This window comes from Equus przewalskii, chromosome 20, assembly GCF_037783145.1.
Source record: "Equus przewalskii isolate Varuska chromosome 20, EquPr2, whole genome shotgun sequence".
In the NCBI taxonomy this organism is placed as follows: Eukaryota; Metazoa; Chordata; class Mammalia; order Perissodactyla; family Equidae; genus Equus; species Equus przewalskii.
In genome coordinates, this window is record NC_091850.1 from 4,351,385 (window position 1) to 4,413,347 (window position 61,963).

The 61,963-nt window shown below is 48.4% G+C and overlaps 3 protein-coding genes across 55 annotated transcripts; 1 reads left to right on the forward strand and 2 right to left on the reverse strand.

Annotated features, from left to right (window-relative positions):
* Positions 1-11,625: 11,625 nt before the first annotated feature.
* SH3BP5L (SH3 binding domain protein 5 like) lies at positions 11,626-32,200 on the reverse strand. Of its 4 annotated transcripts, none has more exons than XM_070586807.1 (8): positions 31,774-32,198; positions 30,699-31,301; positions 25,697-25,775; positions 24,607-24,669; positions 24,315-24,443; positions 15,855-16,016; positions 14,228-14,401; positions 11,626-13,672 (listed from the first exon to the last, which is right to left on the reverse strand). In XM_070586807.1, the coding sequence occupies exons 6-8, from the start codon at positions 15,963-15,965 to the stop codon at positions 13,205-13,207; spliced, it is 753 nt and encodes a 250-aa protein (XP_070442908.1). In that variant the 5' UTR covers positions 15,966-16,016; positions 24,315-24,443; positions 24,607-24,669; positions 25,697-25,775; positions 30,699-31,301; positions 31,774-32,198; the 3' UTR covers positions 11,626-13,204. The 4 variants fall into 4 exon arrangements, with proteins under 4 accessions (XP_070442908.1, XP_070442907.1, XP_070442905.1 ...); XM_070586806.1 differs by having other exon boundaries at positions 14,228-14,509; positions 31,774-31,913; XM_070586804.1 differs by lacking the exon at positions 25,697-25,775 and having other exon boundaries at positions 31,774-32,200.
* A 15,810-nt stretch (positions 32,201-48,010) lies between these two features.
* Positions 48,011-59,965, reverse strand: ZNF692 (zinc finger protein 692). 50 transcript variants are annotated; one of them, XM_070586791.1, is made up of 14 exons: positions 59,811-59,965; positions 58,949-59,136; positions 58,635-58,666; positions 58,020-58,283; positions 57,427-57,475; positions 57,209-57,296; positions 56,654-56,875; positions 56,489-56,566; positions 56,310-56,388; positions 54,768-54,882; positions 51,950-52,049; positions 51,728-51,822; positions 51,051-51,165; positions 48,011-50,387 (listed from the first exon to the last, which is right to left on the reverse strand). In XM_070586791.1, exons 4-14 carry the CDS (start codon positions 58,230-58,232, stop codon positions 50,282-50,284), a joined length of 1,260 nt encoding a protein of 419 aa, XP_070442892.1. In that variant the 5' UTR covers positions 58,233-58,283; positions 58,635-58,666; positions 58,949-59,136; positions 59,811-59,965; the 3' UTR covers positions 48,011-50,281. The 50 variants fall into 50 exon arrangements, 48 of the variants coding, with proteins under 48 accessions (XP_070442892.1, XP_070442868.1, XP_070442854.1 ...); XM_070586767.1 differs by having other exon boundaries at positions 56,654-56,872; positions 57,209-57,334; XM_070586766.1 differs by having other exon boundaries at positions 48,848-50,387; positions 57,209-57,334; positions 59,715-59,954.
* On the forward strand, positions 48,479-50,841 carry ZNF672 (zinc finger protein 672). Its single transcript, XM_070586802.1, has one exon. The coding sequence runs from the start codon at positions 48,479-48,481 to the stop codon at positions 49,862-49,864; it is 1,386 nt and encodes a 461-aa protein (XP_070442903.1). The 3' UTR covers positions 49,865-50,841.
* Positions 59,966-61,963: the final 1,998 nt, after the last annotated feature.

A 61,963-nucleotide genomic window follows, 5' to 3' on the forward strand; every position in this document is an offset into this window, starting at 1 on the left:
GGATTGGAAAAATAAGTGTAGTTAAAATGGCCATACTACCTAAAGCAATCTACAGATTCAATGCAATCCCAATCAGAATCCCAATGACATTCTTCACAGAAATAGAACAAAGAAACTTAAAATTCATATGGGGCAACAAAAGACCCCGAATAGCCAAAGCAATCCTGGGAAATAAGAACAAAGCTGGTGGCATCGCAATCCCTGACTTTAAAACATATTACAAAGCTATAGTAATCAAAACAGCATGGTACTGGTACAAAAACAGGCACACAGATCAATGGAACAGAATCGAAAGCCCAGAAATATAACCACCTTTGAGAAAGGAGCCAAGAACATACAATGGAGAAAGGAAAGCCTCTTCAATAAGTGGTACTGGGAAAACTGTACAGCCACATGTAAAAGAATGAAAGTAGATCGTTATCTTTCTCCAGACACAGAAATAGACTCAAAGTGGATTGATGACTTGAAGGTAAGACTGGGAACCATAAAACTTCTGGAAGAAAATATAGGCAGTACCTTCTTCGACATGAGCCTTAAAAGGAACTTTACAAATATGATGTCCACTCAGACAAGGAAAACAAAAGAAAAAATAAATAAATTGGACTTCATCAGACTAAACAGCTTCTGGAAGGCAAAGGAAACCAAGATAAAAATGTAAAAGCAACCCACCAGTTGGGAGAAAATATGTGCAAATCATATATCAGATAAGGGGTTAATCTCCATAATATATAAAGGGTTCACATAACTGAACTACAAAAAAATTAACAACCCAATCCAAAAGTGGGCAGAGGATATGAACATATATTTTTCCAAAGAAGATATACAGATGGCCAATAGGTACATGAAAAGATGCTCAACATCACTAATAATCAGGGAGATGCAAATCAAAACTACACTTAGATATCATCTTACACCCATTAGAATGGCTATAATCACCAAGACAAAAAATAATAAATGTTGGAGAGGTTGTGGAGGAAAGGGAACCCTCATCCACTGCTGGTGGGAATGCAAACTGGTGCAGCCACTTTGGAAAACCATATGGAGATGTCTCAAAAAACTTAAAATAGAATTACTACATCACCCCGCTATCTCACTACTAGGTATTTATCCAAAGAACTTGAAATCAATAATACAAAGAGACTTATGCACCCCTATGTTCATTGCAGCACTATTCACAATAGCCAAGACATGGAAGCAACACAAGTGCCCAACAACTGGTGATTGGATAAAGAAGATGTAATTGGGATCTCAACTATAATAGTGGATTTGTCTACTTCTGGTTCTATCAGTTTTGGTTTCACATATTTTCACATTCTTTTGTTACATACATGTTTAAGACTGCTGTCTTCTTAGAGAACAGATCCCATTTTCATTATGTAGTACTCCTTTCTATTCTTGATCCATTTTCATTGTTCAGAATTCTTTGTCTAAAATTAATATAACTACTCCAAATTTCATTTGAGCAGTGTTAGCATTCTATATCCATCCCCTTACTTTTAACTTATCAGAGTCTTTTTATTTAAAGGGATTTCTTATAGATACATATTTGGGCCTTGTTTTTTAATCCAAAAGACAATTTTGTCTTTTAGTTGGTATACTAAAATAATTCACATTTAAAGTGACTATTGATATATTTGAATTAACATCAACCATGTTTGTAATTTTTTTTCTATTGTCAGAGGCTTCTTGTTCTGCCTTCTCTGGTTTAAACCGAGAATTTGAAATGATTTCATTTTGTTTCCTTTCTTAGCATATCATTTCTACTCCCTTAAAAAATTATCTTTTGCTATACAGCTTACAATATACACTTTTAACTAATTTAAGTCCACCTTCAAACAACACTATTCCACTTTATTCATAGTGTTGGAACGTGGATAACAGAATTACCCATATGCTTAATTATCCAATACATTGTTACTATTATTACTTTAAACAAATGGTTATCTTTTATATAAATTACAAAAATAAAATTTCTCTTCATTCAATATATTTCTCCTACAATGCTCTTTCTTTCTTTATGTAGGTCCAAGTTTTATTATCCTTCATTGTCCTTTATCATTTTGCTTCTACTTCAAGAATATATTTTTAACATTTCTTGCAGGATCCTCTCAGCCTTTGGTTGTCTGAGAAAGGTTTCATCCCTCACTTCTGAAGAATAATTTTCTCAATACAGAATTCTAGATTTTTCTTTTCTTTCAACACTTTAAATATTTTGCTCCACTCTCTTCTTGTTTTGTGGTTTCTGCTGGGAAGTCTGCTGTAAGTCTTTACCTTGTTCCTCTATAGGCAAGGTAGAGGCTTTTTCCCTCTACCTTGACCTTGTTCAAGATTTTCTCCTCTTTGGTTTTCTGCAATTTGAATATGATCCCTAAGTGGACTTACGTTTGGTATTTATTCTGCTTGGTGTTCTCTGAGATTCTCGGATTTGTGATGTAGTGTCTGTCACTAATTTTGGGAAGTTCTTGGCCATTATTACTTCAAATATGTATTTTGCTCCAGTCTCTCTTCTCTTTCTAGTATTCCAATTATGCATATATTACTTCTTTTGAAATTGCCTCGCAGTTCTTGGATGTTCTGGGTGTTTTTCAATTCCTTTTCCTTGTTGCATTTAAATTTGAGAAGTTCCTACCGATCTATCCTCAAGATCACATTTCCTCAGCCATGTCAAGACTACTGATGAGCCATTCTTCATTTCTGTTGCATTGATTTTGATTTCTAGCATTTCCTTTTTATTCTTTCTTAAGTTTCCCCTTTTTTGCTGCATTATCCATCTGTTCTTGCATGTTGTCTACTTTTTGCACTAGAGCTCTTAACATATTAATCATAGTTGTATCAAATTCTGTCTGATAATTCCAACATTCAAGTCTGGTTCTGATGCCCATTTTGTCCCTTTACACTGTTTTTCTTTTCTTGCTTTCTGGCATGATTTGTAATATTTTGTAGAAAGCTGAAAACATTCTATTCAGTAATAGGAACTGAAGTAAATCCGTTAGTATGAGGATTTCATTAACCTGACTTTGGAGTTGGGCTTTGTTTAATGCATTCTAAATTAACAGATACCAGAGGCTTCAAATTTCACTAGTTACCTTGTTTTTATGACCTCTTTTACTTTGGGCTTCCCTAACTATTCCTCTTCAGAGAGAGTCTGTGTCTTGCATCTCTTTCAACTGTAAACCACTGGAGCCATGTTGGTGTGCTGGCAAGATGTGGAGGGGAGGAGCATTCTCTAATCTTCCAATTGAATTTCAGTCTTTTAGTGGGCCCATGACCTTCACAAATGTTTCTTCTTTTATAGCTTCAAAACCCTCCCTCCTTAGGGGAGATAGGAATGCTAGTGGGGGCTGGAGTGGGACAAATGCCCTTTCCCGGGGGGGATGAGCACCAGTAATGTCTTCTCCCTGGAGAGTAGGCTGTTATGGAAAATTTCCTGGGCATATTTCACAATGTTGACTCTTTCCCTCCTGCTGCCAGAACCATGAGATCTTTCTTGCATCTTCACCATAGAGAACTTCTTGGGGTTCCTGGAAGTGAAGCCCACAAGTGTGAAGGGTCTCCTAAGACAATGGCCCCCCGAGTTCCTCAGTCTCACACTGGTCCACATTCAAACTCCAGCAATTTGTCAAAATTACTACTTAAGTGTTTCTACCAGGGTATAGTTCCAGTGCCTTCCAGGTTAACAGATCTTCCTGTGTCTCACTGATTTGTCTCTCTCTGCAGAATTTGGGGTGGCAGTTTGCTCTGAAACTCAGTTCTCTGATAAGTCTAAAAAAAAGTCATTGATTTTGACTTTGTCCAGCTAATAAGGATAGGAGGTTAAGAACTTCCAAGCTCTTTACACGTCCAAGTTGAAACTGGAAGTCTCCTAGGATGTGGATCTTAATAAAAATATATTGTTATAAATTTGAGAAATTGATTTTTTGTTTACTTTTAATGAACCACTATGATTCTAAGGATTCTACTAATCTATCAACTTATTTCACAAAATTTTAGGCTTCTTCTAAATCAAAATATAATTTTTGGAGGAACAAACCTTAACATGTACTTTGTTCAACATCACATAGCAATTAACTCAATTCTGACATTATTTACGTGAAGATAGCATCAGATCCCACAAGCTAGGGGCTCAGTCCTACAAAACTGCCCCCTTCTTCAGATGCCAGTTCCAAGTCCAGGTTGTCTCCTGTGCTTTCGACCAGCAATAGATTGGTTTCCATGACCCCTTCTTGATTCAATTAATTTGCTAGAGTGGCTCACAGAACTCAGAGAAATATTCTACTTACCAGATTATCAGTTTATTATAAAATGATAGAAGTCAGGAATGGCCAGATGGAAGAGATGCAAAAGGCAAGTTATGTGGGAAGGAGCAAGAAACTTCCATGTTCTCTGGACACACCACTCTCCTTGAATTTCCACATATTCACCAACCTGGAATCTCTCTGAACTCATGCTATTGGGTTTTTCTGGAGGCTTCATTACATGGGCATGATTGATCAAATCATTGGCCATTGGTGATTGAACTCAATTTCCAGTCCCTCTCTCCTCCCAGGAGGTTGGGGGTGAGGGTGGGATGGGACTGAAAGTTCTAACACTTTAAGCACATGGTTGGTTCCCCTGCCAATCAATCCCCAGCCTTAGGTTACCTAAGGGCTTTCCAAAAATTCTCATTAGCATAAAAAAAGACACCTGTCTGGCTCTTATTAGGTAATTCCAAGGACTTTAGGAACTCTGTGCAAGGAATGTGAGGAAGACCAAATATATATATATTATAAATCACAAAAGCACAAAGCCAAAATCAATTTATTCCCCAGGCCTGGGTCTTGTTTTTCTTTTGGTGAGGAAGATTGTCCCTGAGCTAACATCTGTGCTAATCTTCCTCTATTTTGTATATGGGATGCCACCACAGCATGGCTCAATGAGCAGCATGTAGGTCTGCACCTGGGATCCGAACCCATGAACCCTGGGCGGCCAAAGTGGAGCATGTAAACTTAACCACTATGCCACCAGGAAGGATCCAGGGCTGGGTCTTTTTAAAAACACAAACCAAACAGTGTGGTGCACGGTTAGGCCGAAGCTCCTTGGGCTTTGCTGCATGCACTCCAGTGGGGGTCTGGAGGGGATAAGGCCTCACTCCTCCAAGTGTGGCACACTTAGGGACTCAGGCCAAGCCCCAGACCCACTAAATCAGAATCTGTGTGTTAATTGTGTCCCTTACATGATTCATGGAAACAACAGCCTCAGGAGCACAGACCAGACTGAAGCCACCTAATATCCTGGACGCAATGTATAGTGCTTGTTTGGGGACCTGAAGGCCACCCACCACTGTAAAGGGACATTTATGAGGCAACTGAGGAAATGTTAATTTGGCCAAATACAATAGCTCTGTCCTTATGTTTCAAAGGCCCTACTTTTCTGACATGCATTCTGAAAATAAAAATAGCACACTCTAGCTTTTGCCACCTCCCCTGATAATGTTCATGGCCATTGTTTTTCCTAAGTGTGGCCCAAAATATAATACTCCGGACTGCCTCCTTCAGGGCACATGGTAAGGTAGCACTTCCCACTCCTTTGAAGTTATTAAGCCAGGTGACCTGCTTTGGCCAATAAAAGGTGAAGTGAAGTGACAAGTCTTAGGAGCCCCAAATTCATTTGCTACATTCCCTGTCCCTGCCTATTCTCAAACTCCAGTAAGCACCAGATTCACCTGGAGGGCTTGTTAAACAGATGCTGGGTGCCATCCCCAGTTTCTGATCCAGTACCTCTGGGGCGAGGGGCCCTGAGAATGTGCATTTCTAACAAGTTCCAGGTGACATTTATGTTGCTGGTCTAGAGAACACACTTTAGGAACCAGGATTCTAGAAGAATCCTCTCTGGGCCAGGGTCTCTGACTGATAGATTCCTATCGAGCCATGTTTAAGATAAAGGATGGGTGAGGAACGAACATCTCTCCTGTCCTCATTTCACTGTGAGATTTTCACACTCATAACTGAAAGAGCATGCCCCATAAAGAAGGATAAAATTCTCAGAACCACAAGTCCTCAAGAAAACAACCGTTATTTCCATTAGAGAGTGGCTTGTTCAGCTTCAGCTGGGTCCCAGGCATGCAAATCCTCATGGAATTAATGGTGCAGAGCTGCCAAGAGGCCTTCAGGAACATCCCCCTTGGTCCTCTTCTACATGGTAATAGGATGGCTACTTCCAAGAAGAAATTCAAGAATTTTCTAGGACAGCAACCCCTTTCCCCTATGCCCCTCATTGCCTACATCTTGAGTTCACTCACAGGATCTGGTTTCCTCTCATGGGATATCAAACACTGTTGGAGCCAATGGAGAATGGGGCATGTCTGAAACAAGACTTAGTAATTTTCCTGACATCAGAACCATAAATCCCTGGCTAGCGAAGAGCTGCAGAATGCAGGCAGCTCCAGGAACAGGCCCACATCTAGGAAACTTGAGACAGGTCAAAATAAGGGAGGGCTATAAATCTGACCTGTGCTGATTCCTGCCTGTCTGGGCACCTCTGAGCACCATTTCTGCCACTAGCTTGGTCTTGGGGTGTTTTCCTCTTCTTATCTCTGACGTCCCTCCCTCCAGCTGAGTGCATTTCTCTTCCTGTCTATCTTCCTCTCTTTTGCTCCACTTCTGTCACTTTCTCCAATTCTTATGGTTTCTCTAGTTGCAGACTGTTTTCTCTCATCTCCCTCCATTTGTGTTTCCAGATAATTTGCCTCTTTCAGATTCTGCCCATTTGTCTGTCACGTTCTTTCTGGATGTGTCTTTAAAATATATTTTTTAGAAAACTAATTCAATTCAGAAAAAAAAAAAGGAGTATATCCAAGGTGGCGGGTGAACTAAATACCTGGTTGCATTTCTTTTTAAAAGCTTGAGTTTGTTTTTGTTGGTGCCACAAAGACATAGCTTCCCTCTCTCCAAGGGAGACCACCCTAAGACCTCGTGGCCCTTGTTATTGACAGGTCCCTTCCAAGTGGGTAGCCACGGTTCCTTCTGCTAAATGCAACTGTTAGAGGGAGAAGGAAGAATTTGTGATTAGAGGCTTTGGAAATCCTGTCCAAAGTGGCAGCAGGGGTTGGGTAATGATAGCTGAAGGAAGGCCAAATGGGAGGACAGCAGGGACTACACACTCCCACCCAGGTCACAGGGGCAGGCGGGCTCCCAGCCTCTCTCTCCAAGGAGAGTGGGAAGAAGGAGGGAGAGGTGACGTTAAGCAACAGCCTCTCATTCCCCCCTAAACGGAGCAACCTGAGAGCCCACATAGCTCTGGGAGCCTCCTGCCAGGAAGCCCCCCATGCCAGCAGCTTCCACTATTCCTCCACTCCTCCCCCAGCCTCCCAACCCCTGTAAGAATTCCTGCCTCACCTGTGGAGAAAGGCAGACTCGGGCACGACTGAAATTCCCTTCTGTTGGGTGTGGAGAGGCCCCTGCCCTTCTGCATGTTACCACAGAAATCATAAGGACAGAGGAAAAGGGACAGGGTGGCCTCGAAGGGTATGTGAGATGAAGCTGCAGTTGAGGGAGGAGGAGTTTGTCTTCTCTTGCCAAACTCCATGGCCTTGATCTCCATTCCATCCTAGATCAAAACGTTTCTCTGTCCTAAATGGGGAAGAAACTCATTTTGACACCCTTTCCTCCCAACTATGTTAATGAATGTCAGCTGGTTTATCCCTCTGTGTGGGGAACAATGCCACCTGCCTCCCCTGTGTAAGCATTCCAAGTTTCTTGACTGCAGTGGACGGTTGTCACCTCGTGCCCAAAGCAGAAACATCAGCAGCCTCCACTGCTTCCAGGCTGGGCCCTAACCAGCCCTGGCCTTAGTTCTCATTCCCTGACCCCAAACCTTCTTTGCAAACACATCCACGATCTCACAACCTCTACCAGAACACCTCTCACAGGCCCCAACCTCCTCTATTGGCCATATCACTTTAGTGCTTTAAATAGCCTGAGAGGTTATCTATCCAGTCCCCGAATCCAGCCCCATTTCTTGCAGACTGGAACACCAAAACCCAGAGGAGCTGAGTGGCTCGTCCACATGCACACTAGCCCTCACGGCAGGGGCAGGCCAACGACAGCCCTCTCTGGATAGTGTGCTTTTCAATCCTGGGTTACATCTGCCTCCTTTCCTACTCAAGTGTCCCAGTTTAACCCATACGTGACATATGGCCAATGTACATATAATGTGTATTGTACAGATGACACCAGGGTGACACTGGGCCAGTCCTGCAGTAAAGTCAAAAGAGCCTTGGGGAACTTGGATGGGGGGAATTGAATTCAGACCTGACTGGAGGGCTGGGGAACCAGAAAGGCCTTTGGTTAGAAGCCCACAAGCCAGGCCTCCAACCAAAGGCAGAAGTCTAACAGGCTACGCAGGGGAGAAACTTAGGCCAAGAGTAGCAGAAGCATAAGCAAGTCAGTGGGCAGGTGTTTGTTGGAGAGTGTCATGTGCCAGGCTCTGAGAACACCAAGGTGGGTGAGACTCAGAGTCTGGCCGAAGGAGCTCAGCACAGATTTCAGGAGTGAGGCACGTGGTTAGGAAGACTTGGGGTGTTCCTGCCACCACCCTTCCAGCCTGAGGCCAGGAGTTGGTTCAGAGCTTCAGAGAACACTCCCCTGCCCGAAGCCCCCAGGTCTCATTCCTGACCTCCCAAAGCCCTTTTTGACTGCAGGCTTCTTCAGTCATCTATTTTTCACTGCCCTGCATCACCTGTTACCTGTTCGCACCTGTGTTCCTCACCTGGACACCCCACCTACGGTATTATATTTTATGGTATTCCTAACAAGCCCTACCACAGTGTTTTGCACTCTGAAAGATCCTGGTAGAAATTTCTTAACAAACTACACACATCTGTTTGCCAGCCAGTGAAATGGTCTGTCGGTTCCCTCAGTTCAGAGTACAGCACAGTGTGGCAGCTTGGGGCTCAGAAATGGTGGCAGGGGGAAGCCAAAAGGATTTCCCAAGAGTGGAATAGGAAGGAGGCTGAGGAAGGGAGAGGGACAGTATACTAGGAAGGACCAGGAAGGAGGCGAGCTCTGAGAACAGGGAAGATCAACAGGCACAGGACATCTGGTCTCAAATGACTGGCTGCCCTGCAGACCTGGCCCAGCTGACACACACAGTGAGCAATTCCAAGAACAGGCAAGATGCCCACGTGGGGACAGATGGAGCTTGATTCTGTGTATACAGCTCCTCTCCCACCCCAGCATTTTCTCAGGCACCCCCACCAAGTGTCAAGGAGGTGAACCTAGCAGGTCTGTGGGTCTAACAATACAGGCGGTAGACCCAGATCTCGCTCTGCACGCTTTCAAGTGGCTGCCGCCCCCTGCCGACACAGCAAGACCATGACAGCCCAAGAAGCCCATCCAGGAGAGGCAGTAATAAGGGTGACTACCAAAATCACATCCAGAAGAGAGAAACCCCCCAACCTTCAGCAGGATCTTTATAAAGAAACTCATTGTCTAGCACAAGGTGGGACTAGGCCTCCTTACGTGACATTCACTATATCCCGAAGCTGGAGAGAAATGCTAACGTGGATCACTGTGGCTAACACCCATTGACCTGGAATCATGCTACAACACGCCTGGATTTTCTCGTTTTACAGGTGATAAAACTGAAGCATAGAGAAATTCGAAAACACCGCCTGGAGGTGTGGAGAATGATCCTCGAACTGTGAATACAGATTCTGACCTCCTAAGTGCAACACTAACAACGTAACCTTGTATAGATTCAGTCTGTGGGGAGAAGAGGGAAGCAAAAGCACGTTTACTGAGCATCTATTAGGTGCCAGGCATGTGCTGGGTGCCACGGAGACGGAGGCCCAGCTGCCCACTTGGGGAGGACATAGTTCAGAAGAACTCATAGTACTAGTGTGACATGTAACATGGCATGGTACAGGAATGAGGAGATGAGAGACTCCACATCCCCCACAACTTGACTATCTCTTCTTCTCTTTAAAACAGAACTCCTTGACCCTCCTGATATTTCTCAGCTCATCCTCCCAATAAAAATTCCTAAGAAGTGACCTACACCCATTCCTTCTTTCTCACCCCTAGTTCCTGTGAGATCCTTCACTCAAAGGTTTGGACTCTATAGTTCAACTGCCTCCATTACCTTCCACAAGGATAGGAGCAGACTGGGCCCTCCCACCATGCCTGAATTCTCATCTGTGAAAAGGAAATCATGGTGCTACCCATCCTGTAACACTGTTGTGGGGATTAAATGGGTAAAAGCATACGCCTGGCAAATGAGACACACTGGGTGAGTACAAGCCACTATAGTAAGGATAAGGCTAGAGGGCACATTGGCCATGCCTGTTTTCTTCCACGTGAAGGAAGTACCATTAGCTCTAACTCTCCTGGTCTCTCTCCACTCTTGCCTTATCTAGCAGGCAACTTTTACAAAGAGAAATTGGGTAGGCACAGCCAGCCTTTCTTTCCTAGGGCTCCTTCATACCAGGAGCCTTACAGGTCCCGCACTGCCAGGGACTGGATAGGGCAGTAGTAATAGACTGGGGTGTCATCTCAGAAAGGCCCCTTGCCCAAGGACATAGAAGTATGTCTCAGAGCAGCTCTTCTAGTGGTAAAGGAAATATTTTGGCACTCATCTGCCTTATCACACTCTATTTCTCAATTAGGATAAGAGGCCAGGTCAGGAACGGCAGTCTCACACCTGCTCAGTACCTGTCAAAGGGCATGGAGCGTACATTCAGTCCACAGTGGCACCTGATGGCCCATCTCCCATCTGTGGTCATCAAGGTCACTGCTTTGCCTTCCTGTTCCTCCAACTCCTGGCCTTCACCCTGCCCCTTAAGGGTCTTCAGGACACTCATTTCCCACCAGGTTTCCAGTGGGTCTCCTGCCCTCCTGCCTGGTAGCACCTTCTCCATACCTCGGCTGACTCCCTCACCTGGCTCTAAATGCAGGCATATCTCTGGTGGAGCTCAGTTCAAAGCCTTTGCTCTCCACCTCCATGCTCCTCAAGTTCTCATCCCTTCCCCACCTGAATTCACCAAATGTTTCAGAGGATGTGGGTCCAAACGCACTTAAACCCCTCCTGCCCCACGACAGGTCAAGCCTTGACATGGGAACCATCTCTTATCTATGCCAGGTTTTAATTTCAGGTAGACAACAAAGAACTTAGCATAAGTATGTCCTAACCATTGCAGAGCACAAAGCACATTCATTGCCTATCTGCAATTCAAGCCTGACTGGGCACCAGTGTATTTACTTGCTAAATCCCGCAACCCTACTTTTGCCCCTCTCCTTCGTTCATGCTCACGTCCAGACACGTGCAGGATTGGCACCCTCACCTCATCTGGACCACGGTGTCCACAACATGCATTCCACCCTGCAGACCCTTACTTGCCCAGCAGGCAGGGGGTGCAACTCCCAGATCACATCCAGACTTGCCTGGTGCATGTTCACCCTGGCCTGGTGGCCATAAGCCTTCCTTCCTCCTGTGGCCTGCTTCAATCCATCTCATCCTTCATCTCCCAAAAGGCCTTCCCTGACTACCCCAACGAACAAAACCCCCACTTCACCCTGCTCTTTCCCCTCTCCCCATACTCACCCCCACCCATCTCCTCCTCCCTCTCCTGACAGGGACAGTAAACATTACTATTACATAAACTATTTTATTTAAATAAATTCAGGGGCAGACCCTTTTCCCACACATACACATCGGCACATGCACGCACGCACACCCATGTCCTCCCTCCTTTTCTTCCCTCCATCCACGGCCACCTCAAACCCAGTGGTTCTCATTGTGACCACCCTACCTCAACCCTAGGACAGGGAGACTCTCTCCATGCCAAGGCCCATTCCTCCCCGAGTTGAACATAGCAGGACACAGGGAGAACATGAGCTCTCCCGCCCAGTGTCCAGCTCTCAGCCTTCCTGGGGTGAGATAAGAGGAAGGACTGGTTCTCCTGAAGCACCCAGATTCGGTGTGGCTTCCCCACCTTTCCCCACCACACAGCCTGGGAACACTCCAAGACACCTGGAACTGCTTTGCTTCCTATGGAGAGCAGGTCCCTTCACCCCAGGCCAACCCCTCCTGACATCAGGGGAGGCTCAGCAGCCAACCTTGAGCATTCCCCAAGGGATCCTGGAGTAGGTACTGTGTGGTTTGGGGAAGGGCGAGGGAGAGCAGTTGAGCACCAAATTCCCTAACTCCACTCTGCAGGAGAGTGCTGAAATTCGTCTCAGCAACCTCTACCCACAATGAGTGAACCTAACTCTGCAGCAGGAATGGCAAGGGCTTCAGCCATCAGGACTTCATTACATCTCCATTCCCCAACATGGACCCTGTTAGAGACCCACTAGCACCTTGGCAATGTTAAGGGCTAAGCCCAGTTGGGAAAACGCCATGCAAATGGGAGTCTGTTTGAAGTTGGTAGTGTCCCCCGTCTGTTGATCCTGGAGTTGGGCTTCACCTTCCCTGAAACTGGTACCCTTTAAGTCCTGCTCTGGGGCACACGTAACAAAGTGGCTTAGGTCATGAGGAAGCAGCACTGAAGGGACGGGCAGTGTCTTCCTGGAGGCACAGAGTCCCACACTGCATCTTCCCGGTTATACACAGGCAGGCAAGGACAGAGAACTGGGGCACAGGGTTGCCAGGGGGGCTCTACAGCACCCCTAGGGCCCCCTTGGGAGATGGGGAGGTAGGAGAGGCACCTGTCCATTCACTCAAGCTGAGGGACCAAGAAGCCAGGACTCAGTCCAGCACCCACCTTCTTTGATGGGCCCCCCTGTGCCTTCTAGACCAAGTTCCCTGAGGGGAATTGCCAGACAGATGGAAGGAGAGAACCAGAAAGGACTGCAAAGGCTATCAGACTGTGAGGAGCTGGCAAGGGAAGGTGAGACGTGAGAGCCAGAGACAAGCCTTCTGAAGGAGTAAGGCAGACAGCTGTCACCTGCAAGGTGGGAGAGGACAACAGAGAAAAAGCCATGAGAGGCAGTATGTCTCAGACATAGCCAACGAGGGAATCTAGGACCCGAGGAGAGGGAGCTCAGAGCCTCCCTGGCCTTGGGCAGGCCAGTGGTAGTAACAGATGAACCAGCCACCCCAAACATGGGGCTACAGGCTAAAGTTGCACTGGTGGTGGCCCTCACGGCCCCCACTGTCACTGCCCCAGTGCCCCCAACCCTGGGGACCCAGATCCATAACAGATGAACCAGCCACCCCAAGCACAGGACTACAGGCTAATGCTGCGCTGATGGCGGCCACGGCCTCCACTGTCACTGGCCCAGCGCCCCCCGCTCTGGGGACCCAGCTCCTGGCCGTCCAGACTGGCGTGGTCCGAGAGGCCGCGCAGGTGCTCCACAGAGTCACACTTCTGCAGATCCGAGGCCACAGTGCGCAGGCTCAGCAGGCTCAGTGTGTCCGTGTCAGGGGCCGCGCCAGGCCCCAGGCTACTGCCCTCCTCCAGCCCCCCGCCCTCAGCCCCCTCAATGATCCCACTGTCCCCATCCTCGCCGCCATCAGGCCCAGCCTCAGCCCCTACAGGGGAAGAGCGCCGCTGGCCCGGGGTATGAGGTGGCAGGCCCCGGCGCCGTGCATGAATCTGTTCGCTGATCTGCTCCAGGTTGCGCAGGGCGACCGAGTAGCGTGTCTTGGCCTGAGCTACCTGCTGCTCCAGCTCTGTCACCTTGGCCTTGTGTTCCTGTGGAGGGAGAGAGTGAGGTGAACCACTGGGCAACTCTCCATGGGCCTGGACCTGCTGAGTCCCATCAGTCCCACAAGGCACTCTGCGCTGGGGTCTCCTCTCCCAGGCCTTCGGCCTTGCTCACCACCCACCACAAACCTGCAATTCTTCTTCTCTTTCTATGGTCCTCCTCCAGGAATCCTGCCCTCCTCTTGACCTGGGCCCAACTGACCAGGACCTTCCTCTCAGGCCTTCATTCCCACCCACTGCTCCTCCTCTTCTCACTGTCCCCTTTCCCTGTCTGCCTGGTTTCTCTTCCCATTCTCCCTGGTTTCACCCAATTCTCACTTTTCTCTTGTTTACCCCCCTTTTAACTCGGTTCTCTGCCAGCACCCACCCCTGAACCCCACCCCCGACTCCTGCACGGTCACTCTGAATACATGCACCACCACCTGTCCTACCATGCTGCTCTGGCAGATGGCCCAGAGAGGGAGACCAGTGTCCTCTCTACCTGCCCCCACTGTCCACGCTTGCTGCCTGTTCACCCACTCTCCCCTTCTCCCACTCAGCTACCTCAAGGATTTGGCTGAATTGGGCCTTGAGCTCAAAGTAGGGGCGGCTCTTGCCAATGGCCCGCCGGAGGGTCTTCTGCAGGGCCTGGACCCGAGCCTCAGCCTGCTGGCACAGCCGCGTCACTCGCTGGTGTTCCCGCTCGCCACGAAGCCGCTCTTCCTCTGCCTCGTTCACCTGGCCCAGGTATGGTGGAGGATACACATCACTGAGCTGGAACCTGCCCCTGTTGTCTGCCCCAGGCTGCCACTCCCCACTGGAGAGCCTGGAGAGGGCACCGAGCCCCTGAGACACAAAGGAGAATAGCGGATCCTTGCACCTGCCTATTATTACCTGTACCACTTGTCACTCAGCTTTGCTGCTGCAAGGAGAGGGTGCTGGGGCCTTTGGACCACTCATAAGCGTGTGGGGAATGTTTGTCTGTGAGCACAGCTACCACAGCCATCACCCTCAGGAAGTCCTCAGTGCTGGGGCTGAGGGGATGGGAGGAGCTCCAGTATGGGGAGCCACAGCTCTGCACTGGGTTCTCCAAGTTTCCACGGCTGAACAGGGAGCAGCTAAGGGCTCCAGCCACTTCGTCCACCAGGAGTAGGGGGCCGATCTTGGGCATGCACACCAGAGCCCTGTCACACACGGCTTCAACAACCCCTCCTCCAGTGTTGTGTTCTCTGTGTGAGCTCCAGAGTGGAAGTGAAGCAAGGCCATGGGCCTGGACTAAGGAGCACACAAAAAACCTCGAGACACAACAACTCCTCAGGAGCTGACACTTGCTGCTATAGACTAAATGTGTCCCCTCAAAATTCATTATGTTGCAATCCTAACCCTAATGTGATGTTATTGGATGTGGGCCTCTGAGAGGTGATAAGATCATATGTGGGGAGCTCCCTGAATGGAATTAGTACCCTTATAAAAGAAGCCCTCGAGAGGTCCCATGCGACTTCTGCCATGTGAGAACACAGTGAAGAAAATGGCCAGCCATCTAGGAACCAGGAATCGGGCCCCTAATCAGACATCAAATCTGCCTGCACCTTGATCTTGGAATTCCAAGCCTCCAAAACTGTGAGAAATAACCATTTGCTGTTTAAGCCACCCAGTCTGTTATTTTGATATAACAGCCTGAGTGGACTAAGACACTTGCCCTTTGTACGGTGAAGGTGGCAGACTGGAGCTGATGCCAAGGATCTTCCTGCTCCCTGGTCCCCTTTGAGTAGCTTGGAAATGATACACAAATTATACTTCAAAAATCAAGATACACTGGCAGTGCTCAAAAGCAAGGAAGGAATAACATTTGGAAAACAGAAGTGAGTCGTCACAGATAAACATAACAAAATGTTGAGTGTTGAATCCAGAGCATCCAGCAGGGGTGAACTGTTCGGTTAGTCCCACATCTGGAGGCAAAACCCAGAAAGACATTCTGAGTCAGAAGGAAATGTACATGGGAAGCACTGGAGGCCAAACAGGGCAGAGATCAAGGAACAGGTTTTGCCTGAAACATAATCAAAGCTGAGGGAAGAGTGGAAAGGAAGAAAGAGAGAGAGAGAAAGAGGAATGAGGAAGGTGATGAGATGAAGGGATAGGAAAGGAAATACTGGAACCAGCAAGGGGGACCTGCTGGCACTGCCGGGCTCACCTTGCACGTGGCGTGGTTGAGCATCTCCTGCCATGTGGGGTCCAGGCGGTTCTTGTCAGCCATGACGCCCTGCTCGGCCACAAACACCATCTCCCGGGCAGCGTTGTGCATGCTCACGGCCCGCTCATATCGCAGTGCTGCCTTCTGAGTCTCCTGCTGCGCCTGAGGGGAGAGGGCCATCAGGACACGGTGCCCCAAGGTACACCTGGCCACCCATGGAGGCCCACCCTGGGCAAGGACAAGAGAAGGAAAAGGCCTGTTGCAATGTCGGCCTTACTTCCCAAACTAAGCTATGGATAAAATGCCAAGGAAGAACAGAACTTTTTTTAGAAATTCTAGAAAGAACAGAATCTTTACAGAATTCTCTATAAAGAATATTTTTTAAGGATATGGCCTAAGAGGAAAAATAAACGTAGACATAAAGATTGAAAAGAATGATACTACCAGTGGAGGATGAGTGTGTAAAATGCAGCACTCTCAAAGGCCACTGGCCTTTTGCCCTAGAGAGAACAAAGACAAACCCGCACGACTTTAGTTGAAAGGTGGATAGTAACATGGACTGAGTCATACAGAAAGTACACCCCTGAAACCATCAACTCCAGCCCAGCAGGTAAGCTGAAGGAAATAATCAGATAACTGCTCAGAGATATTCATCACAGCTATGCTTATCCAACAAAAAACTGGAAACAAAACTAAGTTTTCAGTTACAGGGAACTGGTTAAATGAATAATAGTACAGTTAATATATGGAAATATTATGCAGCCTTTAAAAGTGATAGCATGGATGTTTATTAATAAGGAAGCATCTCATAATATAAGTAAAATAAAGAAATAAAAATAGCATGCATTGGTGAGTGATGTCAGCAACATGACAGTGGGAGATGCTCCCTTTGTTTCTCCCCTTCAGTCTACAACTAGTAAAACACCCATAACTCAGTGAAGAGTCCTCTGCCTAACAGACCAGGATGCATCTGAAGGTGGATGGACTGGAACACACACAGGCAGCAGAACCAGGGGAGCAGCAGAGGCAGTGCCCACAATCCTGGATCCCTCAGCCACGGCAGCTAACCCCACAGCCCCAGGGAAGCCAGTAGCAGCAGGAGAGGTGATACAAATGACTCCACAGGCCACAGTGGTGCCCATAGCCACAGGGAACCAGGCAGGAGCAGCAGTGGGGCCTGCAATCCCAGTTCCTCCAGCCAAGGCAGTGCCTGAGAATCCAGCCCCACCCTCTTTCCTTGCAGCAGCTGCGACCGCTCACCTGTCAACCCTGGACACAGCAGAGGGGCCTGTGACTCCAGCTCCCCCAAACTCTCCTACTCCCCCTGCCACAGCAGCAGTCCCCAAAAGCGAGGAAACCCCAGATGCAGCAGAAACACTCATCATGCCAGTGCACCCAGCAGCAACACTAGTGAGCACAGTAACACTGGCAGCAGCAAGGCACCAGCAACTTTAGAGGTGCAAGCAGTGATGAGGAAGGCACCAGTGACACTTCTGGCAGAGGACGTGGAGGGTGGAAAGTGCCAATCCTCAAACATAGTCAGAGGCAGCTCAGGTAAGAAAGACCAAAAGTTTGGTCTATAGCTCCACCTACTAAAGAACAAAAGAAAGACCTCTAATTAAAAACCTGTTGAACTGTTAGACTCAAAGTAAACAAAGCTTTACCTAAAGAAGAAAGGTGTTCGTTCATCACTTTAAATAAACTGTCAGAGGAACAACTCAGGAAGCACCATGAGAAACCACAGTAACACGTTATCATGAAAAGAAAATGACAATTCTCCAGAAACCAAACTGAAAGTCACAGAACACTGTGGACTGACAGAGAATTCAAAACAGGTGTCATGAAGAAACTCCGTAAGCTACAGGAAAACTCAGAAAGGCAGTTCAGTGAGCTCAGAAATGCAATTAATCATCAGAAGGAATACTTGACCAAAGAGACTGAAACTCTAAAGAGAACCAAACAGAAATTCTGGAGCTGAAGAACTGAATAAGCGAGATGAAGAAGGCATTAGAAAGCACTGGAAATAGAGCAGACCATATGGAAGAGAGAATTAGTGAGCTTGAAGACAGAAACCTAGAAATGATGCAGGTACAAGAGGAGAGAGAACCAAGATTTTTTAAAGTGCAGAAACTCAGCAAGAACTATCTGACTCCATTAGAAAAGGTGACAAAAGGATAATAGGCATCCCAGAAGGAGAAGAGAGCAGAGAGCTTATTTAAAGAAATAACAGCTGAGAATTTTCCCAAACCTGGGGAAGGAACTGGATACACAAGTCCATGAATATAACAGAACATCTAATTATCTCAACACAAAAAGACCTTCTCCAAGACTTGCTATATAAAAATCAACAATAAAGAGAATTTTAAAGGCAGACGGGAAAAAAACCCAGTAATCCCATTAAGCTATCAGCATATTTCTCAGGAAAAACTCTACAGGCCAAGAGAGAGTAGAATGATAGACTCAAAACACTGAAAGAGAAACAAAGCCTTTCCAGATAAACCAATCTGAGAGAGCTCATCATCACTAGACCTGCCTTACAAGAAATGCTGAAAGGAGCTCTTTAAATGAAATGAAAAGGCAAGGGGGTACAGAAAACTTCAAGTAAGGTGATAAGCGGACAATCAGAAAATTTCAATTCTCTATCAGAACAGGCTGTTAAGCACTTAATTACAGCACAAAGGGGGAAAAACATTAAAAATAACTATAGCTACATCAATCTGATAACATATTCAAGACATAAAGAGGTATAATTTGTAACAACAAAAACATAAAAAGGAAAGAGAAAAAGGATGGAATCTCTACAGGCAAATGAAGAAAAGACGCTATCAGCAGAAAAAGAATATTATGCCTTGAGACATTTTATACAAACTTCACAATAACCACAAAACAATAATCTAGAGCAGAGATACTAAACATGAAAAAAGAAGAAACTGAGAAACACATCATAGAAAACCACCAAACTAAAAGGGCAGACAGAAACACAAGGAAAAGAGAAAACAGACATAAACCAAGCACAAAAAAAAGATAAAATGGCAGAATTAAGCCCTCATATATCAATAATCACCCTAAATGTAAATGGATTGAATTTGCCAATCAAAAGACAGAGAGTAGCCAGATGGGCGAAAAAACAAGACCCAACTATGTGTTGCCTATGAGAGAGACAGCTCTAAAGAGAAACATAAGCTCAAAGTGAAGGGTTGGAAGATGATATGCAAACCAAATGGCAGCCAAAGGAAAGTTGGTGTAGCCATACTCATATTAGACAGAATAGACTTCAAGCCAAAAAAGGTAACAAGAGACAAAGATGGACATTACATAATGATAAAGAGGACAACGCATTAGGAAGACATAACATTTATTAATATACATGTGCCTAACATGGAAGCACCAAAATATTTAAAGCAACTGTTAACAGGCCTAAAGGGAGAAACTGATAGCAGCATAATAATAGTAGAGGACTTTAACACCGCACTAACATCAACGGGCAGGTCATTCAGACAGAAAGGCAACCAGGAAACACCAGCCTAAAATGAAACATTAGACCAGATGGACTTAATAGATAGATACAGAACATTCCATCAAAAAGCAGCAGAATACACATTGTTCCCAAGTATACATGGAACATTTTCAAAGACAGACCATATACTGGGACAAAAAACAAGTCTCAATAAATTTAAGAAAGTTGAAATCATAGCAAGCATTTTTTCTGACCACACGGTATGAAAGCAGAAGTAAACTACAAGAAGAAAGCTGGAAAAATCACAAATATGTGGAGACTAAGCAACATGCTACTGAACAACTACTGGATCTATGAAGAAATCAAAAGAGATATCAAAAAACACCTGAAGGCAAATGGAAATGAAAATACAACATACCAAAATCTATGGGATGCAGCAAAAGTAGTACTAAGTGGGAAGTTTATAGTAATACAGGTCTACCTCAAGAAACAAGAAAAACCTCAAACAATCTAACCTTACACCTAAAGGAACTAGAAAAAGAAGAACAAAGCCCAAAGTCAGTAAAAGGCAGGAAATATAAAAATCAGAGCAGAAAGAAGTGAAATAGAGACTTAAAAAAACAACATAAAAGATTAATGAAAGAGATGGTTCTTTGAAACAATAAACAAAATTGACAAACCATTAGCTAAACTAAGAAAAAAAGAGAGAAAGCTCAAATAAATAAAATCAGAAACAAAAGAGAAGTTACAACACATACCACAGAAATACGAAGCATTATAAGAGACTCCTACAAACAGCTATACACCAACAAATTGGACAATTTAGAATAGAAAAACTCTTAGAATCACACAAGCTTCCAAAACTAAATCATGAAGAAATAGAAAATATGAATAGACAGATCACTAGTAAAGAGATCGAAACAATGATTACCATTTCAAAAACCTCCCACAAAACAAAAGTCCAGGACCACGCGGCCTCACTGGTGAATTCTACCAAACACTCAAAGATTTAAAATCTATCCTTCTGAAACTCTTCCAAAAAAAACTGAAGAGGAGGGAATGCATCCTAACTCATTTTATGAGGCCAACATCACCCTGATACCATAACCAGACAAGGACAACACAAAAAGGAAAATTATAGGCCAATATCTCTCATGAACATAGATGCAAAAATCCTCAACAAACTATTAGCAAACCAAATACAACCATACCTTAAAAAGATCATACAACAATGATCAAGAGGGATTTACTCCAGGGATGCAAAAATGGTTCAACATCCATAAATCAATCAACGTGATACACTACATTAACAAAATGAAGACTCAAAATCATATAATCATCTCAATAAATGCATAAAAAACATCTGACAAGATTCAACATCCATTTATGATAAAAACTCAATAAAAAGGGGATAGAAGAAAACTACCTCAATGTAATACAGGCCATATATGACAAACCCACAGCTAACATTATACTCAACGGTGAAAAATTGAAAGCTATCCCTCTAAGGTTAGGAACAAGACAAGGATGTCCACTCTTACCACTGATTCAACATAGTATTGGGAGTCCTAGCCAGAGCAATTATGCAGGAAAAAGAAACAAAAGGGATCCAAACTGGAAAGGAATAAGTAAAACTGTTACTATTCACAGGTGACATACATACAGAAAACCCTAAAGACTCAACTAAAAAGCTATTAGAAATAATAAACAAGTACGGTAAAGTTGCAGGTACAAAAATCAACCTATAGGGGCTGGCCCAGTGGCGCAGCAAAGTTTGCATGTTCCACTTCTCGGTGACCCGGGGTTCGCCAGTTTGGATCCCCGGTGTGGACATGGCACTGCTTGGCAAGCCATGCTGTGGTAGGCGTCCCATGTATAAAGGAGAGGAAGATGGGCATGGATGTTAGCTCAGGGCCAGTCTTCCTCAGCAAAAAGAGGAGGATTAGCAGTAGTTAGCTCAGAGCTAATCTTCCTCAAAAAAAAAAGAAAAATCAATATACAAAACCTGTTGCATTTCTACACACTAACAACAAACTAGCAGAAAGAGAAATTAAGGAAACAATCCTATTTACAATCGTAACAAAAAGAAAAAAATACCTAGGAATAAATTTAACCACGGAGTTGAAAGACCTGTACACTGAAAACTGTATGATAGCATTGAAAGAAATTGAAAAATGACACAAAGAAATGGAAAGATATTCCATACTCACGGATGGGAAGAAGTCACTATTACCTAAAGCAATCAAAAACTCAATGCAGGGGCTGGCCCAGTGGTGTAGTAGTTAAGTTCGTGCACTCTGCTTTGGTGGCCCGGAGGTCGCTGGTTAGGATCCCGGGTGCGGACCTGGCACTGTTTATCAAGCCACTCTGTGGCAAGTGTCCCACATATAAAATAGAGGAGGATGGACACAGATGTTAGCTCACGGCCAATCTTCCTGAGCAAAAAGAGGAGGATTGGCAGTGGATGCTAGCTCAGGGCCAATCTTCCTCAAAAAATAAATAAATAAATAAAATCAATGCAATCCCCATCAAAATCCCAATGACATTTCTCACAAAATAGAACAAAAAAATCCTACAATTTATATGGAACCACAAAAGATCCTGAATATTCAGAGCAATCCTGAGAAAAAAGAACAAAGCTAGAGGAATCACACCTGATTTCAAATTATACTACAAAGCTATAGTAATCAAAACAGCACGGTATTGGCAGAAAGACACACAGATCAATGGAATACAATTGAGAGCCCAGAAATAAACCCATACATATACAGACAACTAATTTATGACGAAGGAGCCAAGAACATACAATGGAAATGAAAGTCTCTTCAACGAATGCTGCTGGGAAAACTGAACAGCCACATGCAAAAAAAATGAAACTAGACCGCTATCTTACACCATACACAAAAATTAACTCAAAATGGATTAAAGCTTGAATGTAAGACCTGAAACCATAAAACTCCCAGAAGAAAACATAGGCAGTACACTCTCTGATATCGGTCTTAACAGTATCTTTTTGGATATGTCTCCTCAGGCAAGGGAAACAAAAGAAAAAATAAACAAATGGCACTACATCAAACTAAAAAGCTTCTGTACAGCAAGGGAAACTATCAACAAAACAAGAAGACAACTTACCAAATGGCAGAAGATACTTGCAAATCATATATCCAATCAGGGGTTAATACTCAAAATACATAAAGAACTCATACAACTCAACAAAAAAAACCCAATTAAAAAATAGGCAGAGGATCTGAACAGACATTTTCCAAAGAAGACATACAGACACATGGCCAACAGGCACAGGAAAAGGCGTTCAACATCACTAATTACTAGGGAAATGCAAATCAAAATTACAATGAGATATCTCACCTCGCACCCATTAGAATGTTATTATCAAAAAAACAAGAAATAACAAGTTTTGGAGAGGATGTGAAGAAAAGGGAACCCTCATACACTCTAGGTGGGAATGTAAATTGGTGCAGCCACCACGAAAAACAGTATGAAGATTCCTTTAAAAATTAAGAATATAACCACCATATGATCCAGCTATTCCACTTCTGCGTGTTTATCCAGAGAACATGACAATACTGATTTAAAAAGAGATACGCACCCCTATGTCCACTGCAGCACTATTTACAATAGCCAAGATACAAAAACAACCTAAGTGCCCATCAATGGATGAATGGATAAAGAAGATGTAGTTTATGCACACAATGGAATCCTACGCCACCATAAAAAAAAGATGAAATCTTGCCATTTGCAACAGAGATGGACCTTGAGGATATTGTGCTAAGTGAAAATTAGCATAATAAATTAGAGAATAACAAATACTATATGATTTCACTCCTATGTGGAATATTAAAACAAGCAAAATAAATCAACAAACAAAACAAAATGAAAACAAACACATAGAAACGGAGAACATGTTGCTGGTTACCAGAAGGAAAGGAGTGTGGGAGGACGGCAAAATGGGTAAGGGAGTCAATTGTATGGTGAGGGATGGAAACTAGATTTTGGTGGTGAGCAGTGCGGTGTTCACACAAGTCGAATTATAATGTTGTACACACGAAACTTACATAATGTTATAAACCAACGTTAGCTCAAAAAAAAATTAGCACATTGTGTAATCTTATTTAGGCAGGATATATACCAATTTTTTTTAAAAGGATTTTCTATGCTGTATTAATCACATTTTTTATCTTCTGTATCTTATGATGCTTTGACATCCTGGGAGCCTTGCTGGTCCTCCCAGAACTAGTTAACTCCTAGATAGTAAACTCTGTGAGCACACCTTTCATATGCAAACCAACATATCGAAAGCCCACCACCTCCTTTATGCAACTCTCATACACCAAGCCAATACTGTCCCTGGCCCTAAATCACACCAGGGCCAGGCACCAGAAACTAGAGACCACTCCTATAGCCCAGAGCCCACCACAGTTATTTAAACCATCCAATCCTAAGCTTGCTCAAAGTTGCCTACCCTGCCCTTACCCATTCCTTCCCACAAAAACAATAAAGGCTCTGGGCCAAGCTTTCCCTTTGGGCCTTCTGCCTCTGGACCAACCCAGATTCTTCCCCACGTGTCCCCTTCCTCTTGGGAACTGCTAGTTCCCAATAAACTCTTCTTTCAAGGCAGTTTTCTGTGTCTGTCATCTTACCACATTTGACTAAAACAAATCTCAGGTACAAAAATCACGAAACATGAGCATGGTAGGATTTGGGGTGATTCTGGTCTTCTCTTATATCTTGTTTTACAGTTACAGTTACAATTAGTCTTCCAATAGTGAATGCACATTATTTGTGTAAAGAAAAAAAAAAGGGAGGGAGAGGGGTAAAGGAGTGGAGGGGTAAGCAAAGAAAAGAGACATGAACCAAAGGTAAGAGAAGAAAGAGAGAAAAGAAATGAGAAAAGGTGTTGTGTCTCCCACTCTATACAGAGATAGAAGAATCCAGGGCCTGGCTCAGCACGCAGCCCTTCCAGAACGTGGGTCAGCTGGCTGTACCTCCTTAGCCAGCCGTCGAGCCTCATAGTAGGGTCGGGCCTTCTCAATGCAGCTCCCCAAGTGGGAGCCCTGTGTATTCAGCTTCCTCGCCGACTCCTGTAGGATCCTCCGATAGGTGGTCCTGGCCTCCTGGCAAAGGAATAGACACAGGCAGAGGAAAGGTATGCATGGGTCCCAGCCCCTCTTGTTTCTCACACACGCCCCTTCCCCTGCCACTGTACTGAACGGGGAGGGAAACAGACAGAGACACCCCTAGGACCAGCCCAAGGGTGTGAGGAAAGGAGAAACTCACATCCAGCTGCAGCTCCACCTGATTGATCTCCTCGCTGGCCTGGTTCAGATGTTCCAGCTCCTCCTACCACACAGATGGGCAGAGAGTTAAGAGAAGTGGAAGCCTCATGTGAACCAGGTGGGGTGGGAGCACAGGGCACAGAGGGAAAGCCCACCAAACCAGGGAAGGGAAGAAATGGAGGAGAAGGGCACTGTCGAATGCCTCCTTGTCAGAGACCTAATATATAGTCTCCTGTAATGCTCACAATTCCACCTCTGTAGCAGGTAGTAAAAGCTCCATTTTGAAGATGAAGAAATCGAGGTTGAGAGAATGGAACACTTGTATGCACAGAGAGAAGTGGCAGCAAGCCTGAGTCTCTCCATCAGACTATACCACCTCCTCCTCACACTCCAGCCAGGAGGAATTTCCTTGGAGCTAACAGTCTCTGTCCCAGAGAGAGGATGACCCCCTGGACCATTCACTCAGCACATACTTACTGCATACTTATCATAGCTCAGCACCATGAAACCTGAGAATTTAGAACACAGAGAGGTGGCAGCTCACGGCCCAGTAAGTAAGCAACAGGCCCTCGGTTGTGTGAGGAGCCATGTGATAGGTGGTTGTGGTGGAGGTGGCAGGATCACTCACCTGGGCATGGGAAGGCCAGGGCACTTTGCTCCCAGACAGAGCTTTGATGGATGCACAGAAAAGCATCAGTGACAGGGAGGTGGCCGGGAATCAAAAGAAAGGCAGGTGCCTGGGGCAAACAAGGTGTCAGGTGAGAAGCCAGCAAGGCTAAGGTACAGGGGAAGGGATACCAGGGCTTTTCCCAATGGCAGGGGGAGCCCCTCAGAGGCTGGCGCCAACTGGTCTATAGTTTAGGAAGGTTGATCTAAGTAATGCAGGGAAAGCTTAAAGGGACCAGAGAGAGAAAGTGGAGGCTGTCTGCAGTTTCCAGGAGGGAGAGGAGAGGGCAGATCCCAGGAAAATGCAGATGCAGAATCACGAAGGCTTTGTGGACAATTAAGGTCAAGATTAGGGAAGAGTGCATAGTTCAAGAGGCCTCTAGGTCTGCTAGGACAGTGGAGTGAAAGCGACCCCAAGTACTCACATAGTAAATACTGTGGGAGGGACAGCCTCAGGGAGAAGTCACCAGACAAGCTGGCTTGAGCACCTCATTGGCCCCAGGGCTGAAAAAAGAAGCAACGGAACCAGCAGGCCTTTCAGTGACATGGCAGAGAGCGGGGAGGCATGCTGCCCTTGAGTATCCTCTCCTACCCTTTCTCGGTCAAGTTCCCAGAGCCCAGCGAGGCAATGACACTTCTGAGCAGGAGCAATACCTGCAGAAATGCCCAGTGCTTAGCTATGGGATCCTCTTCCACAAGCCCTGTAGACCCTGGAAAGGCCAGCAGGACCCAGCATGCTGGGCGTGGCCCAGGAACAACGTGCACTTGGCAGTGAGTGATGTTGCCATCACTGGCTCCTGCGCACCTCATTTGGCCCTTCCAACAACCCAGTGTATGATCCCCTTTCAGTCCTTTTATTTCTATACCCCTTCTCAAGCCCCAAAAGATTTGCCCAGCAAGTAAGAATCCAGAAAACCAAGTTTGCCCTAATTACAGTAAAAGGAAAAACACAAAAGAAGAAATATATAACAGAACCAGGCACAAGGACATGAAAAAATGCACACCTACAACAATGTAGACTCTGCCTCAAAGAGGGCCACAAACTTGCCTCTAAACTTTCCAGAAGAGAGCTGTCCAACAGAAATACAATGTAAACCTTACACGCAATTTTTAATTTTCTAGTAGACACATTTTTAAAAGGCAAAACCAAACAGATGAAACTGTAACAATATATTTCATCCAAATGTACTGGCTATCCAAGTGTATCATACCAAAATGGCCAGCAGCATGTGGCTCCTGTACTGGACAGTGCAGGTCTAGGAGTTGGCGCACATGGGCAAGCTGATTACTTACACAACCCAGTGTCCATAAGATGACGACAAACCACTCTGGAACCACAGGCAGCCAACATGGCTCAGAAGACCCCAGAAGACTCCACCTGACAACACAGAGCTAGCTCTAAGCTTCACAGTGCCTTCCTAACAAGGACATCATCTGCAGCTGATGGAATCACCCCAAAGGGCCCTCAGAAAAGGCAACTCCTGTCAGGATTAGAGGCAACCTCTCCCCCTCTGGGCCCAGCTTCCTGTGGCTTGACTTGGATTACTGTGGGTTTCAGACTAGGAAAGGAGGTGACAGTCCTTTCAGCAGCTTCTGCAGGAATATTTCTTGCTCAGCTAATTCACATTTGATAAACAAGAAGCAATGAGGTGGGCAATCGGGGATAGAGCTGGGACTGGATCCAGGACCTGACCTTTGATCTGGCTTTCCTGCTACTGTGACCTCTGTGTGACATCACCAAGAAGACAGGAGTACCATAACCTAGGAAAACCACAGCACTGGAAGGAAAAGAACAGGCCTCAGGAGGGCAATAAACATTGATTCTGCAGGAGAAGAGAAGGAGGTGGGTAAACGCCACCCTGCAACGTTCCTGTGGGCAAATCAAGGTCCAAGACTGGATTCCACTCAGTTTCATGGCCTACAGTGCTCCCAGCCCCTGACAAGATCATGAGGAATGAATGGCTCTACATAAGTTATCCCTACTGGAAAAAGGACATGAAGGACTCCGGCATTGGAAAGGGTGGGAATGGACATGTCTTTCTACATGGGACTCCATGTGCATGTGCGAGCACCTCCAGCAATTAAAAAGCCTTCTGTTGATGAAATCTGCCCCTCAGTCACAAAGCTCTTTCTAACAGGACAAAGAAACTGGGGAGCAGAGCATGCTGGAGGGCAAGGTGGGCAAAGGGGTTAAGGGATAGACAGGCGGGGGCAGACCTAGAGCAAGGCTGTGGGGAAGCTGACAATCACCCATGGCTGTTTTGGGCATTTGGCGACACATTTCATTTGGCCTGCTCCACCAGGGACTCCTGGCACCTGGCTGAAATGGAATTCGAAGAGGATGAAGTCTGAGTCAGAGCGCATCATCCATCAGTGAGCCAGCAGCTAGCAGGGCGGGCGACCTTCTCAGAGCATACCCGGCTCATTCCCAGGATGCCAGGCCACTGAGTTAAAGGCATGGGTACTCAGGCTACAGATGCTCCTGCCTATCTTGTGCAAGCCATTAAAACACTCAAGCCCAAGGTCAGTTGGCGGGGCCAGGGTGATGCACAGCCCAAGAAATCAGAAATACAGGAAATAGGACTGTCCTGTGAGAGCTAAACCAACACTTCAGATGAGGTTGCAAAGTCACTCTGCAGAGTCTCGAGGAGGAACAGGTGATGAAAGAATGTACCCACCACAAGGGAGGGGATGAGAAAGTCACAGGGAAAGAGACCCAGGCCCATCGTACCATCATCCTCCTTCACTCCTTCCCTCCGCTGGGACCCTCTCTCTTTCAGAAAGCCGAGGACTAGCCTGGAGACCTCAAAGACCTACACTGAGGTCAAGACATGGAGACACAGAGAGTGGCCTTCCTTGGGGAATAGCACACTCCAGGTAGGCCTGGAGCTGGCCTCCAGCTAGCTTCCCTGCAAGTTCCAAAGGGATCCCACCAGAAAATGGGGACAGAGCTGCATGTCTGCCAAGAAACCCCTTTCCCAATGTCAGAAAGAACCTCGCCCTAAGGGCAATCATCTCTGGGAGTTCCAGAAAATACCTGAACAGGGTCTAGACTGCATGTTGGAACCGGCTTCTCGCCCCACCCAGACCAGGAGAATTCAGATGTCTGGGCATGGCTCAGGAATAGGTATTTTTAAAGCTCCCTGGTGGGCACTGATGGATCTGTGGGTGGAGACCCACTGAATGCACTGAGAATCCAGAAAAATAAACACCCATTTAAAGCTCTGAAATGTATCATCAGGATAACGTGGTCTTGTGCACTGCCAACACTAAAAGGGACCTCAAAAGACACAAGCCCCAATCTTCTTCTCATCCACAAGAGCCCAAACCCAGACAGGTTGAATGCTGCTGGCCTCCTCCATGAAGGGTGCCCCTCACACCAGGCTGCCTCTCCCACAGGGCAAGAAGACACTGCATCCCTGCTGAGGCCAGAGCACCTGTCCAGCCATGAGTGCACCGTCAGTGAGAGAGGCCTCTACAACAAGCATTCTTCCCTACGCAGCCCACGTTCCACAACAGACCTCACAGTTTGGCAAGAGAGATTAGCGGCTGCCTGCCCCTCTTGCTCCAGTAACACTGCAAGCCCACTGGAGGCAAGGTGAATCTTACGCCTGCTCAGTATTCTCCACTTCTCACAGAGCTCCTCTAACAGAACTGTCTGGGATGAGACAAATGTTCTATTTCTGCACTGCCAACAGCACCTGGGGAACTGTATCTTTAATTTTTATTTAACTTTAATTGACTTTATTTAAGCAGCCACACGCAGCTAGTGGCTACTTTATTACGCAGCAGAGCATGAGAGTGACTCTCCAAACTACTGTCTCTCCTATGTGGGTACTGGAAAAATACACAGGAGCCAGAGAAACTAAGCAAAGAAACCACAGAGGGTTCTCTTCCGGAGCAGGCCAAAGAATGCTGCAGGGAGGTATACAAAGGGCATCACACAGCCCTCCTCCCCGAGGAACAGACAAGGATCTCATTCCCAAAGCACCACCTACAAACTTTCACCAAGAGACAAGCAAAAGAGTTTGTGAAAGGAAAGAATAGTAGCACTATGTCAGAGCAGAGCAGGAAGGAGTTGCGCAAATCAGCTAGAACAACCTCTCACTTTACAGATGAAGAAACTGAGGCTTGGAGAGGTTATGTAACTTGCAGGAAAAATCACAAATCACAGGGCTGGAGGTTACTTGAATCTCAGCCCAAAGCTTTTCTCACTACAACTTGTTTCCTTAGTGGAGGACAAATCTGTGGAACTAGCAGGAAGAACTGAGCTGTTTTCAATGCAATACCCATAACACACAGCAGAAATAAATTACTGACTCATGCCAGTAAATGAATGGCTTAACACTGCTCCACTTAAGCACAGACACAGTTCCCCCACACATGTCCTGGGAACCTCCACCAAGAGGGCAGGAAGGATGCTAGGACCAGCTCTGATTTCTTCTTGACTCACTGAAGTATCTAATAAAGGTCTGCTGACAGAGAAGCCCAGGAATGCAAGCCCCAGGATGCTCTTGCTCGCCTGGAGAGGTATGAGTCACCTCTACATCAGAACCTCGGAGATGCCACCAGACCAAACTGCAGACTCAGGCCCCAAACACACAGGAGCCTCCTGGCCCTCACCTGCCCAAGCAGCTTCCCCAGGGAGCCCTTCTCTGCTGCTGCCCGGAAAGCCTCAATCCAGCCTCAGGTGGCCACAAATCTCCTCCGCTTGGTGCCTATCCTCCTCACCCACTGCTCCAAGGTCTCCTTCACAAAGATGTGCCCTCCTACCAACGAGCCTGTAAACGCTCCCAGGCGATAAATCAGCTCTTCCATTCATTTGATGGGTCTAGCATCCTCAGAGCCAGGAATGTGTGTTATTAAGGACTGACCATGACTGATAAAACCCCCTGAAACCATCAAATTTCCTTCTAAGCCTGAACCTGATGCCAACTTTATAAGACGTGAAAGGTCTCACCCTTTATAGATGTGAACATCCCTGGGCGGCACTAATGAAAAGGTGAGAGAGATGAAAAGATTCAAAACTGCCTCCCAATCTCCAAGTCACCCCCTCTCACATCCTACTCACTGCATATCTCTGAGCCAACAGCCTCTTTGCTTATTTGAAAAGAACAACAGTTCTACCCTCCACTGACCTAAAGTGCGCCTCCTGCATCTGCTGCCAATTTGTCACTTCACTTTTTCGGTGAAGCCTTCAGCAACACTCCACAGGCACTCAGGCCTGGCCTTTCTCTGCACACTCATCACACACAACTCTTTTAGCACTTGTCACACTATATTGCAATGAGTTGTTGACAAACTTGTTTTCCTTCCCTGCCCCAGTATCCTTAGGAGAGAGTCAAGTCTAATCCTTCATTTATCTGGCAGCTCTTCAGGAAAGCTGGAATCTGGGCTCCCTGTCTCTCCCCTATTCAGTCTTTTCACCTGTATTCTAGGATCCAGTTCTTCCTCCTCTCTTGGGGACGATTTGGCCTCAGTGCTGTTACTTCCATCTCCTCTGGGCTCCTCTGCGACTGGGCTCCTCGGGACTTCATCCTCTACAATCTCAGGTCGAAGCTCCCCCTGCGGGGTCTCTCGTCCCCCTGGAACCTGCCTGAGTTCAGCCATGCTGACAGGGAGAGGGCACAGCCCTATGCACACGAGAGGACCAACATGCTGGAACCAGAGCCCCAGCTTACGGCTTCCTGGGCTCTGGGTGGCAGGAAGAAGAGATTCTCTTCTCAAAGGGTGGAAAAGGGGCGCAGGAAGAACCTCACACTTGAATACCGGTTAGAGGGCGATATTCAAGTCGTCACTGAGGTTCCTAGAGCTGTAGCCTTGAATGTGCAAAAGTTCTTCCCTCCCCGACCCAGGGAGTCCACCAGGAGAGATCTGGAGCAACAGCTCCGAGGTAGGGGGCAAAGGGGGTTTGGATCCTGGGCCGAGGCCTGCGAGGAGGAGCACCATTCGGGAGAGTGGAGGCAGATGCCTCCAGGCTGTGGTGGCAGCTGGAGAGAAAAGGCTGGACCCAAACAGAGGCTGCGGGAGCTGCAGGGGAAACAAAGGCCAAGTACACGGTCAGCATCAGAACATCGGCTACCAGCCCCTTCCAACCCCTCAGCCTCCCAAGGACTCCATTCTCGCCCTCCCACACCGCCATATTCCGACCAGCCCCCACCCAACTTCTTTCCTCAGCCCCGAAAGACTTGAGCTCTTAACTCTTCCCGCGTTCCAGCTCCTCTCGCCCCAGCCCCTCCCCCACTGGCAGCTTCCAGACTTCCCTCCCTGCTCTCACCCTCCCCTCCACGCCAGCTTTTCTTCTGCCCTCCCCACTCCACCCTCGCCCGGCTTTGCAATTCACCTTGTAACCCCCAGCCCCGCCCCACCTCCTCGTCTCTCTCCAACTCGGCGGACAATCCGAGCCACCCGTGTCCAACCCCACACTCTTCCTCAATCCCTAGGGCCCTGCCCCCAGACCTCCTACACAGCCGGGAACAAAGGCCCCCCTTCACCGCCTTACCTCAGTTTACCTTTCCGTCTGCGGAGCTCCTTCACCGCAAACAATCTTCCCCCTCCCTCCCCGCAGCAAGCCCGTCCAACCAAATACGACCGGACCGAGAGGAAGCGGAAATACATCATCCAGCAACAACACCCTCCTGCCGTCTCGCCCCTCCCTCCCGGCCCAGTCACGTATAGATTCCTCAACACTCGCCCCGGCCCAGCCTTCGGTTTCCGTACAAAATGGTGCCCTACGACGCTCAGGCTCCCTATCCGTTGCCTCCAGCCCATCCTCCACCACAGCTGAATGAGTGTGTTATGCTGAGGAAAACTAGGGTGGGTGATGGAAGGCGAGAGTCCCTGGTGGTAGGAAAGTGCTAGAAATGAAACGGAGATTGGACCATATCCTTAGAGCGCTGCCATCTTGCTTTACGGCCCTGCAGCTCTGCGGCTCTGGCTTCACTTCCGGCCTCGCCCGGGAAGACAGAAGCGGCGGCGGAAGTGAGTTTGTGGGCTTCTGGATGTGGCGTTCCTGCTGCCCGAGCCCGGGGACAAGTGGACTCTGTTTGGGGGACGCAAGGTCGTTTTTCCAGCAGTGACTGTCATAACTCCAGGGAGATTAGCGGTACCCTCAGTAACGGTGTCTAAACGGACAGCGCTGATGGGTAAATCTTTCTCCTTGAGGCCTGTGGCCGGCGCCGTCACCACGACCCCTGCGCTGCCCCTAGCCGCCGGCTCCTCCCCGAGCCAGGCTCTCTGCCGCTGAACGCAGTGTGGTGGAGGCTCTGATTACCCCGTGAGCGCTAATTAGAAGCTTAGTTACGTGAGTTCAGTGCTCAAAAGCCCGCGAGGAGGAGTTTGTTGCATGGCCTTGTGTATCAATGAAAAGACCTGACCTGCGCGACCGCTTCTCGGTGTCGCCAGGCGAGGCCTAAGGGTGGACTTCAGGATGGATGTTTTCTTTTTGCAGAAGGCGTAACTTCCTCAGAGCCAGCTCAAGGTTTGTCCCGAGGTAGAGAAGGCAAATGGATTGAATTTTCCTTCTTTTTTAACCCCCCTCGCCCCATGAATAACCACATGAGAAAAAATTTCTTTAAGTAGAGCCAGATACTTTACTTTAAAAGTGTTTTAGGGGCTGGCCTGGTGGCATAGTGGTTAGGTTCGTCCGCTTTACCTTCATGGCCTGGGGTCGGCAGGTTGGGATCCTGGGCGCAGACCTAGCACCACTTGTCAAGCCACGCTGAGGGGGCGTGTCACACAAAATAGGGGAAGACTGGCACAGATGTTAGCTGAGGGACAATCTTCCTCAAGCAGAAAGAGGAAGATTGGCAACAGATGTTAGTTCAGGGCCAATCTTCCTCACCAAAAAAAACCCACAAAGTGATTTAAAACAGATATTTTCCCACAAAATTGGAAATTTCATTTTTAAAATTCCTAAAGTGACTTTTCTCCCTCCAGTGAGGCGGCAGGACCCTGAATAAGTGTCTAAGTGGACAAATATGATGGATAATAATGCCTCAGCCTTTTATCACCTTCCTTTTGTTTTTAAGGAACAACTAACATAGTTTCACCCTACAAGAACCATGAAATTGGGGCCGGCCCGGTGGCGCAGCAGTTAAGTTCTCACGTTCTGCTTCTCGGCCCAGGGTTCACTGGTTTGGATTCTGGGTGCGGACATGGCACCGCTTGGCATGCCATGCTGTGGCAGGCGTCCCACATATAAAGTGGAGGAAGATGGGCATGGATGTTAGCTCAGGGCCAGTCTTTCTCAGCCAAAAGAGCAGGATTGGCAGTAGTTAGCTCAGGGCTAGTCTTCCTTAAAAAAAAAACCCATGAAGTTTCATATAGAAATCAGAAACAATTTATTGATTTGTTCCCCACCACTTACTTTAATTTTGTAAAACTGGAGTTTCGCTGTGCTCCATTTTACCCACTATCTTCTGTCTACTCCAGCCTGAAGTCTCCCAACCTTTCCTGTTCAGCGCTACTCCAATATCTGTCATCCTTATACCTTGTCTCACAGCTCCTTTTCTCTTTGCATTCAGCCCTTAGCAGTTAGGAGCTGCTTCTAGTTGTCACATATCTTTGTTGCATTTGGTGGGGAAACATGAATACGTGTAATGAGCACACTGCCCCTAGATCACATCCTGAGGTTCAGTAGCCTCCGTGATGTCTCCGCTGGCCTCTCCCATAGTTGACTCTCATTCCCTAAGACCAAATGTGATCTCATTATGTTATGGATTGTAATATAATCCCCGGCAGTTTTTCTGCTGGGTTTAGATAATGTTTCAGGTAGGAGGAGTTTGAGGAGTGCTGTGCACTGGCTTATGTTTTCCTGCAATGATGGAAATGTTCTGTACAGCTCTGTGCAGTATGGTCACCATTGGCCACATGTAGTCATTGAGCACTTAAAATGGAGCTAGTATTATTAAGGAATTGCATTTTTAATTCCATTAATTCTAATTTAAATAGCTACATGTGGCTAGTGATTCTCTTATTGGACGGCGAAGTTCTAGATCATTCCTTTCCTATATAATCTCATCTCAGCACACACTGAACTTTCACATCTTCCGTACAAAGCAAATATTTCTCAGTCTCCACTTCCTCACCTCCCATTTACTTCTGTAGTCTGGCATCTGCTCCTGCCAAACCACGGAAATTGCAGGGATAAGGTCCTCAGTGCTCTGAATATTGCCAGACCAGACATCTGACACGGGTTGTTTCTTCTTTCTTATCCTTCTTTAGCTTCTGAGTTACCCTTGTTCTGGGTTTCCTCTTACTTCTCTGACTTGTTAATTCATTCCTTCATGCAGTATGTCTTTACTGAGTGTCTACTGTGTGCCAGGATTTGGGGTGATGAGAAAAAGGACACTGTCCCAGTTTACATGTAGCTTATAGTCTGTGGTGCCTATTTTATAAAGAGGTGACATTCAAACTAATTGGACCACAACCCAGAAATATGTTTGGCCTTGCAACCCAGTGTGTGTGTGTGTGTGTGTGTGTGTAAATATATTCATAACAAAAGTGTCAGGAAAGATCTTTACTCATATGCAAAGCAAATTAATAGTTTCTATACTATATTTTTAATGCTGGTGGAGACCTATTTCTGTTGATTTCATGACCCACTCACTGTTTAAAAACCTGTCCCTAAATGCCAGACCCTGATGCTATCTAGCCATCTCACGCAGCCTGCTCTCTGAGAGCCCTCGCCCAAGTGCATGGCTCCAGCCCCATGGCTGCTGCTCCTTCCTTGGAACTCTGTCTCCACCCAGGCTTCTACAGAGCACATTCTGAGATCTAGCAGCTTCTCAGACCACTGGCCTGTCCTTGGGTTGCCTCTCACTCACTGAGTACAAATCTGATTCCATCCCGTTTTTTCAAATCCTGCTGCTTCTCCTATGTTTGCTTTGTTGGTGAATGGTTCTGCCACGCACCCGTTTACCCTAGGGAGGAACCTAAAGACATCCTAAATGAATATCCCTGTCTTCACTGTGCATCACATTAAGTGTCTCAGAGAAATCCCTCCTCTCCATTTCATCGCCATTGCTTCAGCCCAGACCCGCCTCAACTCCACTCTAGATAATATACCTCAGGAGTCTTCTAAATCGGCTCTGTCCGATAGCACTTTCGGCAATGATGGAAATGCATTCGACAGCACAGGCCTACGTGATCTCCCCACCACAAGTGTACCCCTTCCAGTCCCTGGCACAAATAAACACTGAACCAACCCCCCTTGACTAACCTAATGAATGACATATCAAGACATGAAAGCCACATAAACATGTTAATAACACTGTCAGTTACTAGGTAGTATCACAAGTCAACTCTTAGTGAAATAAAATTTTCTCAGAAGTTTTTACTGGTAACTTTCATCCTTAATTTCTTCATACAAATACTCTAAATTACCCTCATCTTTGAAAACTACCTTTTTCTTAGTTTGTTTTTTCCTACCAATAAAAGCTATCTTTTTATGTTCTTTGATTTTTTTCCCACCATCAGTTAAATATTTAATAAATACCACCAGCAATCAATACTGCGAATTAAACATCAAGTTAGTTGACTAATGTGCAGTCAGAGCAGATCAGTGGTTGCATAGGGGAGAGGTGGAAGAGATTACAAAGTGGCACACAGAAACTTGTGGGTGGTGGATGTATTCTCTATCTTGACTGTAGTGAGGATTTGATTTGTGTATACATATGTCAGAACTTTTCAAATTGAACATTACAATATGTGAGATTTTTTTATGACAGTTATACCTCAATAATGCTGTTTTTTAAACATCTGGTTGAAAACTTGCTCCCAGAAATATATAATGTAAAATCTACTAATGTTAATAAAAGGGACTGTCTATATGACTAAAATACCTGAATTATTTCTACCCTTATTAAATCTGCTGGGTTTTCCAGAAGGAAATTATTTTTCCCTGAGTTGCTTATCTCATTTAATAATAAAAACAGCAAACACTTATGCAGTGTTTACCTTGTGCTAGACACTGTTCTGAGTAGTTTATTCATTTGATCTTCATGATAACCAACTGAGGTATATTGTACCTCCATTTTATAAGTGAGGAAAGTGAGGGACTAGAGGTTAAGTAACTTGCCCAACATCATACTGCTGGCAGGTGGTGACACCAGTCTTTGAGCTCACACAATCCAGGTCCTTAGGTACAATAATATACTGCCTCGATTAAGCTTTATAAGGAAAAGTATTTAAGATTATTTAAAATCTTTTTAACACATCATATGTTAAGTTTAAATCTACTTAAATTTTAAATGCTCCAATCTGAAAATAACCAAAATAAAAATAGTTTCTAAAGATGCTACAAGTTTGCATGTAATACTAATATTATTTATACTAGCTCTTACCTAGCCTTTAAAGTAGTTTCAATCGTAAAACCTGATTTTATCCTTACCTTGTAGTCTACTTTGAAACTGATTTTCCCCTCAAAGTTTTTCATAATTTTAAACTCATTTTTATACTGATTCCTAGATGTTAATTTTGAACATATTTTTAATCTAACATAATTTTTAAAAAATGTTACCATTAAGGACTAAGAAATTTTGTCACTAAGGACTACGACATCATTAAAGACTAGGGAAAACTTGCAGTTTAAAGCAAGTTGATCTTTTTTTTAAAATAAACTTTATTTATTGCAGTAACAAGAAAGTTGATCTTTAAATATCCTCTCAACAAATATTCTATTTTTGTTGTGCTATATCAGGTTTATCTAGTTTACTATAGCTCTTCACAATTAGTTTACCTGCATAAATGTAAAAATAAGAAGCAGTCTCTCTGATGGAATCAGTACCCGAGACCTTGAAGTTGGCCACAGACTGTGAGCAGCACAACCTCCAATCATTTTCTAATGAATGCTCTTTAAATTAATTTAAAAGACGTTTAATCCTCTGTGTCACGTCATTAAAATTAACGTGTGTTATTGATGCACTTGGTAAGTTCTCTCGTTTTCTGCTTTCATTTCCTGAAATCTATTTTGATCTGGCTTTACAATATGTTTGCAACTTGAAATTAATAAAAATCCTCATTGCTTAAAAAAAATAAAATCTGCGATTCAGAGTTTCATGAGGTTGATCCATTCTTCCCTGTTATTATTATTGTAGACTGTTAGATTTCACTTTCCTATACTTGGTTTTTCCCACTATTTGAAAACTGCGTCAGTTGACATCTGTGGAATTATTTGAGGAAGCCCTAGAAGCTACCATGTTCTAGAGGTCAATGTTTTTATTGTATGTAGGACTGAAATTGGAATACTTGAAGAATGAAAACATTGTATTCAGTAATATAGGAACAAAGTGAAATTGAAACAGTATTCTCAGTCTTTATATCACTAGTAACACAGCAAGCCTTCCAAATCTGATTTTAGACATTTTGAATATCCATTGGGCTCACATTTCAAACTAGCAATTTGAAATAGTGGTCTATACCCTTAGCTACACTTACTTGCTGTTCAGTTGCCTCTCAACTGCAACGTAAAGCATGTACCATGTGCTTGCTCCAGGTAACTTTTACTTTTATCCCCTCCTTTCTGTCCCTATCTCTCTTCTTAAACCACTGACAGTGCCATCTGGTCAAACCAAACAGACTGATGCTGCCATGATGTTATTTGACTTATTCCAGCATTGGTCACTGACTACCACTTCTTCACATGGGATCCAAAACCTAACCCTGTCCCTACCCTTCTCCTCTTCAAAGCCTTTACTGGTTACCCATTCTGCAGCTGCCTCTTTTTGGAGACTGGTGCTTTAAGGTTCTACCCTCAGCCCCCTTCTTATCCACCTACAGCCTCTCTGGGAAATGTCATCCACTCTCATAGCTTCACTTTTTGACCTCTAACTTCCTAGTCTTTACAAATCCGGTTGCACTGTGGCTCCTCCACTGCCCACTGAGGGAAGCCCAAACTCTTGAGTGTGGCATAGATTCTAACCTTACTCAAAGGGCACATAATGGGCACATAATGTTTTATTCATCTCCATAGTCCCATTACTCAGCCAGGTGTGGACTCAGAGGACCTTGATAAAAGCTTGTGGAAAGAAGGGATTCCTCTAACTACCCAAATTTCTTTGAGTTTCCACTCCGAACACCTCCACCCCCTCCACTTTCTAGAATTCCTACCCTGCCCCACTCAGCATTGTCCACAGAATTCTGACCCTCATCTACTCACACTTTGTCCTCAGTCTAGAGCAAGAGCATGCCCATTCCTTTCCTGTTCGTCCATTCCCTCTGCCCCAACCCAATCCCAGCACCTACATTGGAAGAAAGCTCCCAGGGGTGGAAATCATTGTCACCATCACCCACAGACCCTGATACAAAACCTTGGCTACACATTGAATCTGTGAAATTTGCTGATGACCTATAGCAGAATTATCCTGTTCTTCCCATTCTACCTTTCTACCATTTATACTTGGCACATTGTGGGATGGCAAAGTCTGTGGAGGTCTGTCCTCCCACATGTCCTCAAAGGACTCATCTCTGTTTCATCTCCAGTACTCAGCTCACTTCCTTGCACATAAACAGGCATTCAGAAATGTGTACTCAGTATGACTGCCCTCAAGCTTACAATTTAGTAGGAGCAAAAAGATATGCACATAATTCCTAAGTATATGGTAAAGGATGGTAAATACAGAGACAGTGTCTTATGACTCTTATGGCCTGCAAGGACAACACATTTTCAATAAATGCTTACAGAATTGCTGGATGAACAATGTTAGTGGTCAGAAACGAAATATGGTTTTCTCTTTGAGGTGGGTTGACATTTGAACACAGTCATGAAGGATAAGCAGGACTTTGACAGACAATGAGAGATGGAGGAGTGGCAATGTATTCCAGGCTGAGAGAAATTTAGAAGGTGGGTGAGGAGTGACCCAGCTTAGTGGAGGGTTGGAGAAAACGGGTTGGAAAGGCAGGTTGGCACAGGTGGAAGAGAGCCTTGATGTCACATGAGGAGAGTAAACTTCATTTGGTGGTTAATACATACCTTTGATAGTTTTTGAACAGGAGTATGACACATTCAGAGCTTACTTCAGGGAGATTCATCTGGCAGTTCACAGCTGTATTTGCCAATGCCTAGAACACCACCTGGCATATACTAGACCATACATAAGAATCTTGAATATATACAGCACCACATTGGGAGTTGTCATTTATTGATGTAGATTTGTAAGGAACGACAACCATTTGGATCTTATATTTTCAAGTTGACAAATATGCATATAACTTCATCCTTGATCTTTTAACTTTCACTACACTCGGTAATCCTGTTCCAATTATTATCCCCCTCTATAACGACTCTGATAACATAAGAAACAAAAATTCACCTTCCTGTATTTTTTCTCCATTGTTCAAGTTCTTCCCTCCATAGCTACACAAAGAAAGTTGTCTAATGCAGCCCTTTTTCACATGACAGTTTGTTAAATTTTGCATACAGTTATCATGTACAGGTTTCTGTTTTCCAGGTTAAATATTCCCAAGCCCCTTCAATTATGTGATGTATTTCTCACCATTCTAGTCACTGCTTTGGAAGTGGCCAAGTGTGTCAGTCGCCCTCAAATACATGACAATACTGAGTCCAGAAATGTCCTAATTAGTCCACTTCTCTGGCTTGAAAGGCTTTGGAATTATCCTCCTCTACATAATACTACCTTATCTGTGTATGGTACTTTACTTCAGGCATGTTTTCCGTTTCGACATCCCCCACCTCCATCCCTTCCTGGTTCAGAGGCCCTCATCACTCCAGGCCTGCATCCTGGGTCTCCATTTTCTGCTTCTTTGCCTGCTGCTGCCAGACCTTGTACTCCTTACACCATGCTGTCATATGAGGGTGAGCAAACACTGATTGAGCATCTGTGATCTGCAAGCACTCTGCTCATGCTTCAGGGCATCGTTTATGAGTAGGACAAGGCCTGTCTCTTAAACTATGAGGGCGACAGCCTTCATCTGACTATAACGTGTAGAGGCTTGCATTGCAGTATGAATGCACATCCAGGACTGAGGATGAGGGCATCTGGCATGTTTATGGAGATTGCATTTGACTAAACTTTTAAGAATGGGTGGAATTAAAAGAAGAGTAGAAGAGCGTTCCAGGCTGAATCGGGGAAGGGCATGAGCAGTCTAAGTGTACACTGTTTTAGGGGACCCCTAAGCAGAGCAGAAGGGCAGAAGCTATGGATGTGTTTCAGGATAAACGGTACTAGGTGATCTCTAAAGGAAGATTAGAGCAGGTAAAGCAGGGGTCCTGAGGGCTATTCTATGGAGTCTGTTGTGATCATAGGCAGCCCTGCAAAGGGGACAGTCACGCTCCCAATGCATTTCCGGAAAATAACACCAGCATCACTTATCAGTGGAAGACGACATTGGAGTCTCAACACTCGGACAGGGAGCTCAGCCAGCAAGCTCTTGCAGAGGCAGCAGGCAAGCAGGAGAACCCCCAACCGCCCCTCCCACCCCCCACCCCCCACCCCCGACAGTACGACCTTGGGCGAATCATTAACTTGTGGGAGCCTCCTAGGCTGGGCTGTGGCGAGGATTAAGCGAGATAATAGGCCAAGTCTGGCCTCACTGTAAGAAATCACTAGCTTACTACTGGGACGGTTTGGGCGAGCAGCCCCTGCGGCCGTCCCGCGCACGGCACCTGCTACCCCGGCGGCAGCACCCGCAGAGACACCCGTCCACAGCCCTGCGGACGCGCGCTATCCGCGGTAAAACTAGAGAGTGCACCCGGACTCCGCCACCGGTGAGGCGGTGGCCGCGGCTCGGTCCCCTTTCTGCTCTGACTGGGCGGGATGAGCCCCGGGAGGAGGACAAAGGAGGAGGCAAGGATTGGTTAAGTCTGGGAAGAAGGCGGGGCCTTGGCACGGGAGGGAGGCGGGCCCGGAGTCTCTCCGCACTCCCGCTGTCAGCCCCGCCCCCTCACCGGGATTCTGTCCTGGCCCCGCCAGGCTGAGCCGCCAGGGGCGCGTTCTTCCGCCTTCTAGTCTTCCCAGCAACCCGTGACGCGGTCCGCGTGCGGCCCACCACTGGCCAACCCGGGAAAGTGGGGCTGGAGCGTGAGTCCCCATCCCGAGGCACCTCCCTGTTCCCAGCGCTCGGCGACCCGTTCTCCGCCAGCCCCTTCCCTCCTGCGCCCCAGTCTCGCGGTCCGGGAGGCGGGGGTCGGCGAACCCGCTGAGTGGGAGCTGCGCAGTGTCCGAGGAGCCAGTCGGCGACCGGTGAGGGGACCGAGGGGCCGGGAGGGCAGGGTTGGCGCCAGGCAGCGGTCCGCAACTGTCGCCTGTCTTCTCCCCTCCGTCCCGGGCGGCCCGCGGCCGCCACCGTCGGCATCGCCTCCCAGACGACGAAGTGACGCGGAGCCGCGGCGGAGTGAGCGATCGGGCTGCGCACGCCTGCGGCCGCCGAGCAAACTACTCCTCCCAGGCCTTGTCCTCCGCGTGTCTTCGCCCGTCCTCCCCCGGTGACCTTCGGGGCCAGTGTCCCCACAACGTAGACCTTGCCAGGCTGAACCGGATTAAAAGGGCAGCAGCAGCCACTGGGCTCCTTCGGCGTTAAACGCCCACTGCTCCCTACCACGTTTTTGGTGCCCTGTCTTGCCCTCCGGGTGGGCTGGCGCCAAGGGCGTGGAGCTGGGTTGGGTCCGGGCTGGGAAGAGTTTCGCCCAAGGAGAACCTACCCATCAACTCGTGACGAAAGCTGACTAAAGGGTCTGGGATTGGCTGCGCTGCACCCAGGGAAGGCGACCTGCTCAGGTGCGGCCTTCCTCATTCCTCGAATAGTCGTGCTTACCTCCCGTTAAGTACTAGGCACCAAGTCTTAAAATGAGTAACCAACGTCCCTGCTTACTCCCGAAGCTCTCAGGGTACGGCGTGTGGCTACGGAAGGCTCTAAGGCTCTACGGAAGGCTACGCTGCTCTAAACGTGTGAAGACGATTCTGTAGGGGTCGGGGGGGGGGGGTGGGGCGGGGAAGGACTTAAAAGGTCTTGCAGAACGTTTAGGATGCTTAGGAGGTAGAAGTAGGAGTCAGACCCCTTCAGGGTCCTTCAGTGGAACTGTCCCGAGGAGAGTAAATCCTAAAAAGTCGGCAACCGCAGTTCTCAGATTTGCACATATTTTGTCCTTCCCTCTTTTCATATGAAACATTATAATAGCTTCTTTTACTGAGTTTTCCAAGGCAGGAGTGTCAAACACTCGAAATCCCCTATCCAAAGTCACACAGCTAGTAATGGGAGAACCAGAATTTGGACACTGCCTCTCTGGTTCCTCTACATAGGTTGCAGTTCTGACTCAACCAAAGCAGAGTATTTGCAGTATATGCGGTGGGTAGGGCAATGGAGGATAAGATGACTAGAAAGAGGTCGTCTCTTCCAGGAACCTAACGTTACAGATTATTCCAGATTAATACATCATTTAAAAAAAGTGTTGAATGCTTTTGTGTACCCAACTTCTTCCTAGGCCCAGGGAGGATGCAAAACACCATGAAGTCACTTCTCTCATCCCAGTTCTGGGATACTCTGGCCCCTCAGGGCTTCAGTTTTGCCCATGTGTCAAAGAGACACAGAGAATAAACTACCCTGCTATATATGTTCTCTCCCATGCATACCTTATCCGCACTTCCCAGATTTTACAGGAATAGCTTTGTGGAGGCAAAACTTCCAAAAGAATGTATTTGGATCATGATTAGGCTTGGGCACTGAGGGTGGGAGGGAGCTGCTCTTCCTATTTCCACCAGCTCCTTAAACATGTCAGACTGGATCTGAAGCTGGAAGGGGCTACTTTTGAAGAACTGGGCCTTGTTTTGGGGGGAGAAGGAAGTGAGGAGTGGGGATTTCACACCCCATCCTTACCTAGAAAAGGGCTGAAACCTTTCCAGGGTGAATAGGAATCAGTTTCCTGTTACTTTCACTGATTATTCAGAATAAAGCCAAGTAAGGGGATGAGGTGTGAGGGTGCTTAGCAGTGCTTCTCTGAGGAGGGGTTATTTGAGCAGAGCTCTGAATGAAAGGGAAAAGGGCTTTCCAGGAAAGGAACTACAAATGGAAATGTCCCAAAGCAGGTTCCAGAGGGTCAGGTAAACTTTTCTGTCTCCCCAATTCCTCCCCCACCCCCACAGATTGAGAAGTGGACAATTTGATTCTGTCTGGATGTAGATTTCAGCATCTTCCAGGAGTGTCTCTGAGCCCAGGAGACAACAGTGTATCTTTAGGGCTGGGACTGGGTGGTGCTTAAGGATACACAGAGAGGCCAACAGAAGAATCATCTCGCCCAAATGCAGCTACTGCTCCCCAACCCACAGCTTTTTTTTTTTTTAAAGATTGGCACCTGAGCTGACATCTGTTGCCAATCTTTTTTTCTTCTTCTTCTTCTCCCCAAAGCCCCCCAGTACATAGTTGTATATTCTAGTTGTATGTCCTTCGGGTTGTGCTATGTGGGATGCCACTTCAGCATGGCTTGATGAGTGGTACCATGTCCATGTGTAGGATCCGAGCCAGCAAAACCCCAGGCCGCCAAATCCCAGCACACGAACTTAACCACTTGGCCACATGGCTGACCCCACCACCCCACCCCCACTGCTAACGTGGGCATTTTCCTTTCCCCAGCCAGAGCCTCAGGGGGTCAACATGTCACGCATAGACCGAGCCCTGGTCCTGGCACAGTGGGGCTTCCTGCTGAGCTGCCGCTGGTAGGCTAGGGCCGGGAAGGGTTGGGGGCTGCCTGAGAGAACTAGAGACAGGCTATCCGGCCTGCTGCACCCCTCCTGTCCCCAGCCCTGTCTGCAGCACTTGTGTTGGGTGGTGCTGGACAAGCTCCTGTGAGAACCTCAGGTCTCATGGGGGTAACCAGTAATACCCACCTCAAAGGACTACTGGGAGGACCCAGTGGGAACAAACAAACACTTGAGAGTGGTTATATGTTGATGCTAGTAATAACAGAGAGTAACAGTGAGAGGCATTGCATGAGTCACAACCCCAAGACCCAACCAGGTTTCCTACTCGCAGTACAGATGTCCACTTTCCAGAAAAGCAGGTGGGCACCTCTTGAAGGGATGGGCAGGGCCTGGGGTTTTGGGAGATGAGAGGAATGGTCCCCTTCTCTGGTTACTGAGGCTCTAAGAGTCAGGGCAGTCAGTGACCTCTTCCCAGGCAAACCCTTCCAGGTACTATGAGGTGAGACAATATATCTCTTTGTATATTGTCCAGGATTGGGAAAGGCATTTGGGTAAGCACTCTCCAATAGAAATAAAATGTCAGCCACATTTGTAATCTTCACTTTTCTTAAAAACAGGTGAAGTTAATTTTAACAGTATATTTCATTTAACCCAGTATATCAAAAATCTTATCATTTCAACATATAATCAACATTAGACATTATTAATGAGATTTTGCGTTCTTATTTCATACTAAGTCTTTGAAACTAGGAGTGTATTTGACCCTTACAGCACATTTCAGTTTGGAACAGCACCGCTCAAGTGTTCAGTCACCACATGTGGCTCGTGGCTACTTAGTGTACAGCACAGCTGGGACAGCCTTTAGCCCCACTCCTGCAGCCCAGACCAGTAACTCAGGCTTCAAGATGGAGGAATTGTGAGGATCACTTGCCTCTTCATCATGCCCCAGAAATACCGGCCCAGCAGAACAGATAACCAGGGAAGAAAATTTTCATACTGACTGAAGGACAAAACTCAGAAAAAACTCTAAACTGCTCTCACAGTAGATTGTTAGTAAATATTGTAAATCCTTATTAATTCCAACACTCTTGATTTGTAATATGTGATCGCTTAGGTATGGTGTGGCGTGCCTGCGATATCTATTAAGAAACAAAAATAAAGTAATATACAAAACTCAGAAGTTTATCTTTAATCTATTGTGAATGTTAATCTTTTCCATTAGCTTATCTTCTTAGTACCTGTTTTTTATTAGTTGTACGTACAGTATTTGTAAATATTTGTATTAATTGCTTGAAAGGTACTTAAATACTTCAAAGCATCAAACGATTAGGACTTTTTGCCAACTCACACATAATTACCCCTTCCCTCTTTCCAAGCCTTCCTTATACTTTTTTTTTCCCCTAAGTAAAAGAAATTTGGTGGTACAACGACTTCAAAACTCTCAATCAGGAAAGTAGTGGTTAGGACAGCCTAGAAATCATTCTTTATTTGGCACAGTAATACTTTACTTTTTCTTTCAGATTTCCTTGCAGGCATAGACCCCTTTGCTTCTAGGGCAAGCTCCAGCATGGGGTGAGGTACTGAAGAGAGACTTGAAGGGTGCACCCTGGCACTCAAGCACCAAACCTGCACCCTAGACAGGGTCTCTCTTACTCCACATCTGTAATGGGGGGAAATGGTGTCTTTGTTTATATGTCATTTATGTGTGCATGTTGGTGCTTGTGTGGTTGTCTTACCTTCCTTGGGCATGTGCCCTGGCAGTCAGTGGCCTGGCAGAAGGTGGGTTCCCAGAAACTTGGCCTGAGAAGTGCATGGTCCCCAGAGACCCCTGGGTGAGGTGGAGCATTCACCGAAGCATGAGCATTTGATGTGTGAGCATCTCTTTGGCATTTGGGATCAACCAGTGAGTCTCGAGGGAAGGTTTTACTCACATGAGAGCAAACATGCCTTTGAATTGACAACCAGCTAGAATCAGCAGCCTGTGTCTGGGCTGCAAGTTCCCTCTGGAAGAACTGAGAGATTCCCTCTAAAGTCTGCTCTCACATCTGCAGAGGGGCTTCTGCCCCTGGTTGCAGATTTTGCTTAAAACTCATCTTTGAATAAGATGTCTTGGATTTAAAATATTCCAGACAAAAAAAAAGTGTGTGGGGTGGGGGAAGTCTCATAGATGAAACAGATAGCAAAATATAGATAGACACTGAAGATGAGTGATTCATGATACTATTCTTGTTAGTTTTTTATATTCGAAAATGTCCATTAAAAAATACCCTCCTTCAGGAAATATTTCCCTCTTCTTTCTCTCCCTGCTTCTGTCCCTTCTGCTCAGTTTAAATTCATGTCATCCCTCTTCCTTCACCCCTGCAGGGCACAGCACATCCTGCTCCAGATACCAGAAGAGAACACCCTACACTGGCCACTCCTGCCCAATGCGGAGGGGAGCAGAAGCTCCAGAGCCCACCCCTGCAGGTTTGTGGCTTTCAAGGTTTTTTTCAGTTGACCCCATTTGCACCCAAAAGATGAAAACTCCATCTATGGGATTTTTATTTAAGATTGGCAACTGAGCTAACATCTGTTGCCAATCTTTTTCTTTTCTTCTTCTTCTTCTCCCCAAAGCCCCCCACTACATAGTTGTAGATTCTAGTTGTAGGTCCTTCTGGTTGTGTTATGTGGGATGCTGTCTCAGCATGGCCTGATGAGTGGTGCTGTGTCCACGCCCAGGATCTGAACTGCTGAAACCCTGGGCTGCTAACGCAGAGCGCATGAACTTAACTACTGGGCCATGGGGCCAGCTTCTGTGGGATGTTTTAACCAGAGCTCTCGATATTTATAATGAGTTTTCATCTGCTAATAAGAAAATGACTGCTGACTATTTTGTTTGCTTCCTCTCCCTGATCTTTTGGGTGACATGGCCTACAACTGATAGCAACTATACCTAATCTCCAGTGTCCCACTGAACTGAGCTGGGGACAGATCCATGGGCCTTGAGGGAAGCAGTGATGAGGCTCGCCAGGTGAGGAGGATAGCCCCATTTGTGCTCTAACTAGAGGGCATAGGAGGTTCTGTGCACAAAGGCTGACCCTGCTCCCAGACAACTCCTGGACCAATTTGTCAGAAGGATCCAGGGATACCATTTGAGATAAAGAAGACAGCAGAGCAGAGTCTGTCCCCATAACAGGGCTTCTCTGCTACTCCAGGTTCTCAGATCCCTGGAGCTGGGGCAGTGAGGAAAGTCTGTAGAAGGTCTGCAAACAACTTGGACGGCCCTGAGAATTAGAAAGGATTCCCCTTCCTTCTCCCCAGCCTTCCCTGAAAATGTGAAAAATACTTCTTGGATAATACCATTAACTTTTTTTTTTTTTTTTTTTTTTAAGATTTTATTTTTTCCTTTTTCTCCCCAAAGCCCCCCCGGTACATAGTTGTGTATTCTTCGTTGTGGGTTCCTCTAGTTGTGGCATGTGGGACGCTGCCTCAGCGTGGTCTGACGAGCAGTGCCATGTCCGCGCCCAGGATTCGAACCGACGAAACACTGGGCCGCCTGCAGCGGAGCGCGCGAACTTAACCACTCGGCCACGGGGCCAGCCCCAATACCATTAACTTTTGATAATATTCTTTGTGAATTATCCATGCTCCTTTTTCTGCCCTTTCCTAGATCCTGAGTTGCTTTCTCAAGGCTAGACAAGGGAACTCCAGGGCTGTGTACTCGTATGCAGCGATTGTTTATCAGGTACCATCTGAAACCAAGGAGCAAATACTTAGGCGTTCCTCAGATACCTTCTGTTGCCCAGGCCCCAGCCCTTTCTGAGCCTTTTGCCCAGGCTGCCGCTGCTGGATGGGTTTATGCTTCATCTCATTGCCTTCCTTGTCCTTCTAGCCCAGGCCTGGCGGGGTTCACGTTGGTAATTTAGAAAACCCGGGTGTCAGAAGAAAGTGTTGGTACCTTCTAGGGACTTCTCATTGCCCATGCCTTCTTGGTTGTTTCCTAGTGCATCTCCAGGCCAAGATCCTCAGTCTAAAACCAGAAAACAGGCTGGGCCTCCTTCTCTACTCCCGAGCAGTGTGCTGGAGGCACATTCCCCTCTGAGTCTCTCCTGTCCTTCCTGGTGTCACAAGAACCCCTTTCCCCAAATTTCTAGGACTCTCATCGCTTTGTGTCCTCTTGGAGAACCGAATCCAGGAGATGGCCTAGCTGAGGAAGTTACAGGAAATGGAGAGTCAGTACTTGCCTGTCTATTCCCCAAGGTGTAGCTGTTGCAGCTGTTGCTGGGGCTCACAGTGACCTTCTCCCTACAGGGCTCACGGTGCAGGGTGAGCCTGGCTACAGCCAACCTCTGAACAGCTGCACTACCTGCCTGTGAGAGAAGGAACCCTGGAATCCACAGACTAATTTTCCACACCTTTCCTTCTTTCCTCTGCTATTGCTCCTTTTCCAGGATTTGAGAAAACTGAAAACAACCCGCAGCTCAAGGAGGTGGACCACGGAGCATGAGTGGCACGCTTCTCTGCTGGTCTGGCTCCCAGTCTGCACCCTGAGGGCGCTCTGACTGGGCTGCCACTATGTTTGCTGCATCAGAGGTGGCGGCTGCGGATAAGCCTTACGTGTGCAGTGATTGCGGCAAGAGTTTCCGCTACAGTACGGTGCTGCTGCGGCACGAGCGTGCCCATGGCGGAGACAGCCGCTTCCGTTGCCTAGACTGCGGTGAACGCTGCGCACAGGCCGCCGACCTCCGAGCACACCAACGCGCCCATACCGGCCAGACGCTCTACATCTGCAGTGACTGCGGCCAGAGCTTCTGCCACAGTGGCCGCCTCGATCTGCACCAGAGCGCTCACAGGCGGCACAGCCGCTCCTGCCCCTGCCGTGCTTGCGGCCGCCGCTTCCCACACCTCCCAGCTCTAATGCTGCACCGGCGCCGCCGGCACCCACCTGAGCGGCCCAGCCGCTGTCCGCTGTGCTCCCGCACCTTCCGCCAGAGTGCGCTGTGCTTCCACCAGGCGAGGGCGCACCGGTGGGGGACACCTGCCCCGGCCGCCGACCTGCTCCACCGCTGTGCACAGTGCCCACGGGCGTTTCGCAGCAGCACCGGGCTGCGGTGCCATGAGCGCGTCCATGCGGCCCAGAGCCCTGGCAGCTCCACACCGCGGCAGCCATGCGCTCCAGCCACACACCAGTGTGGCGTGTGTGGCAAGAGCTTCTCCAAGAGCTCCACGCTAACGCGACACTTGCAGACGCACTCAGGTGAGAAACCCTTCAAATGCCCCGAGTGCGGCAAGGGCTTCTCAGAGAGCGCCACGCTGGTGCGCCATCAGCGCACACACACGGGTGAGAAGCCCTACGCATGCCCCGACTGTGGGCGCTGCTTCAGCGAGAGCTCCACGCTGCTGCGCCACAGGCGCAGCCACCAGGGTGAGCGGCCGCACGCATGCTCCACCTGCGGCAAGGGCTTTGGACAGCGCTCCGACCTGGTGGTGCACCAGCGCATCCACACGGGAGAGAGGCCCTTCCCGTGTCCTGAGTGCGACCACCGCTTCAGCGACCGCTCAGACCTCACCAAGCACCGGCGCACGCACACGGGCGAGAAGCCCTACCGCTGCGAGTTGTGCGGAAAACTCTTCACGTGCGTGTCCAACCTCAATGTGCACCGGCGCAACCACGCCGGCCACAAGCCCCACAAGTGCCCCGAGTGTGGCAAGGCCTTCAGCGTGGGCTCGAAGCTGGAGCTGCACCGCAAGACGCACCTGGGCGAGCGGCCAGCAGAATGTGCCGAGTGTGGCAAATGCTTCAGCCACAGCCGCTCACTGTCACAGCACCAGCGGGCCCACACGCGTGCTCGCGCTGCCGCCGCCACCCAGGCCCCACTGGGAGCTGCCCTCATCTTTGCTGGGCAGGCAGGACAGGAAAAGCTAGAAGTTTCTGTGTCCCGGTTGAGGGAGACTTGCTGAGAGACTCCTCTGGAGTGTGCTAGGCAAGCATCAATACACTGCCACAGGGATGGTGGGGCAACTCACAGATGGACGTTGTGGGACGTCGTGGAAGGGCAGCACCGCCTGTCCCCTTTCCCTATCTCTGTTGGTAGCCTTTCACCTGGCCTCCTGCCACACCCCTACAGCGACTTCCCTTGTCAGCTCTTTTCCTGTCCTCAGCCCTTCTGCCCTCTGCGGTGTAGCTGCAGGGAGGGGAAAACCTCCCAGACCCCAGCATGGAAGAGAGCCCAGATACTGGTGTGGTCCTCCACTGCTGCTGTGCTCTCAGGGGTTTCCTGTTTTCTCATCTGTGTTGTCTTCTCCTGTCCCATCTCCTTTTTCTAGTCTGAGTCTCCTCCCTCTCTCCTTCCCGGGGGCTTTTGCTATTGTGCCTCTTCAGGTAATGATCACAGATGTGGTCACACACACCCTACCTGCCCTGTGGTCTTGCCTCTTGGTTCTACTTGACTGTTGGTCTCTCTGCTGCTTTCCTCCTGGGCTTCTGAGAGATGGTGGGAGAGCTCACTTCAATGAAGGACATTTACACACCAGAAGGACCTAGCCTACTGCCTGGCAGAGATGGCCCACCCACATCAAGGTGGGCGGGACACCTCAGCATGGCTGCCTGCCTATCCCATAGGCCAGACCTGATGGTGTCCAGATCCAGGTGCCTCTCAGGACAGAGTTCTCCTGAGAGGCACCACCAGAGGTGGGTGGCATTAGCTCTGGAACCTGGGCCAAGACCACATGGGTCCACAAAGCCAGGCACTGCCAATTTTAGCATCAGAATGTTATTTCTAAATCAAGCCTGGAGCCATGGGGAAACTGAGCTCCACAGAGGTAACAGTGCAGGGTGGAAAATCCCCTGGAATTGGCCAGAGATTTTTTGCTTATGGCTGGTGAAATAAAGAGTTGCTTATTTGGGTTCTGGATCTCCAGAGCTCCCCTTTGTCAAATGTGAGGCTGCTGTCTTTGCAGACTTCAGGAGTGATCCAAGAGCCAGGCCCTTTCAAAGTTCCAAGGTCTTGTCCCTTCCAAAGGTAGCTCAGCCATCTTGCAAGTACGGGCCCCTCTATTTTGCACTGGAAGACAGTACTATTCAGGGGCCTATACATTTGGTTCTCTTGGTCAATGGAGAGTACAAATGTGGCCCAGGATCACATACCTCTTTTCCTGCTCCAGCCCATTTCTCTGGAATGACCCAGCACTCTCCATACGGTCACGGCCTGCCCTGCTTAAGTGCAAGGGTAGGTGTGATACTCCATAGAAAGGGCTGCAAACTGCCAAAGCAAATTGGGAAAGAAAGCTGGGTCCTCAAGGTGGGGGCAGATAGGGGCCTGCAGAGAGAGGAACAGGGCCTACGCCTATGGTGCACTTCAGGCACATGCCAGCAGAGCCTGCTTCCAAAGGAATCAGGTGCCAAAACACTCGCTCTGCCCACACACGTCCATGTAAAATACTGGGTTTATTCTGTCCTTTAGGAAGACTAAAGTAGCCTGGGTCCCCTAGAGCCCAGTCTTGCCCCCACTCTGCTCTTCCTGTCGTTCTAGTTCCAGGGACCAGGCATCTGGCTCTTCTCCTCCTTGCTCCTTTTCAGTCCCTGGGGTCTCGCTCCCCAAAGCCTGGGGAATGCTCACTGCTGAGGGAGCAGGGTCGGAGCCTGAGGAACTGGAGAGGGCCTGGACCCATCACTGGACCCCAGGGGTGTAGGGGCAGAGATGCTGGCACAGGGCTCCAGTAGGCCAGGTGACTCTTGTGGGGCTGGGTGCAGGGTCGGGTGGCTTTTGCTGCGGTGAGCTGCAACACTGTCTGGCTTCTCAAAGCATTTGCCACAGAACTCACAAGGGAAGCGCAGAGTAGCTGCTGTCTCTGCATGCTTGCGCCGGTGCCAGTTCAGGGAGGCCTTCTGGCGGCAGGTGAACCCGCAGATCTCACACCTGAGCCAGGGACATCAAAGGGAAGGAAGGGGCCTCAGTCCACCTTGACATCCCCAGGGGTTCCTTCTGCTCCCAGCTGCCCCTGTCCTGCCAGCCTCCCTGCCAGCCCTCCCTCCCCCACACTCACTGCAGGGGTTTCTCTCCAGTGTGGATGCGCCGGTGGATGATGAGGTTGCTGCTGGTGCGGAAAGACCGAGCGCAGAACTCACAGATGTAGTCCCGGGTATCTGCGAGTGCATGGGGGACACCCCAGCATCCATCCCCAGGCTGTGGCCCCTCCTCAGCCCACCCCATTCCACATACCCAGGAGTACTGTCCCCGTTCAGCCTGCATATCCCACCCTTTCCAGCCCTCAAGAGTGCCTTGTGGCTGTCAGCAGTCAATTTCCTCCCTTGTCTTTTCCCCTGCCCCTGCCCTCCCTGCCAGCTATCACAGCACCTGCCCGTTGCCAGTCTCCAGCAGCTCTCATAGGCCTGCTGTGGTTTTTCTCCTACACCTCCAAGCCTCAGGGCCTGCATGGAGGAGGTATCCTTGCTTGTCATGGCATCCTTTAGACCTCTGTCCCACCACTGCACTGTATATCCTGCCATCAGACCACACATACACCTGCAGCCTTCACCCCCTTCACTCCCCTGTGCTCCACACAACTGTCTCCAAGCCCTCTCCTCGGCCACCCCTCCTGCTGTCGTTTTGTTTTATACATGTCCAGCACTCCACTTCTCTGTTCCCTGACCTTCACTGACCTGGTCCCCCACCATTCTCAGCCACCTCTCCCAGGTCATACCCCATCACTGTACCACCTTGAAATCACAGTTTCAAGCAACCCAAATTCAGCTATGGCCTCCTACTTTTTCCTGCTACAATAATCCCATGACTCCAGGCTGCCAGTCCAGTGGCCCGCTGCCTTTCCACAGGTGTCTTTATAGCCTTTCTTCATTCATACTACCAATTAATCTGTTCCCCTCTCCTTCAGCTGTACCTGCTTGGTTAAAACCCAACTCAGGATAAACACAACCCTTGCCCTGCTTCAGGCCTGAGCATGTGTGCTGAGGAGCCCACAACCACCTCCCTCCCCCAGCCTCTCCTTTCATCCACAACCACAAGTCTCAAGTCTCCTATGCCTCTGCATTTCCCTGGTCAGTTTACTCTCCCACTCTACAATCCAGAAGGCCATTTTCATACCACCTCCTCTCTCCACCAGCCTCGTTCAGCAGTGATCTCGTTTAAGTCACCAAGAAAAGAGAAGCCAGAAGGAAAGGCCCACATCCACCCCTGACCTAATCCACCAGCCAACTTGCTTCTGTGCCCGTATATGTGAATACTCCCTGCTCCCCTGTGGCCACCCTCCAACTGTGCCTGAGACACACCCTTCCTCACTAAATTGAGGTTGCCCATCCTACTCCATCGGCAAGCCTTTCCTCCCTGTGGGATTCTTCCCATCTCTGTGCCAAAATCTCACAGCCCTCCAGTTAAGACCCCATTTCTCTTATTTGTTTTCACAGCAAAACTCCAAAGAGTTGCCCATAGTCACTGTCTCCACTTCCTCAGCTCTTTTCTGCCTTGAACCCACTCCATTCTGGCTGTCACCTCCCTTGTCACATGCTATGTCACCTGGTCAAGGATGGCTTCTCGCTGCCAGTCCAGTGGCCTGTCCTCATCCTCGTCTTACCTGGCCCTGCAGCACTGGCACAACTCACCGCTGCCCCCTCCCTGAAGCACTTTCTCCACTTGGCTCCTCAGAGCCCACTCTCTTTGCCTGCCTCAACTGCCCCTCTGCCGCTGCCCTTCTCACTTGCTCTGCTCGGACTTCTTGTCTAATTATGCTCGCTCCCTCCATGTAAGTACACTCTATTCACAGCTCCAAATACCGCCCATGTTGAGCATGATGAACACATTTTCTTCCCCCACCGTCTTCCCAAACTCCAGATTCACATCTTCTGGGATGCCTAATAAGCATGTCTCAAATAAAAGGACCCTTTTCCAAAGCCTGCTTCTCCCTTGTTTTCGGGAAATCACGTCATCTTCTGCCTAGGTGCTCAGGCCAGAATCTCCTAAGTCAGCCCTGACTCCCCCCGCCCATCCCAACCGAGGCCAATCTGTGCTTCCCACAACAGCCCTTCTGGTTCCACCATCACACTCAGGTCAGCCTCCAGCCACTTCTCACCAACTTGCCCGCACCAGTGCATCCAGGCTACTGTCTGTGCACTGCACATTCCTGCAGTCCCCCATTCTCTACATGGTAGCCACAGAGCTCCTATGAAAGTCAATTGTGTTCCTCCACTGCTCAAGACCCTGAGACGGAGCGCATCTCATTCAGGCAGGAGCCAGGCCATTCTGTTGGTCGTCTTGGAGGCCTCTACCACCTATCTGATCTCTCCTTTCCTTTCTAACCTCCTGGCCTCCTCTCCATTCCTGGAATGCGCCATGCAGATGCCAGTTCAGGGCCTTCCCTGTGAACGTGGATAGGTCTCCATTCCTCCCTTAAGTCTTTGCTCAAAGCACCTTCCCTTTCTAAGAGAGCAACTCCTCTCTCACACTCTCCTCTCTTTCCCTGCTTCACATCTCTTCATAGCCTTGTATCACTAGAGAGGATATCTTAAGAGGTCAGGACTGCCAGCTTTGTTCCCTGCTGTTCGACACAGCAGCACTGCTGTAGAACATCTAGGTGCTGTTCTAGTCCCAGCACCTAGAACAGTCTCAAGCAGGCAGGTGCCCAACACAAAGAGAATGCAAGATGAGCGAGTGTCAGTCATCCCAGACAGGTGTGGCAGGACCTACAGATAGGAGGTGATGGGGCCAACAGGGGAAAGTGAAGGGACCCACACAGAGGTAAAGTGCCCCACAGAAGGAAGCGACAGGACCCATAGAGAGGGAGGTAAAGGGACCCACTGAGGGAGATGACAGGACCCCCAAGGGAGAGGTGAGGAGGCATTTCCACCACTCACCACTATGCAGCTTCACATGCTCCTTCAGGTGTTTCTTAAAGTTGAAGGACTTCCCACAAGCCGGCTCCGGGCAGGAGAAGGACTTTTGGTGGATGTGCTGGTACTTCTTGTGGTGCTAGAGAAGGAGGCAGGTGGTGTCCTCAAGGAGACTGCCAGAACTGACCCCGCAGGCAAGCTCCGCTGCCCCTTCGCCATCCCCCCGCAGTTCTCCCTGTCACCGCCAGCTCACATCATCCTGACTAGTCCTCACCCTGATCCCATCCCATCCTGATCCCCAACTCTGCCCTCAACTTGTGTTATTTCACCTCCTTGCCACACCCTCCCCTGCAATGCTCAGTTCCCTGTACAAAGTGCCACTCTGGTGACAGTCCTGGTTCCTCAATCATGGATTTGCTACCTGCCCGGGATGGAAATACATTTTGGGTGGGTATGATTATCCTCTGATGTCAGTATTAATGTACAACAATATCGCCTAGATTGCCTACTTTTTATTGACAGCTCACCACAGGTAAATATTGTATGATGTTCTCCTAAATCTGCTTTGGAAACACACACCCTCAACCTGAACACGTTTAAGGGTAGTATATTCTTCAACCTTAACTCTCTAGTTATTTCTGGGAAATATTTCTCTTTTTATCTGACCTAATTTCACATCCTGTCTCACTAAATTGCATGGACTTTCCCCTTCTCCATAATCCCATTTTCTCATAGTTAAACTGCTGCTGGGGGCTGCTTCAGTCTCCTCCATCAACAGGCTCAAGTACGTCTGACCAGCACTGCTGAATGTTCTCCTCAGTCCAGAGCTTCAAGGCCACTTGGGGACTTTCCCCCTCCAAAGTCTCTCCGAAATCCCATCCACCTGTGCCTCTCCATCCCTCTGATGTGGGCCCTCTCCAGCCTCTGGACCTGCCCTGTGATGGCTCCAGCTGAGTGTAGAGCTGGGGTCCTTCCCTCTCTGTGCCTCAAACCTTTCCTGCAGTGAGGCTGGGGAGAGGACCATCTCCCAGTTCTCCTGGTGCCAGAACCACCCACTCAAGCCAGCAGGGTGAGGTGGGCAGAGAGCAGACTCGGGAACCCCAGCGCTATCACACACGCCAAGGAGCCTTGGGCGATGCTTAACCTTTCTGTGTGCCTTGGTTTCCTCATCTGCAAAGCAGGAACAATATCAGCACCTACTCCATAGGGATGCTGCGAAGATCAAAAGACTTGACACACGTCAAGTGCTTAGAACAGTCATAGCACCCCAAGAGCCTGACGAATGTCACCGTCATCTGTGTGTGGTCCTTGGAGGGCCAGTGCAACAAGCAGTAGCGGACAGCGGGTGCGCACCTGAAGCTTGGTTTTTCTTGGTTTTTTCGCCTTATCTACCAGTCGTCTGACTGATTATTAACTGTAGGCAAGCTCTGCTCGTACCCCAACCCTTCTCTTCCTGGCTTCAAATCCCTCCACGCCCCAGGCTCCATTGCCTGAGCTGCTCCTTCAGCCCTTCTCCCCAGCCCCAGCGGCCACACAGAACCCAACCTGTGCCCCTCACACCCTCACATTCAAATACTGCCGGTTGGAGAAGATCCTTCCACAGCCAGGGAAGTCACATGGCAGCAGCTCTCTTTTGGCAGCTTTCCTGGGGGAGGAGAATAGGGAAGAGCATGAGGACTACAGCAGGCTCTCCTCTACCTCCCTCCTCTCACCCCCTTCCCCAGAACCCCCTACCCCAGTCCTACCTAATTCTCTTAGGGCCGATCTGTGCGGTATCCTCATCCCAGGTGGAGGCCAGAGCAGAGGGAGACTGACTCCCAGGGCTGTGGGCAGCAAAGAGGAAGCAGAGGGCCTCAAGAGAGAGCCATGTTGCAGGATGCCCCTGCCCTCTGTCTCAGCCATCAGGTTACCTGGCCATGGGCTGACTCTGCTGGGCCACTTGAAGGGTCCCGGTGAGCTCCAGCTGTACCCCGACTTCTGCAGGCAGAGGAGCTCCAGAACCCAATGAGGATGCTGATGAGGGTGGCAGAGCAAAAGGAACTGGGGGAGCTTCGGGGGCCATGGATGTCTCCCCCTCCTTAAGTTCGTGGGTGACAGGGGAAGGGGGTGGGTGTGGGGCATCTGGCTCACTGCTGAAAGGAGAATGAAGAGAATGAGGGCATTCTCTCTGGGCCTTCAGCCCAACCCAGCCCCTACATCGCAAAGATCCCAAACTTGGAACAACCCAACTCCTATCCCAGGATCTCTGTTCACATCTGCTTTCAGCCTTCCTTCTCCCCCAGAGCCTAATTTTACCCCCTTCCACCAAATTCAAAGCCTCCAGTTCTTTATGCCTTCTCCAAAGTCCAGCTTGCCCTCGCCACCAACAAGCTCTCCCATAGAGTCTGCAAAGCTCTGGGTTCCCTGACCAGCTGCCCCCTCCCTCCTCCTGCTCTGCTAAGCATCCTCCCTCAGCCCCAACTTGCTCATCTGGGGAGGAGCTGTAGGTCCATGGGCTGGCATCACTGAGCATCTCCTCTTCATCTTCATCTTCCTCCTTCTCCTCTTCTTCTCCTGGGGGCAGGAAGGTCTCTGGTAGGGGTCCCACCCCCCTGCAGGTTCAAGGAAGGCAAGCTTGAGGTCCTACATGCCCACCCAGACTATCCACCCAGGTCTATCCTGTCTCTCCCACCCCCAACCTCACCTGGGCAACCTGGCCTCCTGAGTCCTCTCATCATGCTCAGATTCCAGACCTGTTGGCACAGGTAGGGTCAAAGGGGAAGGAACTCTGGGCTGGAGGGATGAGGACAGGTGGAATTCTAAGGTCTGAAGTGGTAGGAGGACTCTTAGAAGGAAGAGGAGAGGACAGAGGCTACTGGAGTGGGAGGGGGTATTTTATTTTAGAGATGATATGTTCACATGGTTCAAAAAAATAAAGTATAAAAAGGTACATTGTGAAAAAAACCTCCTTTCCAATACTGTTTCCCAGTCACCTAGCTCTTGCCACAGGCAACCTGATTTCCTACAAGCCCGTCCAGAGATATCTGATACAATCATAAGCACATGCAAATAGACATTCTTTCTCCCCTTATTTTTCCAACAATGGTAACTTACCAATATATCCTATTCTGTATTTTGCTTTTCATACCTAAAAATATATTTCAGGATATATTTCCTTATCAGTATAGAGTTTTTCCATTGAGAAAGGATCATTTTTAGAGAATAGGGTTCCGAGCTACAGAGATGGGAATACTTTTCCCTCCCTTTTCTCCACAACTCTTCTTTTTCCCAGCCTACCTGCAGGCTCCTGCCTGCTCCTGGCCTCTGGGCACCAGCTTCTTGGGGCAGTACTTGGAAGGAGGACTGGCCTGGGCTCCTCTGGAGGTGTGGGGCCTGAAGAGGGGCCCCAGGAGAAGGTGTGGCCTGCTGAGCACTCCCACACAAGCCCCCCTTCTCGGCCCCCAGGCCCCCGCAGCCCAGGCACCAGGCTGCACTCTCGGCTGTGTGCATGAGACAGGAGCACCAGATACTGCAAACCCTTGGGGGGCAAAGGCTTGGGACCTGGAGGGGTGAAGGTGACAGTCAGGGCAAGCTGCGAGGCCCTCTACTCTTGCCCTGGAGAACCATACCCAGATAGCCCTGTCCCCCAACCCACTGGGCAACCAGGTTCTTAGTCCAGTTTACCATTCTTCATAGCCCAGAAACCCAAGGTCTTGAGACATTGCTCCCTTCCCCACAGGCTGCCCCCATGGAACTACCTTGGGCTCCCCAACTCCCCCACCTCTTCTCAAACTCACTCAGTTCCCTCTAATCCAATCCCCTGAGGGAGGTGTTCCCAGGTCACATCACTCCCTGTTGCCCCTTTTCCCTCTCTGGCTCCTAAGCCCTCACCTCCAGCCATTCCCTACCTACCTGCACAGAGCACACAGACTGAAGAAGTGTACCTGTCAAGGGGACAAGAGGCAGGTCAAGTCCGGCCCCAGCTGGCCAACTGCCCTCAGCTCTGGGCGCTCACATACTTGGGAGCCAACCCTAAGGGTCCCCTATTCGCTGGGGACCAAGAGGAGGGGACAGGACCGTGGGAAGCCACAAATCACACAGGCAATCCTGTTAAAGTGAGAAATCTGCCCGTGGAAAGTAGCAGCGGGCCAGCAGCTGGCCCTGGGAATGGGCCTGGGTGTTGTGCGTGGGTGCCCTCCCCCAGAGCCTTGGCCCTGGCTTCTAACCGGTCCAGCAGGAACTTGGCGAGCTGGGAGTGCAGGGAGAAGCCCAGCTGCTCCTTGAGGAGGCACCATTGCTCCATGTGGCCGCCCAGGCGGATGCGGCACTTGCTGCGGCGCGCGTCCAGCTGTCGCCGCTTCTCTCGCCGCGTGCGGCATGCGTCCGCCGGGGAGGCAGCCATGGGCACCAGGGCCTGCAGGATGGAGGAAACACGCGTGTGAGCCAACCTGATGGGGGCCCAGTGGCCTGGGCTCCACCTGCTGCTCGGGCCTGTTTCCTCATCACTGAATTGAGACAGGACTAAACCATTTCAACAGCATTCACTGCCATTGGGCCCAAACCTCTCCTACTTACAGGGCGCGTGAACTAACGCAATGGGGTGGATGTCGTGGGGTAGGAGTTAGGGGGACAGGGTCAAAGTCAGAAAAACGGCCTGACCCCGGGCTCACTGAAGTGTTGAAGCAGGAGGTACGGGGAAGGGATGTGAGATTTTCATGGGGAAATTTCAGCTGGGGGTGGACTGGGGCTACTTAACAGTTTAATCTTGAAGAGGGCATGGGCCTTTACTGGCTGAGGGGGGAAGGAGAGGTCGTGTGCATTGGGGAGCTCGATGTGGGTGGGGCCTGGGGTCGGGGGGTCTGGAGGGCTCCCCCCACCCCCGTCTCGGGCCGCCCCACTTAACCCTCACAATGCGTGGGACGGGCCAATCCCAAAGACAGCTTCCAGGCGGCCCAGAGAGCCCGCCGCGGCCCACCCAAACCCCAGCCTTACCTGCGCACCCCCACCCGCCCTCAACCCGACTGCGCCTGCGCCTCTCCCGCCTCCTCGTGCGCGGGCCCGGAGAGCCGCAGAAGGACAGGGGCCCACCTCGAGCGCGCGCCGCCGCCGTTTCTCTTTTAAGAGGAAGCCGTCCCCCTCCGCGTCGGCGGCTCCAGCCCGGAACTAGGGCCGGGGCCGGGGCGGAGGGGAGAGTCAGAGGCGGGCGGCGTGCGCCTGCGCACTGGCCGCTCCGCGCAACGCCTGCCGGGAACCGTGGTTCCCCACATATTATCCATGTGCATCGCTGAACCCTGCCGGAGTTGTGGACAGCCTGCTTCCGTGGCAGGTGCGTGCGCTTGATGACCAAAGTCTTGTGGAAATGGACTGGATAGGGCCAGGTCCAACTCCTGTGTGCCCAACCCCAGCCCTTCTAGCCTGCCCAAGAATGTCTCCTCTGCAATTGTTCCCATTTTGTACTTCACCTTCAATTTCCCTCTCTCATTTGCCACCAACAAGCAAACACGTGCTGCAGAATAAGCCACCTTAAAAACCAACTAGAGCCTTCTCAAGACCCCAATGTCCCCGCCAGCTACTGCCCATTCCTTCTGTTCGCATCAGAAAATCCTCCGAAAAGTTGCCTAGATTCACTGTGGACTCTTCCTCACTTACCATTCTCTCTTCTATTGACTCCAATGGGGCTTTCCTCTCTACCAAGCTACTGGAATGATGCTTCTCAAGGCCACTTGCGGTGGCCACATTGCCAAATGCAGTGGTTAGTTCTCTGCCTTTCCACCCTTAGAGCAACATCTCACAATGTAGATCTTTCGCTCCACGCTTCCCGGCCCCCAGGTTGGCTTCTGCGGCTTCACATTCTTCTGGATTTCCTCCTTTCTTATTGGCTACTCCTGTCTTTTGTTGGGCCCTCCTCCACTGTCCTACCAAAACACAGAATGTCCCCTGGCTCAAGCTCTGGACCAAGCCTTCTCTCTTCTGTACCAAGTCTTCTTTCTTCTCCCTTCTTGGGTGATCTAATTGGCCCCGTGGCTTTACATACACTGATGACTCCCAGATTTATATTTCCAGCCTAGCCTCGTTTCAGCTCCTGACTCCTACCTAACTGCCCACTTGACTCTCCAGGGATAACTGACTTAGGAACTTAGAATAGTGCCTGGCACATAGAAAGCAGTGACACATGCTAGCTGATGTTTTTCTCAAACATGACCATGGCCAACTCATAACACTTAATAATTCCTGCCCCCTCTCCTGTATTAGGAAGTTGCCATCATCCACCCACTTGTTCAGAACAAAAACCTGGAATCATCCTTGACTCTTCTCCTTCTGAGATACCAACACTATATACACCACTAGTCCTGTTGATACTATCTCCAAAAATACATCTTGAAGTCAGTGACTTCTGGCCCTCTCCACTGGTAAAACCCTGCTCTAAGCCACCTGTATTAGTTTTCTGTGGTTGCTGTAACACATCACCACAAACTTGATGGCTGAAAAAAGCAGAAATTTATTCTCTCACAGTTGTGGAGGCCAGAAGTCTTAGTATCAAGGTGTTGGCAGGGCCGTACTCCCTATAAGGGATCTAGGGGAGAATCTTTTCCTTGCTTCTTGTGGTGGCCAGCATTCCCTGACTTGTGGCCATATCACTCCAATCTCTGTCTCCCTGGTCATATTGCTTCCTCCTCTTTTCTCTGTATCAAATCTCCCTCAGCTTCTCTCTTATAAGGACACACCTGCATAATCCAAAGAATGTCCCCATCTCACTATCTTAAAACAATCACATCTGCAAAGTGTTTACCAGATAAGGTAACATTCACAGGCTTCAGAGACGATGCCATAGATATCTTTTTTTCTGGACCTTTTTTTAGCTTACCAGACCATCACCATCTTTCTTCTGGTCTATGGCCAGCTCCTCCTAATTGATCTGCCTACTACTTCTACTCTTACCCTCACAAAGCAGGGACAGTAACCTCAAAGAGAAAATCTCCTGCTTAAAACCTTTCACTGGTCTCTAGTGCAACCCAAAACCCCAACCATGGCCCCAAGGCTCTTTGTGATCTGGCTGTTGGCCGGTCCTCTGGCCTCCATCTCCACCTTTCCTCACTGTGTCCACTCTGTTTTAGCTATGACAACGTTCTTGCTATTTTTTAAGTGTGCCAAGTATGCTGGAGGGAGTTCCTTCTCTCTGGAGTGCTTGCCTCCCTCTTTGTGTGGTTGTTTCCTTCTTATGTAAATCCAAGCTCCAAGAT

What these genes read in the sequence shown, in the direction of transcription:
- SH3BP5L (XM_070586803.1), bottom strand. Translation starts at nt 30,881, where the DNA reads ATGGCTGAACTCAGGCAGGTTCCAGGGGGACGAGAGACCCCGCAGGGG. An exon ending in AACTGGATCCTAGAATACAG is followed by an intron (nt 24,670 to 30,698) that starts GTGAAAAGACTG and finishes TCTGTGTGGTAG; the next exon opens with GAGGAGCTGGAACATCTGAA. An exon ending in TCAACCACGCCACGTGCAAG is followed by an intron (nt 14,510 to 15,854) that starts GTGAGCCCGGCA and finishes TTTGTGTCTCAG; the next exon opens with GGGCTCGGTGCCCTCTCCAG.
- ZNF692 (XM_070586753.1), bottom strand. Translation starts at nt 59,124, where the DNA reads ATGGCTGCCTCCCCGGCGGACGCATGCCGCACGCGGCGAGAGAAGCGG. An exon ending in CAGGAGGCCAGGTTGCCCAG is followed by an intron (nt 57,335 to 57,426) that starts GTGAGGTTGGGG and finishes TTGAACCTGCAG; the next exon opens with GGGGGTGGGACCCCTACCAG. An exon ending in GCATGTGAAGCTGCATAGTG is followed by an intron (nt 52,050 to 54,767) that starts GTGAGTGGTGGA and finishes ATGCACTCGCAG; the next exon opens with ATACCCGGGACTACATCTGT.
- ZNF672 (XM_070586802.1), top strand. Translation starts at nt 48,479, where the DNA reads ATGTTTGCTGCATCAGAGGTGGCGGCTGCGGATAAGCCTTACGTGTGC.